Below are 72,089 nucleotides of genomic sequence, written 5' to 3'. Positions count from 1 at the left end.
TATTTGTTGACTTCCCGGAAGAGCGGGCCCTGGTGCAGAGCGGGCCCTGGGCCCCTTGGCCTATTTTAATAACGGACGTCTAGTAAGGAACCGTACATTTGCTACATGGAGATCCTCATCAATTATATGGGAAATGCCAAATCGTTCTCTTCATGTATGTGAGGAAACAAATAAATTAAAGAGAAATTGCAGAAAGGCAAAGCGGAAGTGGAGAAAGTGAAAGTTGCAGGTCCATTATGCTATTATGAGAGAGCAACTTGGCATATACAGTCCTTCAGAAAGTATTCAGATCCCTTGACTTTTTCCACATTTGCTCAATTACAGCCTTATTTTCAAATGGATTACTTTTTTTTAAACAAGATTCTCTGGTCTGATGAAACCAAGATTGAACTCTTTGGCCTGAATGCCATGTGTCACATCTGGGGGAAACCTGTCACCAGCCCTACGGTGAAGCGTGGAGGTGGCAGCATCACGCTGCGTGGGTGTTTTTCAGCGGCAGGGACTGGGAGACTAGTCAGGATTGAGGCAAAGTTGAACAGAGTAAAGTACAGAGAGATCCTTGAAGAAAACCAGCTCCAGAGCACTCAGGACCTCAGACTGGGGCGAACAGTCACCTTCTAACAGGACAACATCCCTAAGCACACAGCCAAGACTACGCAGGAGTGGCTTTGGTACAAGTCTCTGAATGTCCATGAGTGGCCCGAACTTGAACCCGATCGAATATCTCTGGAGAGACTTGAAATATCTGTGCAGCTCCCCATCCAACCTGACAGAGCTTTAGAGGATCTGCAGAGAAGAATGGGAGAAACTACCCAAATAAAGCTGTGCCAAGCTTATAGCGTCATACCCAAGAAGACTCAAGGGTGTAATTGTGCTTCAACAAAGTACAGAGCAAAGGGTCTGACTACTTGGGATATTTCTGTTTGTTTTTCTCAGAAATTTGCAAAAATGTCTACAAACCTGTTGTTGCTTTGTCATTATGGGGTATTGTGTGTAGTTGATGAGAAAAAAATGGTTTAATCAATTCCAGAATAAGACTGCAACCTAACAAAATGTGAAAAAAAGTAAAGGGGTCTGAATACTTTCAGAAGGCACTGTATAACAAGGCAATTAGAAATGCCGGACAGGCTCATTTTTCTAACTTGATTACTAACAATCAGAATAATTTGAGAGTGCTCTTCTCGACCATTGATGGATTGATAAATCCTACCCCTTCAAAACTATGTGAACTTTCCTCCACATTTAAATGTGATGAGTTTCTGGCATATTTCAGAGATAAGATGACAAACATTAAGCTGGGTAACAGTCAAGCAAGATGATTTGATGATACGTGCCCTAGCCTAGGCACTGTGGATTTATTTTCTATGGTTGACACAGACATGCTCAGGAAAGGCCTTAAGCCTTCTACTTGCCTTCTCCTATCCCCACCAACTTCTTCAAAACAATTTATAATTGTATATCTTAAGAAGTGCAAGCTATTGTTAATCACTCCATATTCACAGGAACCTTCAACACGGCACTAGAAACTTCTACTGTGAAACCCCTTCTGAAGAAAAGTAATCTAGGTTCTTCAGCTTTTCGGCCAATCTCCAACCTTCCATTCTTAAGCGAAATTCTGGAGAAATAGTTTTTGAAGCAGCTACTGTAAATGTTTTTATTTTTATTTGACCTTGTCTCATCGCTGCAACTGCCCAACAGGCTCCGGAGGCGAAGGTCAAGTCATGCGTCCTCCAAAACAAAGCCAAATCACGCTTCTTATCACCAGCCCGCTTAACCCAGAAGCCAGCAGCACCAATTGATGATAAGTCCAGCCCCCCGGCCAAACCCTCCCCTAACCTGGACGACTTGTCCGCCGCCCTATGGGACTCCTGATCGCGGCAGGTTGTGATACAGCCTGTAGTGTTGCCTCTAGCACAATGCAGTGGCATAGACCGCTGCGCTTCTCGGGAGGCCCCAGCTATATTATTTTTTAAGTGCCTACTGTATTTTTGAAAACTTCCAATCTGGTTTTCCAATCTGGTTAGTCAAAGTGGTAAATGATCTTAGAGCCAACACAGATGCCAAACAGCTTTCAGACAATGTTGACCATGATGGCCTCTCCAGTCTAGTTCTAAATCGGTGTAGGACCTATTTAACCAGTCAAGAGTTTTTTGTCACCCTTGGTGAACATAACTCAGAGAAAATACATATCACATGTTATCAGACCTCACGATAAGACCCAGATGCAGAAAGTTCAAAATAACAAATGTTTATTTACAAAACAGGGGGCAGGCAAACGACAGGTCAAGGGCAGGCTTGTATAGTTCCCACCACAAGGTGCACCTGTGTATTGATCATGCTTTTTAATCATCCTTTTGATATGCCACACCCGTCAGGTAGATGGAATATTTTAGCAAGGGAGAAATGCACACTAACCGGGGTGTAAACAAATTTGTGCACAACATTTTAAAGAAATATGCTTCTTGTGCATATCGAACATTTCTGGGATCTTTTATTTCAGCTAATATATATATATATATATATATATTTATATATATATATATATATATATATATATATATATTTATATTTAATGTACTTTCTATCCTTCATTTACTCAAGTGTTTCCTTTATTTTGGCAGGTACATGTAGAATGGATTGAGAGATACTGTATCACTCGAGTTGCAACAAAATGGAATATAACGTTGCGTATAAAGTACAGAACGACACAATTACATGTGTTCAAAATCTAAAGACCTGCATCACAATACTTCTAAAAGGACTAATTTGGGTGTTTTTGGAGCCTTTGTTTATGTTTTTTTCAAGGCCCCCGTACTAGACAAGGAGGATGAGGAAGTGATTTTCTATTTGGGGTAAGTGTCTCAAAAATGTGAAATCGCAAAAAAAAAGGTGTCTAGACCCGTCTATAACATACCATTTACATAACAAAATTGAGATTGGCTGTAAAAAAGAAAATAAGGAAACCTCTCCTTTTAAGTTCAAGGTCAGAATACACTTAGAGAGAAAAGTGCATAAAAAGCCAATTCCATTCCATTTACGCACGTTTAACTCTGGTCAGAATTCCCAGGAGATCACTGACAGTAAATCTCCACCAAGGACTCTCCTGAATATCGTGTCTTTTATAAATGATATGCCTTGGTGGAGTCAGATGCTCCAAATACAGCACTATGGCATCCTCTTGCAATCTGAACCCGGGTCAGGGGATATACTTAGCCAGTCCTCCAGTCTCAGGACTGCATTTGAGCTTCTTGGAGGTAACCTAAGATGCCCAGCCCAGGTTTAACTGCTGGCCCAGGGAGCTGAGGAGGGCCATTAAATACAGGACATCGTGACCGTAGATGGACTGCAAAGGTATCGGTATGCCATTGGGAGGAGCTGGCTGCCTGGAGATTTGATATCGAAACTGAATAGGCGAAGCATCCGAATATTGAGTGTGAATGGGTAGTTAGGTGCTCAGATGGGCACATCTGAGTAAATCTGTGTGTTCAACAGATAATATTTGTGGGTAAATATTATACTGCAAATGTTTATCTAGCAATGTCTGAACAATACATGTGCTTGTATAGACACCTGCCAAATTATTGGCACCCTTGAAATAGATGAGCAAAAAATACTGTATAAAATAAATACATACAGAGCTTCATTGAATGCTCCAAAAAATGTGAAAATGATTTTATACTAATGCAATTGCTCTGAGAAAAATATTTTGTTTGATTTGTCATCCGTCACCATGGTAAAAGGCAAAGAGCTCACAAATAAAAAGAGACAAAGGGCTGTTGACTTTCATAAATCAGGCAATTGGTACAAAAAAAAAGAATAAAACCAAACATACCACTTACCACGGTTAGGGAAAAAATTAAGACATTTACAACCACTGGAACAGTGGTAAACTTGTCTAATATAGGATCTAAGTGTATCTTGTCTCCATGCACAGTGAGGAAGATGGGCCACAGTTGGAGAATTACAGAACTTGGTCGTATCTTGGGGTCACCAAGTGTCCAAATCTACAATTATGCACCATCTCCATTTCAATTGGCTATTTGGAAGGGTTGCCATAAAAACAAACTTATGAGAGCAACCAACACATGTAAATGCCTGGAGTTTGCTAAACGGCATGGGCACTTGGATTGGAACCGGGTGCTATGGTCAGATGAGACGACAATAGAGGAATTTGGCTAAGTCTCAGTCATATTTATTGGATTGGATATCTACACTGCGCAGGTCCAATTTCCAGATCTATATATACACTACATGACCAAAAGTATGTGAACACCTGCTCGTTGAACATCTCATTCCAAAATCACGGACATTAATCTGGAGTTGCGGCCCTCTTTGCTTCTATACCAGCCTCCACTCTTCTGGGAAGTCTTTCCACTAAACGTTGGAACATTTCTGAGGGGACATGCTTCCATTCAGCCACAAGCATTAGTGAGATCGGCACTGATGTTGGGCGATGAGGCCTGGCTCGCAGTCGGCGTTTCAATTCCTCCAAAAGGTGTTGAGTTGAGGTCAGGGCTCTGTGCAACGATCATCGACAAACCATTTCTGTATGGACCTCGCTTTGTGCATAGGGGCATTGTCATGCTGAAACAAGAACTAAGGGGCCTAGCCGAACAATGAAAAACAGCCCAAAACAATGTTCCTCCTCCACCAAACTGGCACTATGCATTGAAGTAGGTAGCGTTCTCCTGCTATCTGCCAAACCCAGATTCAACCATCGGACTGCCAGATGTTTAAGTGTGTTTCATCACTCCAGAGAACGCGTTTCAACTGCTACAGAGTCCAATGGCGGCAAGCTTTACACCACTCCAACCGACGCTTGGCATTGTGCATGGTGATCTTAGACTTCTGTCATTTCATGAAGCTCCCAACGTATAATTATTGAGCTGATGTTACTTCCAGAGGCAGTTTGGAACTCGGTAGCGAGTATTGCAACAGAAGACCGACAATTTTTACATGCTACGTGCTTCAGCACTCGGCGGTCTCGTTCTGTGAGCTTGCGTGGCCTACCACTTCGCGGCTGAGTCATTGTTGCTCCTAGACGTTTCCATTTCACAATAACAGCACTTACTGGGGCAGCTGATTAGTTGGAACGGTGGCATTCTATGACGGTGCCACATTGAAAATCACTGAGTTCTTCAGTAAGGCTATTCTACTGCCAATGTTTGTCTATAAAGATTGTATAACTGTGTGCTTGATGTTATACACCTGTCTGCGACGGGTGTGGCTGAAATAGCGTCCACATACTTTTGTATATGTAGTGTAAGCCATGCATAACACAAATAACAGCCTACAGTAGGGCTGCTGGATCTATCACAGAACCTTACAGACTCACGGATATGGTGATTTAGGGACTCATCAGAGGGGTATAATACAAAGCAGGATCAAGGTGCCTGAATATAAAATAACTTTTTTTGTTTTGTAAAAGATAAGCTTGAAATGGTCATGAAATGGTCATGGTCAACAACCAAAATTAAAGTTCCTATGTTTAGCATTCTTAATGAACCAAAAAAAATCTACATTTGTCTGGTTGTTTACCAGAGTTAGCTGGCTAACTCATTGATCCTGCTTTGTAGTTTACTCTTCTGGGAAGATAAGCATTAACTCGTTGAGTGCAATGTTTCACTGGCAGAAGCACGCCCCTAACTGGCAATGATATTTACATGACAAAAACATTTACAAGCTATATTAAACACACACACACACACACACACACACACACACACACACACACACACAGTACCAGTCAAAAGTTTGGACACACCTACTCATTCAAGGGTTTTTCTTTATTTTTACTATTTTCTACATTGCAGAACACTTTTTTGGCTACTACGTGATTCCGTATGTGTTATTTCATAGTTTTAATAGTAAAGAGTAAAAATAAAGGAAAACCCTTGAATGAGTAGGCATGTCCAAACTTTTGACTTGTACTGTGTATATGTGTGTGTGTGTGTGTGTGTGTATGTTTAATATAGCTTGTAAATGTTTTTTTACAGTATATATACAGTATATATATATATATACAGTATATACAGTACAAGTCAAAGGTATATACAGTGCCTTGCGAAAGTATTCGGCCCCCTTGAACTTTGCGACCTTTTGCCACATTTCAGGCTTCAAACATAAAGATATAAAACTGAATTTTTTTGTGAAGAATCAACAACAAGTGGGACACAATCATGAAGTGGAACAACATTTATTGGATATTTCAAACTTTTTTAACAAATCAAAAACTGAAAAATTGGGCGTGCAAAATTATTCAGCCCCTTTACTTTCAGTGCAGCAAACTCTCTCCAGAAGTTCAGTGAGGATCTCTGAATGATCCAATGTTGACCTAAATGACTAATGATGATAAATACAATCCACCTGTGTGTAATCAAGTCTCCGTATAAATGCACCTGCACTGTGCTAGTCTCAGAGGTCCGTTAAAAGCGCAGAGAGCATCATGAAGAACAAGGAACACACCAGACTGGTCCGAGATACTGTTGTGAAGAAGTTTAAAGCCGGATTTGGATACAAAAAGATTTCCCAAGCTTTAAACATCCCAAGGAGCACTGTGCAAGCGATAATATTGAAATGGAAGGAGTATCAGACCACTGCAAATCTACCAAGATCTGGCCGTCCCTCTAAACTTTCAGCTCATACAAGGAGAAGACTGATCAGAGATGCAGCCAAGAGGCCCATGATCACTCTGGATGAACTGCAGAGATCTACAGCTGAGGTGGGAGACTCTGTCCATAGGACAACAATCAGTCGTATATTGCACAAATCTGGCCTTTATGGAAGAGTGGCAAGAAGAAAGCCATTTCTTAAAGATATCCATAAAAAGTGTTGTTTAAAGTTTGCCACAAGCCACCTGGGAGACACACCAAACATGTGGAAGAAGGTGCTCTGGTCAGATGAAACCAAAATTGAACTTTTTGGCAACAATGCAAAACGTTATGTTTGGCGTTAAAGCAACACAGCTTAACACACCATCCCCACTGTCAAACATGGTGGTGGCAGCATCATGGTTTTGGCCTGCTTTTCTTCAGCAGCGACAGGGAAGATGGTTAAAATTGATGGGAAGATGGATGGAGCCAAATACAGGACCATTCTGGAAGAAAACCTGATGGAGTCTGCAAAAGACCTGAGACTGGGACGGAGATTTGTCTTCCAACAAGACAATGATCCAAAACATAAAGCAAAATCTACAATGGAATGGTTCAAAAATAAACATATCCAGGTGTTAGAATGGCCAAGTCAAAGTCCAGACCTGAATCCAATCGAGAATCTGTGGAAAGAACTGAAAACTGCTGTTCACAAATGCTCTCCATCCAACCTCACTGAGCTCGAGCTGTTTTGCAAGGAGGAATGGGAAAAAATGTCAGTCTCTCGATGTGCAAAACTGATAGAGACATACCCCAAGCGACTTACAGCTGTAATCGCAGCAAAAGGTGGCGCTACAAAGTATTAACTTAAGGGGGCTGAATAATTTTACACGCCCAATTTTTCAGTTTTTGATTTGTTAAAAAAGTTTGAAATATCCAATAAATGTCGTTCCACTTCATGATTGTGTCCCACTTGTTGTTGATTCTTCACAAAAAATACAGTTTTATATCTTTATGTTTGAAGCCTGAAATTTGGCAAAAGGTCGCAAAGTTCAAGGGGGCCGAATACTTTTGCAAGGCACTGTATATCAGTTTATATACAGTGCCGTGAAAAAGTATTTGCCCTCTTTCTGATTTTCTCAGTTTTTTGTCAAAAGGACCTGGACACAATTCCTTGAAGCTGAAAATGTACTAGTTCTTCCATGGCCTGCATACTCAGTTGTGGGACAACACAGGCCACAATTAACAGCCTGATCAACGCTATGCGAAGGAGATAGACGCCCCTATCTTTTTTAAAGGTATCTGTGACCAAACACTTTCCATTAGCTTAAACTATAGCCATATACAGTGACTTTGGAAAGTATTCAGACCCCTTGACTTTTTCCAGTTTGTTAGGTTACAGATTTTTTCCCTCATCAATCTACAAACAATACCCCATAATGGCAAAGCAAAAACAGGTTTTTAGAAAATGTTGCTAATTTAATAAATATAGACAAAATGAAATATAACATTTACATAAGTAGTCAGACCCTTTACTCTGTACTTTGTTGAAGCACCTTTAGCAGCGATTACAGCCTCAAGTGTTCCTGGGTATGACGCTACAAGCTTGGCACACCTGTATTTGGGGAGTTTCTCCCATTCTTCTCGGCAGATCCTCTAAAGCTCTGTCAGGTTGCTTAATGGTATATTCAGGTGTCTCCAGAGATGTTCCATAGGGTTCAAGTCTGGGTTCTGACTGGACCATTCATGAACATTCAGAGACTGCATCATCTTGGCTGTGTGCTTAGGGTCGTTGCCCTTTTCGAAGGTGAGCTCTGAGCTCCCGATTGCTCCGGAACAGGTTTTCATCAAGGATCTCTCTTTCCTTTGCTCCGTTCATCTTTGCCGCGATCCTGACTAGTCTTCCAGTCCCTGCCACTGACAAACATCCCCACAGCATGATGCTGCCACCACCATGCTTCACCGTAGGGATGGTGCCAGGTTTCCTCCAGATGTGATGTTTGGCATTCAGGCCAAAGAGTTCAATCTTGGTTTCATCAGGCCAGAGAATCTTGCTTCTCATGGTCTGAGAGTCTTTAGGTGTCTTTTGGCTAACTCCAAGTGGGTAGTCATGTGCCTTTTACTGAGGAGTGACTTCCGTCTGGCCACTCGACCATAATGGCCTAATTGGTGTAGTGCTGCACGGATGGTTGTCCTTCTAGAAGGTTCTCCCATCTCCACCTAGGAACTCCAGAACTCTGTCAGAGTGACCATCGGGTTCTTGGTCACTTCCCTGACCAAGGCCCTTCTCCCCTGATTTCTCAGTTTGGCCGGGTGGTCAACTCTAGGAAGAGTCTTGGTGGTTCCAATCTTCTGCCATTTAAGAATGATGGAGGTCGCTGTGTTCTTGGTGACCTTCAATGCTGCGGACATGTTTTGGTACCCTTCCTCAGATCTGTGCCTCGACACAATCCTATCTTGGCGCACAACGGACAATTCCTTTGACCTCATGGCTTGGTTTTTGCTCTGACATGCACTGTCAACTGTGGGACCTTATATAGACAGGTGTGTGCCTTTCTAAATCATGTCCAATCAATTGAATTTACCACAGGCGGACTCCACTCCGCTGTAGAAACATCTCAAGGATGATCAATGTGTAACGATTGTCTTCGGGTGAAAGAGAGGAGGACCAAGATGCAGAGTGAATATAATCCATATTTAATGGGAATACTTAAACACCGAACAAAACAACAAACCCCTAGTCAAGACTAAAACACATACATCACCCATGTCACACCCTGACCTAACCAAAATAACAAAGTAAACAAAGAATACTAAGGTCAGGGCACAATGGAAACAGGATTCATCTGAGCTCATGTTCGAGTTTAATAGCAAAGGGTCTGCATACTCATGTAAATATGGATTTCTGTTTCTAAAAACCTATTTACGCCTTATTTATAGAGGTTGACCGATTAATCGGAATGGCCGATTAATTAGGGCCGATTTTAAAAAAAAAGGTTATTTTTTGTTGTTGTTATACCTTTATCTAACTAGGCAAGTCAGTTAAGAACACATTCTTATTTTCCATGACGGCCTAGGAACGGTGGGTTAACTGCCTCGTATCAGGGGATGACAGATTTGACAGATTTTCACCTTGTCAGCTCAGGGGATCCAATCTTGCAACCTTACAGTTAACTAGTCCAATGCAAAAACGACCTGCCTCTCTCTCGCTGCACTCCACAAGGAGACTGCCTGATACGCGAATGCAGTAAGCCAAGGTAAGTTGCTAGCTAGCATTGAACTTATCTTATTAAAAACAATCAATCATAATCACTAGTTAACTACACATGGTTGATGATATTACTAGATATTATCTAGCGTGTCCTGTGTTGGATATAATCTGACTGAGCATACAAGCATACAAGTATCTAAGTATCTGACTGAGCAGTGGAAGGCATAAGCAGGCACGTAAACATTCATTCAAACAACACTTTTGTGCGTTTTGCCTGCCGTTCTTTGTTGTGCGTCAAGCATTGCGCTGTTTATGACTTCAAGCCTATCAAATCCCAAGATAAGGCTGGTGTAACCGAAGTGAAATGGCTAGCTAGTTAGCGCGCACTAATAGCGTTTCAAACGTCACTCACTCTGAGCCTTGGGGTGGTTGTTTCCCTTGCTCTGCATGGGTAACGCTGCTTCGATGGTGGCTGTTGTCATTGTGTTGCTGGTTCGAGCCCAGGGAGGAGCGAGGAGAGGGACGGAAGCTATACCGTTACACTGGCAATACTAAAGTGCCTATAAGAACATCTAATAGTCAAAGGTTAATGAAATACAAATGGTATAGAGGGAAATAGTCCTATAATTCCTATAATAACTACAACCTAAAACTTCTTACCTGGGAATAGTAAAGACTCATGTTAAAAGGAACCACCAGCTTTCATGTGTTCTCATGTTCTGAGCAAGGAACTTAAACGTTAGCTTTCTTACATAGCACATATTGCACTTTTGCTTTCTTCTCCAACACTTTGTTTTTGCATTATTTAAACCAAATTGAACATGTTTCATTATTTACTTGAGGTTAAATTGATTTTATTTATGTATTATATTAAGTTATAATAAGTGTTCATTAAGTATTGTTGTAATTGTCATTATTACAAATGAATAACCGGCCGATTAATCGGTATCGGCTGTTTTGGTCCTCCAATAATCGGTATCGGCGTTGAAAAATGATAATCGGTCAACCTCTACTTATTTATTTAATCAATTTTAGAATAAGGCTGTAACTTAACAAAATGTGGAGAAAGTCAAGAGGTCTGAAAACTTTCCCAAGGCACTGTACATAGAGAGGTAGGCCAGGTTTTAGAACGTCCGTGTTAGCACCAATTTTTTACTTTATTCTTGAAAAGTTGGTGTATCCAAGTCTTTACTGTGTCAACAAATTGCATATCTGCTTTCACTGGACATTTTCACAGGTTTTGAAAACGATTCGAAATAAACAGCACAACACAGAAGCGTTAATTGTCCCTTAGCAACCGCTATGGATGATAAAGTTGTGCTATCTGAACATTTAAACACATTGACCTAACTCTCTATATACTGTATATGGCTCTGGCTAAAACTGTTAGCACAACAGATGTTAAGAACAGTATTATTACGAACTGCAGATTACATCCACAACAATTTCCTAATCTGGATGAAAAATGAGGTTGACTATTTACTGAATAATAATTGGTTGTTCAATCCAGGGTTGTGTGTTTGTTGTATCTTAATTATTATTATTATTTTTAATAAAAAACTATCAATCAAACAATATATATTTTGTATATAATACTTTGCTAAATCTCAATTATATTTATTGTATTGGATTTAGCCACTGTACAGGTCCAATTTCCAGATATAAATATATGCAAACGGATGACAAAAACTTTCACAAGCTTTTAATTTTTTTTTTTATTGTTTTATTTGGCGGAGAGAGCGAGACAGAGAGAGAAAGAGATCCAAAACCATAGTGTCGAATAGTTGAACAGCTACAGTATAAAAAAAATAACAGCATTTCGGATCAAAGATCCTCTTCCTGCAGGGATTCCTAACAACAAGGTCATATAAATCCATCTCTGTACCACAATACGACAAAAGACAGCTGTGTTTAACCCTGAAACTTCTTCATCCTGCCGTCCATGCCAGCCTGTTCATCAACGTTCTTGCGCCAGTCACCAACTGCATCCGCTGCCTGCATGACAGAAAGTTTGTGATAGATGATATGTCAAAGACCTTTCATATAAAAAAAGGTTTTAGTCATTTAGGAGATGCTCTTATCCAGAGTGACTTACTGTAATGAGTGCATAGATTTATACGGGTCCCCTGTGGGAATCAAACCCACAACCCTGGTGTTGCAAGTACCATGCTCTACCAACTGAGCCACATTGGACAATCAAAGCTCAGTACAGATTTGGTACACAGTACTTTCTGCTTTGCAGGTTTCCACACAAATACCCACCTCCTCTTTGACCTCCTTCTTCACTTCTTTCAAGTTGGCTCTGAAATCCATGGAAGCCTTGTGCTTGGTGCCCAGCAGAGCCTGGAGCATAGCATCAGCAGACATACGCACTTTCTTCAGGGCTGGCTTCTTCATGCCCTGGATCTCAATCACTTTCATCTTCAAGTCCTCAATCTGGCAGGTGAGAAAGTCAGGAGAAATATTAGATTTGCAATATATGTTTCAAAATGAGGAAAGATACAAGATACAATGCAATCTACCTCTTTGTCAGCCTTCAACACTTTTGCTTCTGCATCATATCTGTCCTCATCAATCTTGTCAATGGTATGGGCCATCTTTTTGAGCATTTCCTGTTGGTACACAAACACATCAGTCATAGAATTTGTAACACAAACTATCTTCTCCTGAAGGAATCAGTCTCTCCAGGCAACAGTTATTTAGAGTGAAGGAATTGGAGTCTGTGTACTTTGTATGCAAATACACATTGCTTATTACAAGAACCACCAATGGTACACTGCAGGCCTGGAACATTGGACTAGATGTGCAAAGCTTGTGTAAACGAATTAATGACTAGTATCGTACCATCAGCGTCGCTTGATCTCCAGACAAATCCAGGCCAGGGATCTCAGCCATGAAATTTTTTTTCACCTGCTCAGCCTCCTTTTTCTCGACTTCAATCAGCTCAAATGCTATCTGGAGCACCAAGCTCTGGAGAACAAAGAAACACAGTATGGCCAAACCCAGTCTACAACATAGTATTGGTGAACAAAATGTGACTTAAAGTGGAAAACTTTGATTGCTACATAAATGTTTGGACTTTAAATCAATAATATATACCAATTGGGCCTATTACAATACATTTTGGCCACTAGATTATCTCCAGTGTGTCTCTTGTTAAACCATCAATATGCACTGAATTCACCCATGCAGCTGATTTCAACTGCAACAACATTGGCAACTGATTTACCACTCCGTAACTCAGATGTTAGGATAAATTTTTAGCACAGATTTTCCATTATATTGACCAGATAGGGTCTAGTGGCTGCTCTAACAATGAAAATAAATGTTTTCATGGAAGGGAGTTGGGAGGAGGCACGATCAGGTGGGAACATTCTAGCCAATGAGTGGCAGAAACATGTGTGAACAACAGGCACAACGGATTCCAGACAGGTTATTCCTCTCGCTTCGCCTCTTCTTCTGGGCTTTTAGTCCTTATTGCAACCAACATTTTTCAAGAAAATGTTGCCCTCTGGTGAGTATTATCATCGGAACAATTTGATCCGGCAATTTTACCTAAGCCGGTTTATCTATATAGCAATTCTGTATTACTGAACTAAAGTATTTCATTGTTTTATTTACCATGGCAAATCTACTATGGCAATATATCATATATCATTCATACATTGTATGAATGGAAAAATCATGTGTGTGAATATTTTTTTCAGTTTCTGATGTACAGGTATGTATGTAATTCACTAATGATTTTACTTGTCTGAATCTAATATGGACATTTCTTATCAAAAGTGGGAAATTAAATATTCCCGAACTGTAGGCTACACATTTGACATTTGAAACTAAATTGTGTTGTATTTTGAATCCAATTCAAAATATATATTTTTAAAGTTGCACAAATTACTGTATATTCCATTTATTTTAAGAAGGTGGTTAGGCTGGTATAAGAGTAGCCTAACATTTCCTATGTTTTATGGCTAGCTAAGATTATTTCTTTATTTGTAGAACAAGTGAATAACACTCAATAGGTGAACCTTTATATTTTCTTACAGGCCAAGAAGACCAGTAGTCCTACTGTGGTATAAATGCCTCATGAACTTAGCTCAACTGTCATGCCCCATCAGAAGCCAAAGTATATGCTTGTTTACTCCATTATTTGAAAATAATGTTAACTGCAAACAAACATTGAATAGCCCCAAAAAATAGTCTAATTTTGATATCATTAATGGTCCTTGTACCCATAGCTCTGTCTATGAATTTGAGAGTGGTTACATTTCTCCAGGCCCAAACCACATTGTTTTATTTATGGAAAAACCACACGTTTTAGTAATTTCGTAGATGCTCTTACCTAGAGCAACTTACAGTAAGTGCATAAATTGTTGTACTTTTCTTTTTTGTACCGGTCCCCCGTGGGATTTAAACCCACAACCCTGGAGTTGCAAGCGCCATGCTCTACCAACTAAGTAAGCCATGCTGGACCATCCCTTAGCTTTTTACCAAAACAGTGGTGAGGTGTTCACTGTGTTATTGTTTGAAGTGCAGATTTCTTCTTTAAAGCATTAAAGAGGGGCCTCCCGAGTGGGGAAGTGGTCTAAGGCACTGCATCGCGGTGCTAGCTGTGCCACTAGAGAGGGAGACCCATGGGGTGGGGCACAATTGGCCCAGCATCATCCGGGATAGGGGAGGGCTTGGCCAGCAGGGATGCTCTTGTCCCATCGCACACTAGCGACTCCTGTGGCAGGCCGGGTGCAATGCACGCTGACATGGTCGCCACGTGTACGGTGTTTCCTCCGACACATTGGTGCGGCTGGTTTCCCGGGTTAAGCGGGCATTGTGTCAAGAAGCAGTGCGGCTTGGCTGGGTTGTGTTTCGGAGGACGGCTCTCGACCTTCACTTCCCCCGTACGGGAGTTACATCGATGGGACAAGACTGTAACTACCAATTGGATACCAAACAGGGGTAAAAAAAAAAATTATATAAAGTATTAAAGAGGTGAAAAGTTTTTAAACCAGTCGTGTGAAAGCCAAACTAATCTACTCAAGTGCTGGGTATTGGTGTGCCTGTGATGATTCTTTCAGACAATGGACCACAATTCATTGTATTCGTTTACCTTCAGATGATGCCTGCGACTCGACGTCATCTTTTTTCTATGAAGAAAGGTGGATTTGACATGTTGTTAGGGATAGAAGCGGCATTTGCATTACTGAGAGAATTTATGGCTGGATCAGACATGTTTTGTGTCAGGCTGAAAGTCTGGAATGCAACTTTTAGTGAATAAAAACAAATGTGCCAAGACTTACTCTGACATCTTGGCTGTTGTTGTGCTTCACACCCTGAGTAGAAGAAAGAAGACAGAAGACTTGTTTTAATATTTATGATAAAAACCTTTCTATAATATCATTAGGGTGCAGTAAGTTCAAAAGCGAGAGACAAGTCTGGTCTAAAGATCACGCTGTGATATTTAGCTGAAGATTGATAGGGTTTCACACGCTAACAACCATCAACCATTAAAAAAGTCAGAGATGACACCTGACTCTATCGGTCCAGTTTTAGCTCGCTCATAATCGCTCCAGACTCTAGCTCTGAAAAGGGATAATGTTTCCCCTAAGAACCTAGTTTGGCCAAGTGTTCCCCGACAGACTTTAACTGCTGCTGCTCTCGATTTATCAACCTGCCGCGGTGGCATGTATCAGAAAAGCCTTCCTAATCACATAAATCAACAGCATCTTCTTCATTCTGCAGACAGATGTGTTGGTGTTGAATGAAGATAGTCACACTTAATCAACTAATATATTGGTTTTGCTATTTTCCCTCCCCACGATTACAGCAAGTCTCAGTTAAAAGTTAATTCAAACATTTTCAAAACTCAAAAAAGGTTTTGATGTGGAGATGAGCCCTCATCCAATTCCATTGGTTGTCTGGATACAGCTACATGACTGAGCTCTAAGTTAATTAGAGAGATAGGCAATGTTTAAAGGGATTTTACTAATTAATTAGACCATGTTTCTGAACTGAGAACATCTGACACTTTACTTTCCCATTCATTCATTCATTCATTCATTCATTCATTCATAATCTAATCTAATCAAATCAATTATTTACATTTCCAATCATCGAATTAAGTCAAGTATACAATTTAGCAAGCCAAGGCTGATGAAACATCGCTCATGAAGACACAACTATTTTACCTTTCTCTTCTTGTTTCACATTACACATACATAGCAATTAACATGACACGGCATGCTGTCTATTATTCAGTTTCACAAAGCTGTTACCCCATCCAACTCCTCAAATAAACACATACCAACTTCCTGGATTTAGGTTAAATGTATTTACCAGCTTTGAATGCAAGAGTATCACCCCTAACCAGAAACCTAGCCAATAGTTTCACAATCTTCTATTGACCTCTATACATCTGAATACAAAACACAGAGGCCATGGCTCACATCATTCTGTCAAGACAACTGAAATGTTCTATCAGTATCACGTCTGGCTGTCAGAGGGAAAACCAGACGTGTAAAACACCTGTATTGCCAGGTGAATACGTCTGTTCCATATGTTACATTTGTAATGATACATAAGGTGATGTACAGTAATACAGCAATGTGCAACGAGTGTGTTTGATAGCTAAGATTGACATCTGTCGGGAGGCTTTTTAGTCTCTTTCTATTTCTTTGTGCTATTAATCCCAGTGATGCTACACACACAAAGAGTGTGATAGGAAGACAGGAAAAGAGAGATTCTCACCTATGAAAGGAAGAGGAAGAGGGCAGGACACACCTGGAGGAAGAAGGGAAGACTAGCACAGTGGCAAGCAACAGGCAGTGAAACATGAAACACGGTATTTATGGTGTCGGATGATACATCAGCAGAAGCACTGGGTCCTCTTTATGGAAGTGGTTTCCGTGTCAGACCAATGGAACATCGAGCTCCTGAAATACACTCTGCCCAACCCTGTTCACCTCATATTATTTCCTTCAAGATGCCTTCCAAGAAAATACATGTATGTTGCTCTGGCTAGTGAGTATAGAATTACAGTACAGTATGGGAGCGATTGGGAAAGTAATTATAGATATGAGTGAAGTTATTCTATGTCTATGATATTCACAGGCAACATGGATAACAAATGTAAGTATTGGAAAAAAATGACTTTCAGTTCCTTTTGGATGCCTAAATGTGTAATCAATACTGTATAAAAATGTTATTTCTAAAATCTCTATGAATTGAAGTTGGAATCTAATTAAACAAGTGAATCATAGTAATGTAATGTAATCAATTCCAGAAAACTACTTTACAATCTTAATAGATTTTCAAAAGTTGTACAATGAAGTACTCAGAAATTGTATTGACATCCGGAATTAATTTGTTGTCTTAAAGACAAAACACAATCTAATAAGTTGAGTGCTTAAGCAGGCCCACATGTAACAAATGTAGATAAACAAAATAATGAATAACACATTACTGAATTGCTACTCTACTTATTATTCTGCTTGGTTACACATTACACTTGGTTACAATCGCATTTTGCCTTTGTTTGTCTTTGTTTGTTCATTAACTTTCCTCCCTTTAGCCATTGCCATACCTTCAATTTGAAAGGTTATGGGGAGGATGTTTGATGAATGTTTGTCAAAGATGACATGCTTGTTTGTTGGTCAAAGAGGAATCAGTCCGAGAAAGAGGAGAGAGTGGGGTCGAGGGAATGAAAGAAAAGAGGAAGGGTCATAATAAGAAAGAGAAAGAATGTTCTACCATACTGACATCTTGTGGTTTATAATTCAGATTTGTTTATATAGTATTTGGATATCCTTGACCCAAGCTGATCTAGGCTTCTCCAGAATAGGGTCGCAAAATGCTGGTAACTTTCCCAAAATCTCTAGGTGTTCCAGAAATCCTGATTGGAAGATTCCCGAAATTAGAAGGGAAGCAAGTCAACTTTTTTGCAACCACACTTCAGAACATCTTACATCCAAAAGGGATGAGGGACCAAATCTGAAAGGGGTAACAAAATTGAACACAATACAGGACCACGCAATGTATATCATTTCACCATGTTGCTGACATTTATTTAATTACTGCAGTTTGGCAGTTGAATATATTTCCGATTAGCCTTTACATTTGGAAAATATGTTACAATTCAATGACAGTTTACAGTTAGTATAAGTGCTTATCAGATGCTATACTCTAACTCTCTAACAGTACCACAAAATAATGACAAAGATAAATGAATCACTCAGTAGCCTCCGTGGTTTTGAACACCAAAACTAATTCAATCATTTATGTGGACTCAAACTTCTTCTTCCTGCCATCCATGCCAGCCTGTTCATCAACGTTCTTACGCCAGTCACCAACTTCCTCCTGCATAACACAAAGTTTATGATGTGACTTTTTCAGTGTTTGAGGATAAAATATGAAACACATGTAACTGATCTTTTCATCAAAGCTCTGAAAACGTAGGACAAATGTTGCCAACTCCTACAGTGCTGTGGTTCTCTGCTCTGTAAGATTCCACACAAATACCCACCTCCTCTTTGACCTCCTTCTTCACTTCTTTTAAGTTGGCTCTGAAATCCATGGAAGCCTTGTGCTTGGTGCCCAGCAGAGCTGCAAGCATAGCATCAGCAGACATACGCACTTTCTTCAGAGCTGGCTTCTTAATGCCCTGAACCTCAATGACTTTCATCTTCAAGTCCTCAATCTGGGAAGTGAGAAAGTCAGGAGAAATATTACATTTCCAGAGGTATATGTTTTCAGGATGAGGGCAATATGGAATGCAATGTACTATACCTCTTTTTCTGTCTTCTTCACTTTTGCTTCTGCGTCATATCTTTCCTCATCAACCTTGTCGATGGTCTGGGACAACTTTTTGAGCATTTCCTGTTGGCACACAAACACATTACAGATGATTTGTAAAAGGCTCCAGAGCACCAGTGTGGCACCAGCATCTAAAGTCTGTGGAATTAATAACTTTCTGCAGGCAACAACTATCTAGAGAGAGAGCTGATAAAGGCTTTGCCTTACACTGAGTGTACAAAATATTAGGAACCTTCCTGTGCTATTTTGTTTGTTTTTTCTCATTGTTTGTTACTCATTTTGTAAATAATGTTGCTGCTACCGTCTCTTATGACCAAAAAGAGCTTCTGGACAGAAGAACAGAGATTAGTCACCTCGAACTGGATGAAGATTTTGTCTTTAATGAGACCGACGAGGAGGATATACTGCTTTGTCAAAACAAGCCCCAAATCTCCCAAATCCCTGTCATCAAAAGGGTGAGGAGGACAGGGTGCCTTGTAAGAATTTGCAGACAAGTCGGTAAACCACCACTACCCTCTGTGTTATTGGCCAACGTGCAATCATTGGAAAACAAACGGGACAATCTACGATTAAAACTATCCTACCAACAAGACATTAAAAACTGTAATAGCTTATGTTTCACCGAGACTTGGCTGAACGATGACACAGATAATATAGAGCTGGCTGACTTCTCTGTGTTTCGGCAGGACAGTGCAGTTACGTCTGGTGAGACGAGGGGCGGGGGTGTGTGTCTATTTGTCAAAAACTGCTGGTGATGTCTAATGTTAAAGAAGTCCCAAGGTATTGCTTGCCTGAGGTAGAATACCTCATGATAAGCTGTAGAACACACTATCTACCAAGAGAGTTCTCATCTATATTATTTTTAGCTGTCTATTTACCACCTCAAACCGATGCCGGCGCTAAGACTGCACTCAACGAGCTGTATAAGGCCATAAGGAAACAATAAAATGCTCATCCAGAAGCGGCACACCTAGTGGCCGGGGACTTTAATGCTGGCAAACTTAAATCTGTTTTACCTTATTTCTAACAGCATGTCACATGTGCAACCAGAGGAAAAACTCTAGGCCACCTTTACTCCACACACAGAGATGCATACAAAGCTTCCCTCGCCCTTCATTTTGGCAAATTGACCATAAATATATCCTCCTGATTCCTGCTTACAAGCAAAAACCAGTGACTCGCTCAATACGGATGTGGTCAGATGATGCGGATGCTACAATGCTTTTTTGCTAGCACAGACTGGAATATGTCCAATGACATTGAGGAGTATACCACCTCAGTCACAGGATTCATCAATAAGTGCATCGACGACATCATCCCCACAGTGACCGTACGTACATTTCCCAACCAGAAGCCATGGATTACAGGCAACATCCTCACCGAGCTAACAGGCTAGAGCTGCCACTTTCAAGGAGTGGGATACTAATCCTGACACTTATAAGAAATCCCGCTATGCCCTCAGACGAACCGTCAAACAGGCAAAGCATCAATACAGGACTAAGCTGGAATCCTACTACACCGGCTCTGACACTCGTCGGATGTGGCAGGGCTTGAAAACTATTACGGACTACAAAAGGAAACCTAGCAGCGAACTGCCAAGTGACACGAGCCTACCAGACGAGCCTAAAACCCTTTAAGCTCGCGTCGAGGCAAGCAACACTGAGGCATGCATGATAGCACCAGCTGTTCCACTCTCCGTAGCCGACGTGAGCATGACCTTTAAACAGGTCAACATTCACAAACCTGTGGGGCCAGATGGATTACCAGGACATGTACTCAACCAGGACGCTGCCCTTTCCCACATGGACAAAAGAAACACGTACGTGAGAATGCTGGTCATTGACTACAGCACCATGTTCAACACCATTGTGCCCACAAAGCTCTTCACTAAGCTAAGGACCATGGGACTAAACAACTCCCTCAGCGACTGGATTCTGGACTTACTGCCCCCAGGTGGTAAGGGTAGGCAACAACACATCTGCCAAGCTGATCCTCAACACTGGGGCCCTTCAGGGGTGCGTGCTTAGTCTCCTCCTGTACTCCCTGTTCACCCACGACTGCATGGCCAAGTACAACTCCAACACCATCCTTAAGTTTGGTGATGACACCACAGTGGTAGTCGAGGAGGTCAGAGATCTGGCAGTGTGGTGCCAGGACAACAACCTATATCTCAATGTGAGCAAGACAAAGGAGCTGATCGTGGACTATAGGAAAAGAACGGCCAAAAGGCCCCCACTAACATCAACAGGACTGAAGTGGAGCAGGTCGAGAGTTTCAAGTTCCTTGGTGTCCACATCACCAGAAAACTATCATGAGCCAAAGACACCAAGAAAGTTGTGAAGAGGAAATGACAACACCTTTTCCCCCTCAGGAGACTGAAAAGATTTGGCCTCAAAAAGTTCTACAGCTGCACCATCAAGAGCATCCTGGCCAGTTGCATCACCACCTGGTATGGTAACTGCTTGGCATCTAACTGCAAGGCGCTACAGAGGGTAGTGCGTACATCCCAGTACATCACTGGGGCCAAGCTTCCTGCCATCCAGGACCTATATACTAGGCAGTGTCAGAGGAAGGCTTAAAAAATTGTCAATGACTTCAGTCACCCAAGTCATAGACTGTTCTCTCTTCTATTGCACAACAAGTGTTAATGGAGCGCCAAGTCTTCAACCAAAAGGCTCATTAACAGCTTCTACCCCCAAGCCATAAGACTGCTGAACAACTACTCAAATGGCTACCCAGACTATTTACACTGACCCCCCCCCCCCCCCCCCCCCTGTATAAAGCCTTGTTATTGATATGTACATTTATTGTGTTACTTTTTTCTACTTTTTTTTGTTGCTTTAGTTTATTTAGTAAATATTTTATTAACTCTATTTCTTGAACTGCATTGTTGGTTAAGGGCTTATAAGCATTTCACGGTAAGGTTGTTGATGTCCTTTGTGTGGAGGACCCTTCTTGATACACACGGGAAACTTTTGACCATGAAAAACCCAGCAGTGTTGCAGTTCTTAAAACACTCAAAACAGTGCGCCTGGCACCTACTACCGTACCCCGTTCAAAGGCACTTAAATATTTTGTCTTGCCCATTCACCCTCTGAAAAGGCACACATACACAACCCCTGTCTCAATTGTCTCAAGGCTTAAACAAATCTTTCTTTAACATGTCTCCTTCCTGTCATCTACACTGACTAAAGTGGATTTAACAAGTGACATCAATAAGGGATCATCGCTTTCACCTGGACTCACCTGTTCAGTCATGGAAAGAGCAGGTGTTCCTAATGTTTTTTTACACTCAGTGTACATTGTGATATATTGAATAGATTAGAGTAGCTTTGTGGAACTTGTAAAGGAATGAATGACTAGTATCATACCATCAGCGCCGCTTGATCTCCAGACAAATCCAGGGCGGAGATCTTAGCCATGAAATTGGCTTTCTCCTCCTTAATCTGCTTTTTCTCCTCTTCAATCAAAGTGGCTGCAATCTGGAGCATCAAGCTCTGGATGACAAAGACATATAGTGAGGCCAAACCCAGTCTAGTACTTGGTTTGGTGTACATTTATGACACACTAGCTTGTTTTGGATGTTTAAGATTGTGGAGGACAAAGAGATACAACTGTACATTTTCATACCTAGAGCCAAATACTGCTTTTAAGCAAACCCATCGACAAAATGCAATTTTGGCACCAAACTCGCCGAGCACACCATAAGAATACTTACAGTGCCTTCAGAAAGTATTTATAGCCCTTGACTTGTTCTTTTGTTCTTTTGTGTTACAGCCTTGACTTGTTCTTTTGTTCTTTTGTGTTACAGCCTGAATTCAACATGTCCCTGATATATCTATACACAATACCCCACAATGACAAATTAAAAACATGTTTTTAGAAATGTTTTCAAATGGATTGAATATTAAATACAGAAATAGCTCATTTACATAAGTATTCACACCCCTGAGTCAGTACTTTGCAGAAGCACATTTGGCAGCTATTACAGCTGTCAGTCTTTCTGGGTATATCTCTAAGAGCTTTCCACATCTGGATTGTGCAACATTTACATATTATTATTTTCAAAATTCTTCAAGCTCTGTCACATTGGTTGTTGATCATTGCCAGACAACCATTTTCAAGTCTTGCCATAGATTTTCAAGTAGATTTAAGTCACAACTGGCCACAGGAACATTCACTGTCTTCTTCGTAACCAACACCAGTTTAGATTTGGCTTTGTGTTTTAGGTTATTGTTCTGCTGAAAGGGGAATTCATCTCCCAGTGTCTAGTGGAAAGCAGACTCAACCAGTTTCTCCTCTAGAAATTTGCCTGTGCTTAGCTCCATTACGTTTTTTTTTTTTAAATCATGAAAAACACCCCAGTATTTAACGATGAAAACCTCTCTGATCTTTGTGGTTGAATCTGTGTTTGAAATTCACTTGTCGACTGAGGGGCCTTACAGGTAATTGTATGTCTGGGGTACAGCGATGAGGTAGTCATTCAAAAATAACGTTGAACACTATTATTGCACACAAAGTCCATGCAACTTACTGGCGACTTGTTAAGCAAATCTTTACTCGTGACCTTATGTAAGCTTTTCATAACAAAGGGGTTGAATACTTAATGACTCAAAACTTTTCAGCTTTTCATGTTTAATTAATTTGCAAAAATGTCAAAAAACATCATTCCTCTCTGACATTATGGGGTATTGTGTGTAGGCCAGTGACAAAAACTATTAATTTAATCCATTTTAAATTCAGACTAACACAGCAGTAGAACAGTAAAGTAGACCAGCAGTAGAACAGTAAAGTAGACCAGCAGTAGAACAGTAAAGTAGACCAGCAGTAGAACAGTAAAGTAGACCAGCATTAGAACAGTAAAGTAGACCAGCAGTAGAACAGTAAAGTAGACCAGCAGTAGAACAGTAAAGTAGACCAGCAGTAGAACAGTAAAGTAGACCACATAATGTGGAAAAGGTCAAGTGGTGTGAATTCTTTGAAGGCACAGTAGAAAGTTGTCGCAATGAAATGTGTTGGTTTACCTTCAGATGATGCTTACGGCTCGAGGTCATTCTTTTCCTGTGAAGAAAGGGGAGTTTGACATATAGTATTGTTATATACATGACTAGTTAATATGCTGAGGGGACATAACTGGTCAATACGCTGACCAAGGGTTGTATCAATGATATTCTATGGCATGCTGCATAGAATAGAAAGGTCATAAATGTATCATTTACTTTTACTTTTCTCACATTGTTGTTGAAAAAAGAAAGAGGCAAACCCAATAGTTTCTAGGGAGTTTAGGAGCAATGTGGTATCATTAGTGGAATTGTGACGATTGTCGTCGGGAGAAGGAGAAGAGGACCAAAGTGCAGCGTGGTACATATTCATTATAATTTTAATAAAGATGAATACTGTACAAAAACAACAAACCAACAAACGAACAGTTCTGTAAGGTGCAACAAAAACACTCAACAGAAAATGACTACCCACAAATCACAGTGGGAAAACAGGCTGCCTAAGTATGGTTCTCAATCAGAGACAACGATAAACAGCTGCCTCTGATTGGGAACCATACCAGACCAAACACAGAAATACAAAAACATAGAACAATACATAGAATGCAAAACATGGAATGCCCACCCCAACTCACGCCCTGACCAAACTAAAACAGAGACATAAAAAAGGAACTAAGGTCAGGATGTGACAGGAATTACGAATTGCTATGCAATTAAAACATTTAGCCCTAAGTAAATATTAAGTTTCACGTATTATACATGTGTATATTTCCCCATATTAGGGTATGGTTTAGACATACTAGCAATTTGTCAATTTGAGGGTTAGGGTTTGCTGTTTGTTTTCTGTCTGCCTGTCTGCCTGTTTGTTTTGGTATAACAACTCCATTACTTTCTAACACCAAACGGTAGCAAACAACAAGGTCATGGCTACTTACTCAGACATGATGGCGGAATGTGTGCTTCAGACCCTGTAACAAAAAAGACACAACAGGCAAGAGAAATGTTTTTAGCAATAGTGTGCACTGCAGGGTGCTATCTGCCTAAAGTTAGCAAAGGCTATTTTATCCAGCTCAAGATTGATTAATGAACACTGGCTTCTAATGGAACAATCTGGACTCTTCAAGGAAGGGAGGGGAAACCTGATCCTTTTTACCGATAAGACCTTTTGGAGCAATTATGATCAGGCTACATTTGGACAGCTGGAGACTGGAGTCACCCATGACATTCATGGGCTGTCATTTTATTGATGTCATTAATAGACAAAACCTCAGCAGGCGTCATGGTCCTGCTCTACCCTGAGAACATCTTGGGTATCACTCATATCAATGCAACTTGCGTCCTCAGCGAACCCTATCGGTATCTCTTTGAAAAGTCCTTTCAATCAAATACAGTGTGGTCATCAGAAGGCCTCAAATGTGGTAAGACACTGTTATTTAACCACACTTCAGCAATGAATATCGATGTTAAGAATAGGATCTACTTTTGTTTGTCTTCATTTATTAAGAACTTCTCTGTTTTCCCTCGTTTTTAATCAATGACACATTCAGTTCATATAGGCTCACATGCAGTCATATCAAGTGATGAAATACATGGTACTATTATACTCCGGCAAACAGAGAAATAGTGAATAAAAACTATTTGCAAACACATCCTTTTCCAATCTGTCAAATAGGATCATACACGGCGAGCAAAAGTTGCTTTTAGCTGTTACCTTCTAACGCAAGATAGACATGTCATAACTGTAGAGCTTCCATACTTAAAGAGAATTATACTTGAATATAATAATAATATATTCCATTTAGCAGGTGCTTTTATCCAAAACAACTTACAGTCATGAATGCATACACTTTTGGTATAGGTGCCCCAACGGCAATCAACCCCACGACCCTTGGCGTTGTGACCTACCAAATGTTTTTAGCCCACACCCAGTTCTTAGCTGTCACCCAAGAGGAACTGGCCACGAACCAATGGGCCCCAAAGCCCCGTTCAGTAAACACTGTATGCTGTAACCTAGTTATCGCACACTAGTTATAATCTAAGTTATAGATCTCCATCACAAATCCCATGTTGTTACTCATAACAGTTATTCACATTGAATATTGGAGCAACATAAATCACTCAAAGAGAGAAGTGTTAAATACCACCAAAAGCAAACAGAAACTCAACTCTCTGGTATGTGTACAGCTAAGTCAACGTCTTCAACCGCCTTCCACGCAAGAGTAAAGCCTGTTAACAGGAGCCTTCCCCCCCATGGGCCACATCATTCTGTCTAGACAGGCTAATTTGTCTCTCATATTATCCACTGGCTGTCAGGAGGAAATTATGATATATTTACCTCAATGTATTCACCTGTACTGACAGGTAAAACGTAGTGATCTTGTGACAGACGACACTTAGTGTGATCATTTCCAGATGCTATCTGTAAATGTAGCCATGAAATCACCTTATCATCACAGTCTACACAGTCTTAATTAACAGGTAAACCTACGACCCACTGTGTGACTTTGTGTTTCGTTATTTATCAATAAGACACATCCAGACTTCATTTTCCGTGTAATAAAGATCAGAGAGGAGGAAAAGAGATGTTCTCACCTATGAGAAGAGGAGGACAGGACACACTCTGGTGAAGAAGGGGAGACACTGGCAAGTCACAGGCCAAGAACAAATGAAACAGGGTTTATATGTAGACTAGTGATGAATCAGCAGAAATCCAGTACCTTCTTATGGTGGTGGACACTACTTAGGCCAATGGAACTGCGAGCTCCTGAAATACCACCAACCCTTTCCTCCAACTCATATCATAAATTTCCCTTCATTCAAAATGTCTCCCAAAACCTGAGCTGCCACTTGGCTTCCGTTCCTACAGTGTTGGAAGGGATAGACAAAGCCATCCCAGTTAAGCACTGACAACACGGATAGGTAAAAATGGTTAATCAAGGGACAACATTGATATATTCTTGGAACTATTTTGGTTGAATGATGATAAAATCAGAAAGCAATTGTTGAAGGGGCAATCTGCAGTTCAAACGATAACAAAGTGGACACCTGCCACTGTTTTGCAGGGCTAGAGTTCCTCATTGCAGTGCACTAACTTAATATTCACTGCAATGCTTGCAAATTAAATATCTACAAATTATGACAAATTCCTAAGAAAAAAGTGGGCAAGCAAACAGCCCTCTGTTGCTCAAAGGTGAGATGGGATCGGAGGTGGGGAGAAAGAGCGAGAGATTGAGAGAGAGAGAGAGAGAGAGAGAGAGAGAGAGAGGAGAAGGGAGGGAGGGAGGGAGGAGAGGAGAGGCAAGGAGAACAGGTGCTCAATGACATCTTGTGGATTTTGTTTTATTTATTAATTCATTAATTAATTAATTAATTAGTTCATTAATTAAATGATTAAATGTTTAATAAAATATCAATAATATTTTTAAATATGAATTAACATCTAAAATGTTTAACTAAATCATGCCAATCGTGATTGGGTTAAAGAACCTCGATGCAGCTGTCTGGTATCAAATTCGCTTGACACATGAGATCAACTGCTGTTTTTTTATTGTGGGTTTTCGGTTGCAAGCAAGTTTGTTTTAACACTTAGGTGCATGTAATCTGCTGTTAATAGCAGTTTAATTGATAGATAATTACTTTATTACTAAAGTAAATTTGATGATATCATAACGATGACAAAGTTGTTTCCTACTAATGTTTGCCTGCTTTTTAGCAATGTCATCGTATTTCCAGGCGACTATGCTTTCAAACAATCAATGGCCCCTATTATGAATGACTGTGCGTCACTCCTTTTCTGGAGTCACTATGGCTGAGAGTGTCTTGAAAACATTCTTAACGATGGCGTGACACAACCGAGTGACGTCGGTGGAACCCTATCAACCCTGAGATGCCAGCAAAAATGGCCATTTCATTTAGTTGCCTTTTATACGCATGTCTAGCCCTTATGTTTAGCCTCAATATGAAGAGTTTGACCATTTTATTTTCAGGAAAACCAGGGCTACAATTAGAACACAAAACAATTTGACACAGACAGTTGACAAGTTCAGGCAAAGAAGAAAACGGATAAAATTATTTTATATAAATGCTTAAGTACATAAATGGTTTGCTCAGTGGGAAATTCATATTCAACTAGTCAGTGACACTTGTGCTGGGTTTGGAGTTTGTGATAGCAACTATTCGAGCTTATTGCAGTATTGTAGACACTATGTCTTGGGATTTCCTACACTATTCTATGTAGAAGAACCCTTTACCTTCTGACTCGCAAAACATATATTTTCGTCAGTTGTCCCACTAATTTATTTCAATTGACTGATTTCTTTATACAAACTGTAACTCAGTCAAATCTTAGATATTGTCAAGACCGGCGGTATTTGTTTCCAGAGTGAGGACATTATGGAATACAATCTACTGTACCTCTTTGTCTGCCTTATTCACTTTTGCCTCTGTGTTATATCTGTCTTAAAATGTATCAATTGAAAATGTGGGTTCACAGCTACAATCCAGATGTGTTGGTCATTACCGAGACGGGGTTAAGAAAGTTTTGAGCCCTGATATTAACCTTTTTGATTATAACCTTGTTCGACAGATCTTCCAAAGCTGGTGAAGTGGCCATCTTTACCAAGGAACACCTTGAGTGCTCTGTCACCAAGTCTGTCACCCAAGCAATTTGATTTGCTGGTTTTAAGCATGAATCATTAAGCATTCAAATAGCTCTTTGTTGACTGTTGCTGGATGTTATCTTCCATCATCAGCACCGGCCTATACCCTACCTGCCCTAAGCTCTCTCTTCTCCTCTAACACTAAGTCTGAGTTTGTCCTGCTAGGTGACCTAAACTGGGACATGGTTAAATCAACTGAACAAGTCCTAAAGCAATAGGACTCCCTAAATCTTTCTCAGAGTATTACCAATCCCATTGTATGACTCCAAACAGAAAAGTCTACTCTTCTTGATGTTATCCTCACAAATAATCCTCACAGGGCTAGGGGGCAGTGTTCAGAAGTTCGGAAGTTCGGATGAATGACGTGCCCAAAGTAAAGTGCCTGTTACTCAGGCCCAGAAGCTAGGACACTCCCTATAAAGAAAATTAGAATAAAAAAATGGTTCAGCCCCTGGTGCGACCGTGATCTGGCAGAGTTCCTCCACCTCAAGAACACCCTTTGACAAAAGGCTCGGCACACAAATAGTCAGGCTGACTGGCTGTCGTTCAGAAAAATGATAAATAACTGCACTCAGGCGATCCGAAAGGCCAAAGTTAGTTACTTTAAGGAGCAGTTCTCTCCCTGTGGGTCTAATCCCAAGAAGTTCTGGAAAACGGTGAAAGACCTGGAAAACACACCCTCCTCCTCACAGCTGCCCGTGTCCCTTAATGTTGATGATGTGGTTGTTACTGACAAGGAGTGCATGCCTGAGCTCTTTAATCACCACTTCATTAAGACAGGATTCCTATTTGACTCAGCCATGCCTCCTTGCCCGTCCAACATTTTCTAATTTCTCAGCCCTTTTAATGCAACTAGCCCCAATGCTCCTCCCTCTTTTTCCCCTGCCCTGGTACACAGTTTCTCCCTGCAGTCGGTCACTGAGTCCGAGGTGCTTAAGTCTTTCCTTAATCTTGACCCCAAGAAAACATCTGAGTGTTAGGAAGCTCTCCTTTCCATTTATATGCAGATGATACAGTCTTATACTCAGCTGGTCCATTCCCAGATTTTGTGTTAAAGGTTCTACAACAAAGCATTCGTAGTGTTCAGTTGTTTTTCTCTGTCCTTAACATTATTTTGAACACCCACAAAACAAAGGTCATGTGGTTCAGTAAGAAGAATTACCCTCTACCCACCATTGTGATTATTCACTCTGAGGGTTTAAATCTTGAGGTAGTCACCTCATACAAGTACGTGGGAGTGTGGCAAGACAGTACACTGTCCTGCTCTCAACAAATATCCAATCTGCCGGCTAAGGTTCAATCTAGACTTGTTTTCCTCTATTGTAATCACTCCTCTTTCAACCCAGCTGCCAAGTGAACCCTGATTCAGATGACCATCCTACCCATGCTAGATTACGGAGATGCAATTTATAGATCGGCAGGAAAGGGTGCTTTCGAGCAGCTAGATGTTCTTTACCATTCGCCATCAGATTTGCCACCAATGCTCCTTATACGACACATCACAGCACTCTACAGTATACTACTCTGTAAACTGGTCATCTCTGTATAACCAATGCAAGACACACTGGTTGAAACTTATTCATAAAACCCTATTAGGTCTCACTACCCCCTATCTGACATACCTAATGCAGCACATACAACACCCTTTCTGCCAGTCACATTCTGTTAAACGTCTCCAAAGCACACACCTCCCTGGGTCACTCCTTTTTTCAGTTCGCTGCAGCAAGCGACTGGAGTGAGCTGCAAAAAAACCCACTCAAACTGGACAGTCTTACTGACACGTGTGGCTGCTTCGCGTAATATATTGTTGTCGCTACCTTTTCGCCTTTTGTGCTGTTGTCTGCCCAATAATGTTTGTACCATGTTTGTGCTGCTACCATGTTGCACTGCTGTCATGTTGTGTTGCTACCGTGTTGTTGTCATGTTGTGTTGCTACCGTGTTGTTGTCATGTTGTGTTGCTACCATGCTGTGTTGTAGTATTAGGTCTCCGTTTATGTGGTGTTGTGGTGTCTTTCTTGTCATGATGTATGTTTTGTCCTACATTTTTATTTTGAATCCGAGCCCCTGTCCATGCAAGAGGCCTTTTTGCCTCATGGTAGGCCATCGTTGTAAATAAAACGTGTTGACTTGCCTTGCCTAAAATATTCTTATTAAATATTCTTATTAAATACTTTTTTCTTTACATAGTTGAATGTGCTGACAACAAAATCACACACAAATTATCAATGGAAATCAAATGTATCAACCCATGGAGGTCTGGATTTGGAGTCACACTCAAAATTAAAGTGGAAAACCACACTACAGGCTGATCCAACTTTGATGTAATGTCCTTAAAACAAGTCAAAATGAGGCTCAGTAGTGTGTGTGGCCTTCACGTGCCTGTATGACCTCCCTACAACGCCTGGGCATGCTCCTGATGAGGTGGCGGATGGTCTCCTGAGGGATCTCCTCCCAGACCTGGACTATAGCATCCGCCAACTCCTGGACAGTCTGTGGTGCAACGTGGCGTTGGTGGATGGAGCGAGACATGATGTCCCAGATGTGCTCAATTGGATTCAGGTCTGGGGAACGGGCGGGCCAGTCCATATCATCAATGCCTTCCTCTTGCAGGAACTGCTGACACACTCCAGCCACATGAGGTCTAGCATTGTCTTGCATTAGGAGGAACCCAGGGCCAACCACACCAGCATATGGTCTCACAAGGGGTCTGATGGCAGTCAGGCTACCTAATGGCAGTCAGGCTACCTCTGGCAAGCACATGGAGGGCTGTGCGGCCCCCCAAAGAAATGCCACCCCACACCATGACTGAACCACCGCCAAACCGGTCATGCTGGAGGATGTTGCAGGCAGCAGAACGTTCTCCACGGCGTCTCCAGACTGTCACGTCTGTCACATGTGCTCAGTGTGAACCTGCTTTCATCTGTGAAGAGCACAGGGCGCCAGTGGCGAATTTGCCAATCTTGGTGTTCCCTGGCAAATGCCAAACGTCCTGCACGGTGTTGGGCTGTAGGCACAACCCCCACCTGTGGACGTCGGGCCCTCATACCACCGTCGGGCCGTCGGGCCCTCATACCAGTCTGTTTCTGACCGTTTGAGCAGACACATGCACATTTGTGGCCTGCTGGAGGTCATTTTGCAGGGCTCTGGCAGTGCTCCTCCTGCTCCTCCTTGCACAAAGGCGGAGGTAGCGGTCCTGCTGCTGGGTTGTTGCCCTCCTACGGCCTCCTCCACATCTCCTGATGTACTGGCCTGTCTCCTGGTAGCGCCTCCATGCTCTGAACACTACGCTGACAGACACAGCAAACCTTCTTGCCACATCTCGCATTGATGTGCCATCCTGGATGAGCTGCACTACCTGAACCACTTGTGTGGGTTGTAGACTCCGTCTCATGCTGCCACTAGAGTGAAAGCACCGCCAGCATTCAAAAGTGACCAAAACATCAGCCAGGAAGCATAGGAACTGTGGTCCCCACCTGCAGAACCACTCCTTTATTGGGGGTGTCTTGCTAAATGCCTATAATTTCCACCTGTTGTCTATTCTATTTGCACAACAGCATGTGAAATTTATTGTCAATCAGTGTTGCTTCCTAAGTGGACAGTTTGATTTGATTTCACAGAAGTGTGATTGACTTGGAGTTACATTGTGTTGTTTAAGTGTTCCCTTTATTTTTTTGAGCAGTGTATATATGGTCCTCAAACTCGTTGATGGTCTGGGCAAACTTTTTAAGCAATGTGGCACCAGTGTCTACACAGTGTGTCTCTCAATGGTCGGATTCAGCTTTTTGCACAGATTTCAAGGAGGAAGTTTAAGATCGATTAATTTCATTCAATTCATTTAGTTTCCATGCAAATCAAATCCATCCAAAATAAGCTTTAACACATACTGCAAAATCAACATGTAGCACAGAAGATAATTAAGTTAGGATTTTGTATGACTGTATGGGTGATTTCACAAGTCAGGTATTCAAAGCAGATCAAATGAGAATAAATTGGTCAGAGTGGTATGATACCTGCAGCTCAGGAAGACCCCGAGGCATATCCGGGAGCAGAGCAGTTATCTTCTACATACGCTGCCTTTTCCTTTACTGCTTCTACCTCCAGCAGGTCATGGGCAATCAAAAGCATCAAGCTCTATAGAACAGGGGTAGAACGGGTGTTAGAGCAGCTAACACAGACCAAGACTAGGCAAAAACATGTGTGACTCACCAATGGAAACAAGGTGGCTTAGTGCAGAGTTTGTATTTCTATTGATACCATCTTGTGCTACCATTTGTAAACATAGTTACTCTGTGGTTATTTGATTAGATAAGGAAAGATATTTGTATCTTATATCGCTGCTGTGCTCGCCTTTTGACATTCATATTTTTGTAAATAATTGACTTACTTGTATAGATAAAAGTCAAATAAAAAGAGTGCAAGAACAAAACAGCTTTCCATATTGGAGGGGAGAATTGGATTAGATCAGTATATTTACCATCAGATGACCACTGCGACTCGATGTCATCTTTTTCCTGTGAGATGAAGATGTAGACAAATTGTGACATGATAGAGATCTGACAATCAAATCCAATTTTATTTGTCACATGCACCGAATACAACAGGAGTAGACCTTGCAGTGAAATGCTTACTTACAAGCCCTTAACCAACAAAGCAGTTTTATGAAAATACCTAAAAAAAAAGTAAGAGATAAGAAAAACAAATAATTAAGGAGCGGCAGTAAATAACAATAGCAGGGTCATATACCGTACAGGGGATACTGAAACAGTCAATGTGTCAATGTGCGGGGGCACCGGTGTCGAGGTATTTGAGGTAATTATGTACATGGAGATGGGGTTATTAAAGTGGCTATACATTGATAATAGAGTTGCAGCAGCGTGGGAGGGGGGTGCAAATAGTCTGGGTAGCCATTTGATTAGCTTGCCATGCGGTAGCAGAGAGAATAATCTATGACTATTTGTGGAGTTTCTCCCATTCTTCTCTGCAGATCCTCTCAATCTCTGTCAGGTTGGATGGGGAGCGTTGCTGCACAGCTATTTTCAGGTCTCTCCCGAGATGTTCGATTGGGTTCAAGTCCGTGCTCTGGCTGGGCCACTCAAGGACATTCAGAGACTTGAACCGAAGCCACACCTGCTTAGTCTTTGCTGTGTGCTTAAGGTCATTGTCCTGTTGGAAGGTGAACCTTTGCCCCAGTCTGAGGTCCTGAGTGCTCTAGAGCAGGCTTTCATCAAGGATCTCTCTGTCCTTTGCTCCGTTCATCTTTGCCTCGATCCTGACTAGTCTCACAGTCACTGCCACTAAATGCCAGCATCATGCTTCACCGTAGGTTTAGTGCCAGGTCTCCTCCAGACATTTTGCTTGGCATTTAAGGCATCATTAGACCAGAGAATCTTGTTTGTCATATACTGAGAGTCCTTTAGGTACCTTTTGGCAAACTCCAAGCGGGCTGTCATGTGCTTTTTACGGAGGAGTTGCTTCTGTTTAGTCACTCTACCATAAAGGCCTGATTCTTGGAGTACTGCAGGGTGGGTTGTCCTTCTGAAAGCTTCTCCCATCTCCACAGAAGAACTCTGAAGCTCTGTCAGAATGACCATCAGGTTCTTGGTCACCTCCCAGACCAAGGCCCTTCTCCCCCGATTGATCAGTTTGGCTAGGAGCCACAAAGGTTAAGACTTCATATATATACAGTACCGTTCAAAAGTCTGGGGTAACTTATAAATGTCCTTGTTTTTAAAGAAAAGCATTTTTTTTTACCAGAGTTGCAAAGAAAAAGAGTTGCAAAGAAAAAGCCATATCTCAGACTGGCAAATTAAAAGAAAATATTAAAATGGGCAAAAGAACACAGCCACTGGACAGAGGAACTCTGCCAAGAAGGTCAGCATCCCGGAGTCGCCTCTTCACTGTTGACGTTGAGACTGGGGTTTTGCGGGTACTAAACTCAGCAAAAAAAGAATCGTCCCTTTTTCAGGACCCTCTTTCAATGATAAATCAAAATAACTTCACAGATCTTCATTGTAAAAGGTTTAAACACTGTTTCCCATGCTTGTTCAATGAACGTTAAAACAATTAATGAACATGACCCTGTGGAACGGTCGTTAAGACACTAACAGCTTACAGACGGTAGGCAATTAAGGTCACAGATATGAAAACATAGGACACTAAAGAGGCCTTTCTACTGACTCTGAAAAACACCCAGGGTCCCTGCTCATCTGCATGAACGCACCTTAGGCATGCTGAAAGGAGGCATGAGGACTGCGGATATGGTCAGGGGGAAAAATGGTAATGTCCGTACTGTGAGACGCCTAAGACAGCGCTACAGGGAGACAGGACGGACAGCTGATCGTCCTCGCAGTGGCATACCACGTGTAACAATACCTGCACAGGATCGGTACATCCGAACATCACACCTGCAGGACAGGCACAGGATGACAACAACAACTGCCCGAGATACACCAGGAATGCACAATCACTCCATCAGTGCTCAGACTGTCCGCAAATCGATTTGGAGGTGGAGGGTTCATCATGGTCTGGGGTGGTGTGTCACAGCATCATCGGACTGAGCTTGTTATCATTGCAGGCAATCTCAACGCTGTGCATTACAGGGAAGACATCCTCTTCCCTCATGTGGTACTCTTCCTGCAGGCTCATCCTGACATGACACTCCAGCATGACAATGCCACCAGCCATACTGATCGTTCTGTGCGTGATTTCCTGCAAGAGGGGGATGTCAGTGTTCTGCCATGGCCAGCGAAGAGCCCGGATCTCAATCCCATTAAGCACGTCTGGAACCTGTTGGACCGGAGAGGGAGGGCTAGGGCCATTTCCCCCAGAAATGTCCAGGAACTTGCAGGTGCCTTGGTGGAAGAGTGGGGTAACATCTCACAGAAAGAACTGGCAAATCTGGTGTAGTCCATGAGGAGGAGATGCACTGCAGTACTTAATGCAGCTGGTGGCCACACCAGATACTGACTGTTACTTTTGATTTTGACCATCCTTTGTTCAGGGACACATTATTCAATTTCTGATAGCCACATGTCTATGGAACTTGTTCAGTTTATGTCTCAGTTGTTAAATCTTGTTATGTTTGCTGAAAATAAATGCAGATGACAGTGAGAGGACGAAAATTCTTATTTTCAATGATGACCTAGAAACAGTGGGTTAACTGCCCTGTTCAGGGGCAGAACGACAGATTTGTACCTCGTCAGCTCGAGGATTCGATCTTGCAGCCTTTCGGTTACTAGTCCAACACTCTAACCACTAGGCTACCTGCCGCCCCATATAAGATGACCTGGCCTCCACAATCCCCCGACCAACCAAGTTGAGATGGTTTGGGATGAGTTTGACCGCAGAGTGAAGGAAAAGCAGCCAACAAGTGCTCAGCATATGTGGGAACTCCTTCAAGACTGTTGGAAAAGCATTCCAGGTGAAGCTGGTTAAGAGAATGCCAAGATTGTGTAAAGCTGTCATTAACGCAAAGGGTGACTATTTGAAGAATCTCAAATATAAAATATATTTTGATTTGTTTAGCACTTTTTTTGGTTACTACATGATTCCATGTACAATGTAGAAAATAGTAAAATAAAGAAAAACCTTTGAATGAGTAGGTGTTCTAAAACTTTTTACTTATAGTCTATATATTTTTTTTTGCTTTGCTTTCAACTTCCCTAAATTGTTGTTGTTTCCTCCTGTTTTTCGAAAATACAATTTACATAGAGTTTGGAGAAATGACAACACAAAAAAATAAGCGAATAGTTCAAAAAAGTTAAATATCAGTTATTTTTGTAAAGAATGCTGCAATCTTACTGAAACAAAATGCAACTTGTTTTATTAATTCATGAAACAACAAGGTTTCATATTCTGATCATTGTTTATACTTCATTTCTATGCATTCCTGACATCTAGAAGACGATCTATTCAGGAAAATACATTTTTGCATAAGATTACACAGACATAGCGGAAGTAAAACATCCAGGTAACAAGGTTCCCTTGAGCATCTTCATGCATGCAATCTGCCTACGAAGTAAACTATTCTTAGTGACCTAGATGGCTCAAACTAATGAGCGAACTATACCTCCTGAATAGCTAGATTCACATTTGGTGACGCAAAACAGTCCAGCAATGAAATAAAAGCAATTAAGCATTTAAATTCCTTAATATCTGTCAATCATGTGCACATAATGAATCATTACAAATAACATATTTTACATACAAAACTAACTACGGTGTGGATACAGACCTATATTTACCTCCACAATTATGCTGAATGCCATTTAACAGATGCTTTTAACCAAAAGCAACTTAGCTGTCATGCATGCATAGATTGTTTTGCATGGCAGGCCCTGGGAATGTAACCCACAAGCCTATCATTGCAAGCGCTGTGCTCTACGAACTGAGCCATAAAGCACCACACTTCAACTGAGATCTTAATACCTCACAATATGCAGAAACCAACAGTTAATACACAACTGCAATACTAGACACAGTTCAAAACAGTCAAGAGACAGGAGCACATTATGGATGCTGGAGCACTATCAGATCCCACTATAATCCTCACCTATGAGAGAAACAATGATGAGAAATGAAGAGCAGCTGTGAGAGGATGGCAAGCCACTGGCAGATGAACGAGGCAGTACACAGTATTAAATGCTAATAGTGGATGCCAGTTGTTTATCCCTCCCTCTACATGGTATTTTTTCCTACGGTCTTTATGGTAATAGAAAATTATGCTGCCGGCCCCTGTCAACCTGATATACTGCCCTGTCATGCCCTGTAATATCATCATATCCCGCCATCCGCAAGCGAAGGTTGGCTCTTGCATTATTCTACATCATGAGAGGTGACACGTGTCATGAGGGTCAGTCTGGTCCCCATCTTAAAATAGGCTCCACACCGACCAACCAGATAACTACAGTATCAATAATATTTGCACGTCTTGCTCTGTAACGTAAACAATAAAAAAAACATGCAACTGCGTGTCACAATTTCATCCCTCTCTCTCTCTCTCTCTCTCTCTCTCTCTCTCACTCTCTCTTACTCTCTCTCTTACTCTCACTCTCACTCTCACTCTCACTCTCACTCTCACTCTCACTCCCACTCTCACTCTCACTCTCTCTCTCTCTCTATATATATATATATATCCCTCTATAGCTTTTCTGTTGTGATTGAGTTTGAATCAATTAATGCTAAATAATGTAGTCATAGTAGGCTTACGTTACGGGGCCAGATCTTACTATTTAGAGTCGCTGACACCCTTCACTGTAACTTATTAAGTATTGCGGCGGTGCTTCAGGATCTGATGGTAGGATAGGTAGGGGGTCAAATCCATACTTTGACCACATCTATACTGTTTATTTACTGTGGGTAATTTGGTGCCAGAATTAGCTTGCTAACCATGTAGGCCTAGTCCTATATTCCCCAGCCATGTAACTAAAGGCATAAAGTCTGGCAAAATCATCTGCCAAAATGTAATGGTCCCTACTAGACACATGTATTGGAATATGTGGTGGCAAATATTTCTGCGGCTCTTCATTGGATATTGTAGGCGTCCTCTAATTTGGGGAGAAGGGCTCCTCTGTATTACTGACACGCAAACTTGGAATGCAACGTTTGCTTAATGTGAAACTGTAAGGGAATCTGTCCGTTAAAGACACAGTCGGTTAAATTTGATATCCAGTGAAAAGTGTCACCTTGAAAGTAACAGGGACGATTTTGCAAATGGGCCTTGCAGCAACCAAGAAGTAGAGGCAGAGACCAAGACAGACACCAAGACGTAGAGACAGGGGAATCATGCACCCTATGGTTTATCAGCTTATATATAGAAGATATTGTCACGCATTGCTTACACAGAGTTATGATCCTGTAGGCTTCAACAATGCCATCACACAACCATTTCCTTTTCACCTCATAAAGCACCATGATCTAAACAGTACTTACATCACTCACCCAAATATCCTTTTTCCATTAGATGTCTCAATTGTTCATGTAGCCAGACTGAATTCTACACTGTAATTGACAATAAAACCAAGGCACTTGTCAATAAATCACATCAAAGCTGTTGTAAGTGAAAGGTAAAGAGATAGGTGTACTACACGGATGGTCGATGTATTGATTCGTTTTTACATCGTCCAGCAAACAGGTTTCTTATTTCTTCCGTACCTGCAGTTGTGTGAGCTATGGTGGGGCAGTAGAGGGCATCATATCCATGCTAGTCCTCCACTGTCCCGCTCTCACTGCATCGGAGATGTCACAAGATACAGCACCAACCTAATGTTTCACAAGACACAACAAAACATACGTTTGTCATCATGAATACTCAACTACCCTGGTCAACACATGCATGCTGATTTTTGTGTGAGAAAAACTAACAATCCTAAATTCTGTAACTCTTTATTAAGCTTTATAGCATGTATTTAAATGTACTTTGTTTACAAACATTGGAGTAAAGCAAGCTTATATTTTGGGTTCCGATGGGGCACGACACTTGAACTAAGCTCATGAGGCATTTATAAGTATTATTCTTCAAGAGTCAATGGGTATATATAATTAATTTAGGATTCCAAGATTGCCCCTTTAAAATAACTCTCATGAATAAGCCATTACAAATGCTTACAAAACTGTATAGGCCTATATGATCATTCATGTTATAAATGCTTATGAACTGTAATGCTATTTCTGCTTATAAAAGTTTATAAATGTTTACAAATGATAGATTGTAAACAGTTAATTAAGACATTCATAAAATGTGTTAGAACATGTTAGTCTATGTTTATTCTTCATTCCTTATATCAAATGAGTGTTGTAGTTTAGTGTTAGTACTGATAAAACATCAACAATTGATTAAATCCTAGCTTGAAGATGTTTCTATCAGTTTTAATGCACAACATGCTCACACAATAAAAACATGCCATACCAGTTATAGGAGTCGTAATTACCTCAAGTTCACTAGGTCAGCAGATTGACACAGAGAGAGAGAGAGACAGGGGCAGAGGGAGAGCGAGAGAGAGATGGGAGAGGGGAGGCAAGGAGAACAGGTGTTCCACTGACATCTTGTGGTTTTGGTTAATATACATATAAATAGTTTATTGTTATACTATTTAAAAAGTTATGCAATGATTAATTCATGAAATTAATATGTATAACATGAGAGCAAAATAGTACATGCACAGAGAATATGCCTTTTGGTGTGTGTGATATGTTCCAATAAATCAAGTCCTAGGTTTAAAGTCCTTTAGTTATTCCGTTTGTTTTTTTACACCTAGCTTTTCTTGCCTATTATCTTCTATTGAATAACATTGAACAGTATACTAATCCTACCCAAATCAAGTAGACTATTGCATAAGTAGTTTTCGTTTTTTAAACTCACACATTATGAAGACGTGCAAGCAAAATAAAACTGCTATTCCAGTTGTAAGTGTTGAAATATTTATTTCATATACAATAAGTGCCTTTCAAAATGTGTTCAAGTTGCTGTGAGGTAATTACCTGGGTCTGGGGTATACAGACAAAAAGGAAGCAGTGAAATTGATACAAATCCACCTGAGACTTAACCACAATACCACCTTATATATCCAACACAAAAGACGGCCATGGCTACCAACTGATTTATTAAGACACAGAGAAAAGCAGGGGGAAATGGTCTTGCCATAGCGTTTATGCGGCCTCAAACATCTTCTTCCTGCCGTCCATGCCGGCCTTGTCGTCAATGTTCTTACGCCAGTCACCAACTGTGTCTTTGTCCTTTAATGGAGAGTGGGTGTTACAGCAGAGATATCAGGCCAAGAGTGACTATAAGCCATTTGTTTAGGTCAAGGAAATTATATGTTTTGAGCTTTAAGGGGTTTATAAAAGGAAAATGAATACATAGGATGATATTAGCCAATGTGAAGTGATATTTGTGCCAAAATAATTGGATATGAGTAAAATTATTGACTACAAATGTAATGTACTGTATATTGGCACTGATACATAGCCTCGGTAAGTAAGGGTGCTGGAGTTTCTGCAGCACCCTCTGATAAATGAAATACAGTTAACCAAAACCTGTCTGTACAGAAATATAATCATATCATTCAATTACTACACCAGAGAGCATAATTTAGCCAGAGACACTCAATAGCTTCTTTAGCTGTGGATTGTGTGTAATCACAAGCGCATACGGTCAGGAATCCTGCTACAATTTGGACAGCACAATTATCCAGCAGCTGATTTTTGAGTGAACAGCAGCTAAAATATCCTGGCCTCTCGCAATATTTTGAAATACAATCACGGGAAAAACAGTTTGGGAATCAAACTGCTACTGCTGAAAAGAGAAGTCAATGACCTACAATTAAGCTACTAAATATTGTATGTTATCAACTTTGCAAAATTGAATGAACAGCATTGTTTTACAAAGTATCTATGAGAGATAGGCTATTGGCACGACCGCATCTGCCATCGCTGGTGAGGCGTGTATTCAGTCTCTTCATCACTGGTAGTCAAAGCTTTTGAGGACTATAAATTCCTCCTCATATTGTACAGTCTGTGTGTCTCCACTATTTTCGCTGGCCAAGGCTATTGGTTGCATTCAAGGCTAGGGCGTTTCAATTGATCTTAGTTTGTCAGTGTCAGAACCCTGTCCATGTGATCATTATGTGTGGTATTAAAAAATACTCTGGTAATGTCTCCACATGTAAAATTATGTAGAATTGCATGAAATACGTTTTTAAAATGCCATATTTTCCATGGACCTTACTAAAAGTCTGGATTCCTTAGACCCCATGTGTGAAAATTCTAGAAACACCTCTGCTCTACTCTATGCCACCATACACAAATAAGATGATAGACGTACCCCCCCAACTCAAAACATCTTCCGGCGGCTATGCACTGACATCAATCCATAGTACATATATATTTTTGAACATTATTATGCCTCCATGTTACTCACATCCTCTTTGACTTCCTTCTTCACTTGTTTCAGATTGGATCTCAGATCCATGGTCACCTTGTGCTTGGAGCCCAACAAAGCCTGGAGCATAGCATCAGCAGACATACGCACTTTCTTCAGAGCTGGCTTCTTAATGCCCTGGATCTCAACCACTTTAATCCTCAAATCATCAATCTGTAAAGAGAGAAGATCAGGAAAAATGCAAGATATGCTCTTTTATGTTCAGGTCTTCAATCTAAACAAGAGAGAAAATCAACAAAGGGAATCGACCTCAACTGGATGACAATACCTCTTTGTCACACTTGCCCACTTTGCCTGCCAGGTCGTATCTCTCCTCATCCACTTTATCAAGCTGGTGATGGATTGTCTTGCACATTTCCTGCAGTTGGTTATCAACAAAAGGAACCTTCAACAACTGTACTGTAGGGTTACAGTGAATTTCCTGATAGCGTAGATTGAAAATCCAGTTTAAAGACCCAGTGCAGTCAAAACATGATTTACTTCATCTACACTGATTGAAGTGGATTTAATAAGTGACATCAATAAGGAATCCTAGCATTCACCTGGTCAGTCTGTCATGGAAAGAGCAAGTGTTCCTAATGTTTTGTACACTCAGTGTATATTTCCACACTATGAGGTCGGAATAAAACTGTGAAAATTATGATAATTCCCTTTAAAACTTCTTTGGGATCGGCGTCCTCTCCTCGGGACGGTTGAGCTAATGAAGGCTAATGCGATTAGCATGAGGTTGTAAGTAACAAGAACATTTCCCAGGGCATAGACGTATCTGATATTGGCAGGAAGCTTAAATTCTTGTTATTCTAACTGCACTGTCCAATTTACAGTAGCTATTACAGTGAAGGAACGCCATGCTATTGTTTGAGGAGAGTGCAACATTTTGAAAATGAAAAGTTATTAATAAACATATTAGGCACATTTGGGCAGTCTTGATACAACATTTTTAACAGAAATGCAATGGTTAATTGAATTAGTCTAAAACCTTGCATATACACTGATGCCATCTAGTGCCCAAAATCTAAATTGCACCTGGGCTGGAATAGTACATTATGGCCTTTCTATTGCTTTTCAAAGATGATTGTATAAAAAAATACAAAAGAACTGAGTTTTTTTCTTTGTATTATCTTTTACCAGATCTATTGCGTTATATTCTACTACATTCCTTTCACATTTCCATAAACTTCAAAGGTTTTCCTTTCAAATGGTACCAATAATATGTATATCCTTGCTTCAGGGCCTGAGCTACACACAGTTAGATGTGGGTATGTCATTTTAGGCGAAAATTGGAAAAAAAGGAGGTTAATCCTTAAGTATAAGACCGTATTAAATTTCATCCTGTTTTGGTGGGATGGAGTTTTGGCCTGATATATTACATTAATTAACAGACCGATAAGAGGGTTCCAAACCTCTCTGCCAATGAAAGCTAGTTTTCAGTTTTCCCCTCCCCACTCAGACCACTCCAAGGCAGTTCTCGCAAAATTCTTGCTTGAGAAATTGCTCTTTGCTAAGAAGCTATTTTTGTTTCCTTTTGACCATTGTATTTGAAAACAATCACAGTAAGGTACTAAATTATTACCCATAAATGATGCCTGCATTGGACCGTTATGAATGGCTGTTTAAGCACTGCTCTGTGAAGCTATGTTAAACACGGGTGATTTCAACTATTGGTGATGCTGTACCTGCAGTTCCACCAACGACCCAGGCAGGTCCAATGCGGGGCAGGTCTCATCCATGTACCTTTTTTTCTCTTCCACTGCCTCTATGGCCTCTGCCTCCAGCAAGTCCTTAGCAATCTGGAGCATCACGCTCTGGAGGAGAGAGAAGCATGAATAGTGACACAACTGGATTATGGTTAACAGGGGAATACACAACACACAGAGACTTTTATAATTATAATAATATAATATATTTTGCTCACGATTAGGTTTCATTCCAAAAATAACAATTCAATGTTACTAGTAACCATTTACCTTCAGATGATGCTTGCGACTCGATGACATTTTTTTCCTAAAATAGTTCATGAAAAGATGTGTGAATTTTCCAGAAAGGTATACATTTCTGACACATATCATGTTTTGACATGGGGCACTGGGGAGGTCAAGATACGTTTCTAACCATTAATAAAAAAAGGTAATTTTTTGATTTCCATGGATGCCCAAGATCCTGAAGAAGATATCATAATAGAGTGAATACTATATTTCCGTTTCCACATTGAGCATCTCTCCTCTAATAGGAGGATATTACACAGATGAACAACAATATAAAGGTGATGTTAATATAATTCAAACAGGGCATAAAATATACAGTTGAAGTCGAAAATGTACATACACTTAAGGTTGGAGTCATTAAAACTAGTTGGTCAACCACACCATAAATGTCTTGTTAACAAACTATAGTTTTGGCAAGTCGGTTAGGACATCTACTTTGTGCATGAGACAAGTAATTTTTCCAACAATTGTTTACAAAAATATTATTTCACTTATATCCCAATTTCAGTGGGTCAGAAGTTCACGTACACTAAGTTGAATGTGCCTTTAAACAGCTTGGAAATTTCCAGAAAATGATGTCATGGCTTTAGAAGCTTCTGATAGGCTAAATTACATCATTTGAGTCAATTGGAGGTGTAGCTGTGGATGTCTTTCTGTCTCCTAGAGAAGAACGTACTTTGGTGCGAAAAGTGCAAAGCAATCGCATATTAACAGCAAAGGACCTTGTAAAGATGCTGGAGGAAACAGGTTCAAAAGTATCTATATCCACAGTAAAATGAGTCCTATATCAACATAACCTGAAAGGCCGCTCAGCAAGGAAGAAGCCACTGCTCCAAAAATGACCTAAAAAAGCCATACTACGATTTTATTAAACTTCTGACACACTGGGAATGTGATGAAATAAATAAAAACTTAAATAAATCATTCTCTAAAATTATACTGACATTTCACATTCTTAAAATAAAGCGGTGGTCCTAACTGACCTAAAACATGGAATTTGTATTAGGATTAAATGTCAGGACTTGAGAAACTGAGTTTAAATGTATTTGGCTAAGGTGTATGTAAACTTCCGACTACAACTGTATATCATTTGATATACATGATATCATAAAAACATATTGGAACTTACTCAGACATCTTGGACTCTTGTAACTTTCCAAAGGGGTCTGAAGCAAACAATACAACAATGTAAAAAACTCACAGAATATACATTTCACTTGCAAATAATTTTGCACTGTTGACAACCTTTTCTTTATTCAAATTGTATTTGAATACCAATAGCAATCTTTGACCAAAAATAATTGACTTCAATGAATGACATGTTTATCAAAAGTGTTGGAAAAACTCGTCAATAATCAACTGACTGGCTTTCTTGATGTTTTATAGTATTTTCTCTGGTATGCAATCTGGTTTCCCTTCAGGTTATGGATGTGTCACTCCAGCCTTAAAGGTCCTCAATGATGTCACAATTGCTCTTGAGTCTAAGAAAAGTTGTGCTGCTATTTTTATTGACTTGGCCAAAATGTTTGATACTGAAGACCATTCCATTCGTGTGGGCCGGCTAAGGATTATTGGTGTCTTTGACCTGGTTTGCTAACTACCTTTCTCAAAGAGTGCAGTGTATAAAGCCTGCAGAAAATCTGCTGTCTGCCTGTCACCAAGGGAGTACACCAAGGCTCAATCCCAGGCCACACGCTCTTCTCAATTTACATCAACAACATAGCTCAGGCAGTAGGAAGCTCTCTCATCCATTTATATACAGATGATACAGTCTTATATTCAGCTGGTCCCTCCTAGGATTTTGTGTTAAATGCTCTACAACAAAGCTTTCTTAGTGCCCAAAAAACTTTATCTACCCTTAACCTTGTTCTGAACAAGAAAGAAGAATGCCCTCTCCCCACCGGTGTGATTACTACCTCTGAGGGTTTAGAGCTTGAGGTAGTCACCTCATACAAGTACTTGGGAGTATGGCTATATGGTACACTGACCTTCTCTCAACACATAGCAAATGTGCAAGTTAAAGTTAAATCTAGACGTGGTTTCCTCTATTGTAATCACTCCTCTTTCATCTGACAAACTAACCCTGATTCAGATGACCATCCTACCCATGCAAGATTACAGAGACACAATTTATAGATCGGCAGTTAAGGGTGCTCTCGAGCATTTAGATGTTCTTTACCATTCGGCCATCAGATTTGCCACCAATCCTCCTTATAGGACACATCACTGCAGTCTATACTCCTCTGTAAACTGGTCATCTCTGTATATCCGTCACAAGACCCACTGGTTGATGCTTATTTATAAAACCCTCTTAGGCCTCACTCTACCCTATCTGGGTTATCTACTGCAGCCCTCATCCTCCACATACAACACAAGTTGTGCCAGTCACATTCTGTTAAAGGTCCCCAAAGCACACACACCCCTGGGTCGCTTGTCTTTTCAGTTTGCGGCAGCTAGCGACTGGAACGAGCTGCAACAAGCACTCAAACTGGACAGTTTTATCTCAATCTCTTCACTCAAAGACTCAATCATGGAAACTCTTACTGACAGTTGTGGCTGCTTTGCGTGATGTATTTTTGTCTCTACCTTCTTGCCCTTTGTGCTGTTGTCTGTGCCCAATAATGTTTGTACCATGTTTGTGCTGCTACCATGTTATGTTGCTACCATGTTGTTGTCATGTTGTGTTGCTACCATGCTGTGTTGTCATGTGTTGCTGCCTTGCTATGTTGTCGTCTTAGGTCTCTGGTTAATGCTGGATCTGATTTGAATCTAGGCCTAAGTATTACAACTTAGCAGTAGATAGCAGCAGATATAATTTCATAATACTGTTAATGTTGTTAATACAGATATATTTTCAGAGTTAATCAAAACAAGTACTACAAATGTAGTACTACATTTTGAAATAGGGGTACTTGCTGGGTCTCAGGATGCTTGACACTTTTTAAGAGATTTGTTCTATTAATAAGCTATGCCTCTTGAAAATAACCTAAAGATTACGTTAAAAAAAACTGCTGCTAGGTTGACGCAGCATGAAAGTAAAAAATACCCAACCAATGGTAAAATTAACCCGTGTTTGGGTCAATTCAACAACCCAACATGTTGGGTTATTTCTGTCCAATATTTACCCAGTGCTGGTTTACCAAATAGCCCAAATTGGGTTGGTTTTAACCCAGCATTTTTTTTAATAGTGTATGTTCCCCGCTATTGTCCTTAATTAAGGGCATGGCTTTCCGATAGATTTTATTGACCACCCGTGAGAGTAAACGTCATTCCTGTTCATCATGTTAAATTCACATACTGCACATTTTTTCCCAAATTCTTCTATAATATTACAGTTATTTATTACATATTATAATTAAGTATACCACATTATTGCATAAGGTATACCACGTTGTTGCATCCCAACAATTTACATAGGCTTTTAGGGAACTCATACACTTCTGTAAGCCTCTTTGAAGATACACAAATGTCAATGTTCAGTTGGTGGGATGTAATTCTTCCAACACACAATAATATGTTTCTTTGCAAAGTAAAATACTTATCAGCAACCTTATCTTGTCTGAATCAAGCATGTAATTAACAAGGTAAAGGCTTGGGGATTGTACCATTCCGTATTTAATTCATCTGTCTGAGTAGCTGTATGCCAGAAATCCATTTGTTTATTGCACTGCCAAAAAAGTTCCTTTCTCGGCATTACATTTCAGGCAATTTGGTGAAGTGTCTGGGAACATACGATTTAACTAAACAGGAGTAAAATACAACTTTAAGATGAATTTGGAGTTAGTTTCTATTAATATTGGGACTAGTAAGTGAGTAGTGGATCTTTTTACAGATCTCAAGCCATACCTCTAATCAAATTCCATGCCGAGGTCGTTTTCCCACACCCTTTGAAGAGGGACATAGGAGGATTCACATTGTTTGTGTCACGCCCTGACCATAGAGAGCCTTTTTATTCTCTATTTTGGTTAGGTCGGGGTGTGACTAGGGGTGTTCCTATCTAGGTGTTTTATTTCAATGTTGGCCTGGTATGGTTCCCAATCAGAGGCAGCTGTTTATCGTTGTCTCTGATTGGGGATCATACATAGGCAGCCTTTTCCCACCTATTTGTTGTAGGATCTTGTTTTTGTGTTGATGCCTCTGAGCTCTACAGAACGTCACGTATAGTTTATTCTTTATTGTTTTGAGTTAGTGCATGTAGCACCTCTGACGTTACGGTTCGTTGTTTGTTTCCTTTTGTTTTGTAAGTTTCACACAAATAAAGATGTGGAACTCCGCGCACGCTGTGCCTTGATCCGTCTCTCCACACAATCTTGACAGTTTGGATAATGTACAATAGAGCTTAGCAAATATTCCTTTGATAGCTATATATGCGGCTATTCATTCTTCAACTTCTGACAAGTGAAATCTCAACCTTTCCTTCTTTTACAAACATAAAGACAAGAGCTCTAATTTGAAGATACATGAAAAAACCTGTACCAGGGATGTTATATTCAGTACTGATTTTGTAAAAATTCTTCATATTAGATTGTCTATCGAACAAGTCTGCAAACCTCCTAACATACAGTGCCTTGCAAAAGTATTCATCCCCCTTGGCTTTTTTCCTAATTCGTTGCATTACAACCTGTAATTCGAATGGATTTTTATTTGGATTTCATGTAATGGGCATACACAAAATAGTCAAAATTGGTGAAATGAAAAAAATTACTTGTTTCAAAATATTTTTTAAAATTAAAACGGAAAAGTGGTGCTTTGCTGTGAAGCCCCTAAATAAGATCTGATGCAACCAATTACCTTCAGAAGTCACATAATTAGTAAAATAAAGTCCACCTGTGTGCAATCTAAATGTCATATGATCTGTCACACAATCTCAGTATATATACACTTGTTCTGAAAGGGCCCAGAGTCTACAACACCACTATGCAAGGGGCACCACCAAGCAAGCAGCACCATGAAGACCAAAGAGCTCTCCAAACAGTTCAGGAACACATTTGTGGACAAGTATAGTTCAGGGTTGGGTTCTAAAAAAATATCCAAAACTTTGAACATCCCATGGAGCACCATTAAATCCGTTATTATGAAATGGAAAGAATATGGCACCACAACAAACCTGCCAAGAGAGGGCCACCCACCAAAACTCACAGACCAGGCAAGAAGGGCATTAATCAGAGAGGCAACAAAGACACCAAAGATAACCCTGAAGGAGCTGCAAAGATCCACAGCGGATATTGGAGTATCTTTCCTTAAGACTACTTTATGCCGTACACTCCACAGAGCTGGGCTTTATGGAAGAGTGGCCAGACAAAAAGCCATTGCTTAAAAAAAATAATAAACAAACACGTTTGGTGTTCACCAAAAGGCATGTGGGAGACTCCCCTGGTCAGACGAGACTAAAATGTAGCTTTTTGGCCATCAAGGAAAACACTGTGTCTGGCGCAAACCCAACAGCTCTCCTCACCCGAGAACACAATCCCCACAGTAAAGTTGTTTTTCATAGGCAGGGACTGGGAAACTGGTCAGAATTGAAGAATTGAATGATGGATGGCACTAAATACAGGGAAATTCTTGAGGGATGAAGGTTCACCTTCCAGCAGGACAATGACCCTAAGCATACTGCTAAAGCAACATTTGAGTGGTTTAAGGGGAAACATTTAAATGACTTGGAATGGCCTAGTCAAAGCCCATAACTCAGTTCAGCTGCAATCTGTGATATGACTTATAGATTGCTGTACACCAGCAGAACCCATTGTGAATATTTTCACAAGCCACTGTATAAGGCTGGTGGCACCTTACAATTGGGAAGGACGGGCTCGTGGTAATGGCTGGAGTGGAATGAGTGAAATGGTATCAAATACATCAAACATATGATTTCCATGGGTTTGATGCCATTCCAGTCGCTCTGTTAGAGACATTATTATGAGCTGTCCTCCCCTCAGCAGCATCAAATGCCTCATAAGACCCCACAAGCATCAATTATGAAGGCCGACCTTTTAGAGACACATTGGTCAGCTCAGGGTTAGAAGAAATAGGAGCAGGTGTTTGAAATACCCAAGTGTTATCTACAGTCTGCCCATGCCATTAAGGCGTTGTACATAGTGAAGGTCTTACGGTAATCACAAATATCTTCAGAGATAAAGGATAGCTAGATTGAGATTCAATCTGAACCCATAGCGAGTCCAGTCTGCCCAAAGTCCAGGACAGCAAATTGCAAGTTTGGGCTGACCAATAGTAAAATTTGAATTGGGCAGACCCAGAACCCCCATAGACTCGGGTTTGACCAGAGTAGAGTACTTAATTCTGCGTTTTTTTGTTGCACCATATAAACATCCTGGTTATGTTTATCCATCCAATCATTGTCACTGGGAGAGTGGGGAAACTGATCAGGTCTTCTTTCATTTTGCTAACGAGGGGAGTGTTATATTCAGATTATTTATGTCTGTGGTAACACTTATTCCCAGATATTTCAATCCATTTGGTTCCCAAGAGAAAGGGCAGACTAAACTCAACTCATCTGATCGCTGGCTATTTAAAAAAAAACATGCATTAGATTTGCTTTGTAGCCAGAGAATTTATCTAATTGGGCAAGAATATCAAAGATATGTGGAATAGAGTTCACTGCGTTAACAACATGCAATATCATATTATTTGCGTATAAAGATACTGTAGCTTAAGTTCCTGATGAGCAATAGTGGGAACTCTGACACTCTCATTGGAACGTATGGACTCTGCCAATGGTTCTACAGCCATCGAAGGAGGAGGGGAGACAGAGGACAGCCTTGCCCCCCACTCAGTGAGAGTTGTTGTGACCTTAAACCGTTAGTGGAGACCATAGCTCTGGGACTGGTGTACATCGATTTGACCCATTTCAAGAAATTAGCTAATATATAACATTTTTGCAAAATAGAAAAGAGGAAATTCCTTAAACTGCCTTAATTTTGCTGGACACCAGGATGAGTTGCTGCTGCTTTGGCATTCAACTCTGTCAAACACCTTCTCGGCATCTGATGACAACAGTATAGGAGTCTTATACTCATTGAAGTGGTCGATAACATCAAACAGTCCTGACTTTATCCAATAAATACCCTTTTTTTTTAAATCCCGTTTGGTCGGGCTTAATAAGCGAGTGTAATAAGGACTCTAGTCGTCTGGCTATCAATTTAGTAATCACTTTATAATTCAAATTCAACAAACTTCAGATGAAGAGCATTCTAATGGGTCTTTCCACTTTTAAGCAAGACAGTGATACAAGCTCTATTCATAGAATAAGGCAAAATTCTCTTATTACAAAAGTTGTCTATCATAGCCATAAATATAGGACATAGTTCTGGCCAGGACTGCTTGTACAAATTGCCTGGGAAGCCATCTGGGCCTGGGGATTTATTAGCAGGCATGGACTTAATAGCTACCAACACTTCCTCATGTGTAAAACTAGAATTGCGAAGCAGCTGATCTGGTTCTGATAGTTTGGGGAGGAAAATGCCATCCAAATATGATAGTAGTTCACTCAGAAACATTCAATGTCATCTTGGTACATTTAGCAACTCCAGTGCATATTTGGCCTTGTGTTTTAGGATATGTTCCTGCTGAAAGGTGAATTTGTCTCCCAGTGTCAGTTGGAAAGCACACTGAACAAGGTTTTCCTCTTAGGTTTTGCCTATGCTTAGCTCTATTCCGATGACAAGCATACCCATAACATGATGCAGCCACCACCAGTCTTGAAAATATGAAGAGTGGTACTCAGTGATGTTTTGGATTTGGCCCAAACATAATGCTTTGTATTCAGATTGTATAGTTAATTCTTTGCCCCGATTTTTTCTTTGTACTTCTATTCAAATGTTAATAGTCGCATGCGTCGAATACAACAGGTATGTCCAGGTATGGCCAGAACTATGTCCTATATTTATGGCCAGAACTATGTCCTATATTTATGGCTAGAACTATGTCCTATATTTATGGCTAGAACTATGTCCTATATTTATGGCTAGAACTATGTCCTATATTTATGGCTAGAACTATGTCCTATATTTATGGCCAGAACTATGTCCTATATTTATGGCTAGAACTATGTCCTATATTTATGGCTAGAACTATGTCCTATATTTATGGCTAGAACTATGTCCTATATTTATGGCCAGAACTATGTCCTATATTTATGGCCAGAACTATGTCCTATATTTATGGCTAGAACTATGTCCTATATTTATGGCTAGAACTATGTCCTATATTTATGGCCAGAACTATGTCCTATATTTATGGCTAGAACTATGTCCTATATTTATGGCCAGAACTATGTCCTATATTTATGGCTAGAACTATGTCCTATATTTATGGCTATGATAGACATCTTTTGTAATAAGGGAATTTTGCCTGATTCTATGAATAGAGCTTGTATCACTGTCTTGCTTAAAAGTGGAAAGACCCATTAGAATGCTCTTCATTTGAAGTTTGTTGAATTTTGATTATATTTCACCTTACAGTGAAATGCTTATTTACGAGCCCCTAACCGACAGTGCAGTTCCAAAAAAATACAGATAAGAATAAGAGATAAAAGTAACATGTAAATAAAGAGGAGTAGTAACAAATTACAATATATACAGGGGGGTGCCGGTACAGAGTCAATGTGAGGGGGCACCGGTTAGTTGAGGTAGTATGTACATGTAGGTAGAGTTAACTAAAGTGACTAGGCATAGATGACAACAAAGAGTGTCAGTGGTGTGGAGAGGGGAGGGTAATGTGAATAGTCTGGGTAGCTATTTGACTAGATGTTTAGTACTTTAGTACCTTATTGCAAACAGGATGCATGTTTTGGAATATTCTGAAGAGGCTTCTTTCTTTTCACTCTGACATTTAGGTTAGTATTGTGGAATAACTACAATGTTGTTGATCCATCCTCAGTTTTCTCCTATCACAGCCATTAAACTCCTTAACTGTTTTAAAGTCACTATTGGCCTCATGGTGAAATCCCTGAGAGCTTTCCTTCCTCTCCGGAAACTGAGTTAGGAAGGACGGCTGTATCTTTGTAGTGACTGGGTGTATTGATACACCATCTAAAGTGTAATTAAAAACTTAACCATGCTCAAGAGGATATTCAATGTCTGTTTTCTTTTTTTACCCATCTACCAATAGGTGCTCTTCTTTGCGAGGCTTTGGAACATTTCCCAGGTCTTTGTGGTTAAATCTGTGTTGGAAATTCACTACGTGACTGAAGCACCTTACAGATAACTGTTTGTGTGGGGGTACAGAGACGTGGTAGTCAATCAAAAATAATGTTAAACTCTAAGGTTTCACACAGAGTGAGTCCATGCAACTTATTATGTGACTTGATAAGCGCATTTTTACTTCTGAACATACTGTATATAGGCTTGCCACAACAATGTGGTTGAATCCTTAATGACATTTCAGCTTTTTATTTTCAATTAATAAAAATATGAAAATGAAAAACATAATTCCACTTTCCCATTATGGGTGTGGTAAACCAGTGACACAAAATCTACATGTAATCCATTTTAAATGCAGGCTGTAACACAACAAAACATGGAAAAAGTCAAGGGGTATGAATAATTTCTGAAGGCACTGTAGCTTTCTAAACAAATTGCTTGTGTAGGAGTCTGGTTTCCGAATGTCAACAGTTCATATATCAAATAGCTGGCAATGTCCCCAAGAATTAGCTACACTTCATCAGACAGCGATGTTCTCCAGAATTGGAATCGGATTCCGGTCACGTCAGTCACAAAATTGGAAAGAATATGATACATGTAACACTATATTCCAGAGCATATGGAACTCAAACAAACCTATTAAATGAGATGTTTTACCCAGCAGTTTTTTCCCCCTGTTTGATTTCATTTTTCTACATGTATTCCAGGTTTAAATAATATACACTCCCCTACATATTTGTCTGGCGAGTGAAGCTGACACTTTTCATTAGGCTCTATACTCAGGCATTTTGGTTTTTGATAATATGTTTTTTGAGGTGAAAGTACAGAATATCAACTTTTATTTTCATAGAAATGAATATGTCTAGTCCCCCCCATTTGAAGGTGTCATAAGTATTTGGAGAAATTCACTTATAGTGTATTAAATGTAGTCAAAGTTGATTATTTGGTCATGTATTCCCAGGACACAATGTCTACATCAAGACTGTGACTCTACAAACTTTTTGGATGCATTTGAAGTTTGTTTGGTTGAGTTTTGGATTTCGTTGTGCCCAATATAAATGCATTTTGGAGTAACTTTTATTGTCACTTTTAACAATATAAGTTGTTTATGAACACTTCTACATTAGAGTGGATGCTACCATGATTACAGATAATCATAAATTAATAATGAATAATGATGATTGAGAAAGTTAAAAACATGCTACATTTCTTGGTTATTGATAACGGTTACAGGTTAGTATTTTTGGGTGGGTATAATCTTTGTTCCCTTTAACTTTCTCACTCATCATTATTCATTATTTATTCATGATTATCCATATTCGTGGTAGCATCAACATTAATATAGAAGTGTTCAGAAACATCTATTCTATTCTAATTTACAATAATCCTATTGGGCAAAACATAATCTGAAACACAACCAAAACAAACTGCAAATATATCCAAAAAGGTTGTAGAGAAACAAGCTTCATTGCATGCTCGGAATATGGGACCAAATACTAAACGTTTAACTACTTTAATACACTGTAAGTGAATTTGTTCAAATACTTATGAAAAAAAACCTACGTATTCAGTTGGGGGGGACTAGATACATAAAGTGCTTTTATTTCTAAATGATAAAATATGTATTTATGAAAATACCCTCAAATGAAACATTGTACCTCAAATCCAAAATGCTGGAAAGTAAGAGACACATTTTTAAAAATGTGCTTACACATTTTAATTATTTATGGAGTGTATAATGCTGCATATGTTAGGAAGAGCAATTTGCTTGTTAGGGTCAATACTTCTTAATGCCCTCCACACATGGTAAATGTGGAATACTAATAGGACATGCTCAATATAAAATACATAGCTATTGCAGTCATGCCACCTTTCAATTAAAAAACAAAAACATCATAGCATCATTTTCCACATAGAGAGACACATGGTCTGATCTCACGTGTGCAGCTGATTGCAGGGTTTCCAAATAGAAAAAGTAGTGCTAATCCAGAACGGGAGAGCTGGTTGAGTTGCTGAAATACTATCAAGCCGAGAACAGAGAGCAGACAGAGTCAGGATAGACAGGTGAGAGGTTCTCACCTATTAGAGAGAGCTGGCGATCAAGCAGGACGCACGCTTGGGACTGGGACAGGCAACTGAAATGCTCTGGGGGTTTTAATGGGTTTCTATGATGGGTCAGCAAAACTCTGCATTTCTCTTTATGAAATTGGAACGGAGTCCCACTCCAGACCAATGGTTCAGCAAGCTGCTGAAACTCTAGCCACAACCTAACCTCCATGCATATAAATAACCAACCCTTCAAGATTGTTATTCTAGTTTTATTGCTTATTTATTTAAGCTTTGATGAGTTACAAAATTACAGTGCAGATCAGATAGTTCAACTCTACATCTTTGTACAATCTTGATGAAGTGATCAGCATTGGCCTAATATTAAACAACTCCTTCTGAGAATATAATATAATACAGAGTGGCGGGCAGCCTAACGGTTAAGAGCATTGGGCCAGTAACTACAAGGTTTTTGGGTTGAATCCTCGAGCTGACTAGGTGAGATAAAAATGTTCCCTTGAGCACTTAACGCTAATTGCTCCTGTAATCGCTCTGGATAACAGCGTCTGCTAAATGTAAAACATGTTTATGTGATTTTTAAAAATTGATTTAACCTTTGTTTAACTAGGCAAGTCAATTAAGAACACATTGTTATTTACAATGATGGCATAAGAACAGTGTGTTAACTGCCTTGTCCAGGGGCAGAACAACAGGTTTATACAGTGTCAGCTCAGGGATTTGATCTGGCTCAAAGTTCTAACCACTAGGCTACCTGCCGCCCCAAATGATGATGGTGAGATGGTGGGAGATGTGATGGTTGGAGAATAAATAAATATCCTCAATATATAGACACTTACCACTGAAGACTCCATCTGATGTTTAAGTGACTGTTTCTGTTGAGAAATTACAGTAAATGGCAACGTAGACGGGAAAGATCATTTGAAACAATTTAACTCTGATTTTGAAAACATAAAATTGCTTAGTCAATGTGTTACTTTTAAAACAATTCAACAATGGACTACTAATATACTTGATAACTTTGTGATGCAACAAAAAATAATAATGAATAAAGAAACTCACCTTATTTTCAGTTGCCCTAGTGGTAAAAAACAACAACATAATTAGGTATTACAAAGACTACAAAGACCTCAAAAAGTAAAAACTGGTACAGAATGCAACAGAAAAAAGCTGTGCCCAAAATTTTAAACTCTTAAAATGCATACAAAATCTCTAAAACCAAACCTCATGATTTTACTTAACTTGTCTTCGGAAGTGATCTTTAATCCAACAGTAAATGAATAACAATCCATATACAGTTATATAACATGGCAGAAAGCATTGATTTCAAAACCTCTAGAAACTTGTTACATGTCGCTCCATTTAGACTCAATTGAGATGAGTATCAACTATAGCAGTGGTTTGCATGTTTGAAAGAGAGATGGGCAGCTCAGCACTCTAGTGTAGAACATTACCAAGGGTCCACCCTATACTGTAATAGTACATGATAGTGGTTCCGAGATATAGCATTTTAGTTCTCTTAGTGTATCAGCATGACAAAATATAAATAACACAAACTAAGAAAGATTTCCTTCAAAGGCAATTTATTAGAAAAGTTGTCCACTTTTACCTCTACTACAGTAAACCAACTGTCAAACAATTACACACATCTTGTTTCTGTCTTCAAAAGAAACAAAGATGTATTACATAGTTATGATATTAGTAGTAATTCATATCAGTATGTGGTTGACAACTAGACATTACAGGACAGTAGTCAACCACATCACACGAACACATCCCAATGATCTAAGAATCTCCCTGAAACATCTTCTTCCTGCCGTCCATGCCAGCCTTGTCGTCAATGTTCTTACGCCAGTCACCAACGTCACGCAAATCCTTATCCTGTGATGATAGAAAGGGTGAGAAGACATTGAAGGGGTGGAATGTTAAGGCCTAAAGTTCATTCAAAATTGACAATGTCTCCCGATGCGATATCTCTGTAATATATTGTGTTAGCCTAATGGACAGATACTCACCTCTTTCTTCTCATCTTTCTTCACTTGTTTCAGGTTGGATCTCAGATCCATGGTCACCTTGTGCTTGGAGCCCAGCAGAGCCTGGAGCATAGCATCAGCAGACATACGCACTTTCTTCAGGGCTGGCTTCTTGAACTTGCCCCTCATGTCAATGATTTTTATGTTTAGGTCTATAACCTGGTGGGTGGAATTTTTATACAGGAAAATCAGTGATTCAGGAGGGCTCAACGGAGGAAACATATGCAAAGTTTGGACACACCTACTCATTGCAGGGTTTGTCTTTATTTTCACTATTTTCTACATTGTAGAATAATAGTTCAGACATCAAAACTATGAAATAACACATATGAAATGATGTAGTAACCAATATATTTTATATTTCAGGTTCTTCAAAGTAGCCACCGTTTGTCGTGATGACTGCTTTCTGCAGTGATATGCCATCCCATCTGGTTTGAGCTTAGTGCAACTATAATTTATTTTTCAACAGGAGAATGACCCAACACACCTCCAGGCTGTGTAAGGGCTATTTGACCAAGAAGGAAATAGATGGAGTTCTGCATCAGATGATCTGGCCTCCACAATCACCCGACCTCAACCTAATTAAGATGGTTTGGGATGAGTAGGCCCACAGAGTGAAGGAAAAGCAGCCAACAAGTGCTCAGCATATGTGAGAACTACTTCGAAACTGTTGGAAAAGCATTCCAGGTGAAGCTGGTTGAGAGAATGCCAAGAGTGTGCAAAGTTGTCATCAAGGCTGGTGGTTGGAGCGTTGGACTAGTAAATGAAAGGTTGCAGATCAAATCCCTGAGCTGACAAGGTAAAACTCTGTTGTTCTGCCCCTTAACAAGGCAGTTAACCCACTGTTCCTAGGCCGTCATTGAAGATAAGAATTTGTTCTTAACTGACTTGCCTAGGCTAAGGGTGGCTACTTAGAAGACTAAAATATAATCAAAATTGTTTAACACTTTTTATATTACTACATGATTCCATGTGTTATTTCATGGTTTTGATGTCTTCAATATTATTATGCAATGTAGGAAATTGTCAAAATAAAGAAAAAACCTTGAATGAGTAGGTGTGTCCAAACTTTTGACTGTTACTGTATATACAGTATACACAGTACATGCAAGGAGTGTAGATGACGGGGAGGAGACAGGACAAAAAAATGATTTTTAAGCCTTGAGAGACAAGCCTTGAGAGACAAGAGACAAAATGTAAGTGCCTTTGAACGGGCTATGGTAGTTGATGCCAGGCGCTCCGGTTTGAGTGTGTAAAGAACTGCAACACTGGCAGGTTTTTCATGCTTAACAATTTCCCATGTGTATCAAGGATGGTCCAACCCCCAAAGGACATCCAGCCAACTTGGCACAACTGTGGGAAGCATTGTAGTCAACATCTGCCAGCATCCCTGTGGAACGCTTTCGACACCTTGTAGAGTCCATGGCCAGATGAATTGAGACTTTTCTGAGGGCAAAAGGGGATGCAATACTAGGAAGGTGTTCCTAATGTTTTGTAGACTCATATATACAGTGGGGCAAAAAAGTATTTAGTTAGCCGCCAATTGTGCAAGTTCTCCCACTTAAAAAGATAGGAAAGGCCTGTAATTTTCATCATAGGTACACTTCAACTATGACAGACAAAATGAGAAAAAAAATCCAGAAAATCACATTGTAGGATTTTTTATGAATTTATTTGCAAATTATGGTGGAAAATAAGTATTTGGTCAATAACAAAAGTTTATCTCAATACTTTGTTATATACCCTTTGTTGGCAATGAAAGAGGTCAAACGTTTTCTGTAAGTCTTCACAAGGTTTTCACACACTGTTGCTGGTATTTTGGCCCATTCCTCCATGCAGATCTCCTCTAGAGCAGTGATGTTTTGGGGCTGTTGCTGGGCAACACGGACTTTCAACTCCCTCCAAAGATTTTCTATGGGGTTGAGATCTGGAGACTGGCTAGGCCACTCCAGGACCTTGAAATGCTTCTTACGAAGCCACTCCTTCGTTGCCTGGGCGGTGTGTTTGGGATCATTGTCATGCTGAAAGACCCAGCCACGTTTCATCTTCAATGCCCTTGCTGATGGAAGGAGGTTTTCACTCAAAATTTCACGATACATGGCCCCATTCATTCTTTCCTTTACACGGATCAGTCGTCCTGGTCGATTTGCAGAAAAACAGCACCAAAGAATGATGTTGTTTCCACCCCCATGCTTCCCAGTAGGTATGGTGTTCTTTGGATGCAACTCAGCATTCTTTGTCCTCCAAACACGACGAGTTGAGTTTTTACCAAAAAGTTATATTTTGGTTTCATCTGACCATATGACATTCTCCCAATCTTCTTCTGGATCATCCAAATGCTCTCTAGCAAACTTCAGACGGGCCTGGACATGTACTAGTCGGTTAGAACATCTACTTTGTGCATGCCACAAGTCATTTTTCCAAGCAGGGGGACACTCAGGATTTGAACTCAGGATTTGAGTTCCTGGCGGCGTAGTGTTTTACTGATGGTAGGCTTTGTTACTTTGGTCCCAGCTCTCTGCAGGTCATTCACTAGGTCCCCCTGTGTGGTTCTGGGATTTGTGATCATTTTGACCTCACGGGGTGAGATCTTGTGTGGAGCCCCAGATCGAGGGAGATTATCAGTGGTCTTGTATGTCTTCCATTTCCTAATAATTGCTCCCACAGTTGATTTCTTCAAACCAAGCTGCTTACCTATTGCAGATTCAGTCTTCCCAGCCTGGTGCAGGTCTACAATTTTGTTTCTGGTGTCCTTTGACAGCTCTTTGGTCTTGGCCATAGTGGAGTTTGGAGTGTGACTGTTTGAGGTTGTGGGCAGGTGTCTTTTATACTGATAACAAGTTCAAACAGGTGCCATTAATACAGGTAACGAGTGGAGGACAGAGGAGCCTCTTAAAGAAGAAGTTACAGGTCTGTGAGAGAAGGAAATCTTGCTTGTTTGTAGGTGATCAAATACTTATCTTCCACCATCATTTGCAAATAAATTCATTACAAATCCTACAATGTGATTTTCTGGATTTTTTTCCTCATTTTGTCTGTCATAGTTGAAGTGTACCCATGAAAAATAACAGGCCTCTCTCATCTTTTGAAGTGGGAGAACTTGCACAATTGGTGGCTGACTAAATACTTTTTTGCCCCACTGTATATATATACACACACACACACACACACACACACACACACACACACACACACACACACACACACACACACACACACACACAAACACACACACACACACTTGAAGTCAGAAGGTTACACTTAGGAGTCATGAAAACTTGCTTTTCAACCACTCCACACATTTCTTGCTAACAAACTATACTTTTGGCTAGTCGGTTAGAAGATCTACTTTGTGCATGACACAAGTCATTTTTCCAACAATTGTTTACAGAAAGATTATTTCACCTATAATTCACTGTATCACAATTCCAGTGGGTCAGAAGTTTACATACACTAAGTTGACTGTGCCTGTGGCTGCATCCTGTATAGGTATGTATGCCTGTCATTGGCAAGTACTAAGGAGTTTTTTTAACATAAAAAATAAATGGAAAAGAGCTAACCAGAGGCAAAACCCTAGAGGAAAACCTGGTTCAGCTTGGAAAATGACAGAAAATGATGGCATGGCTTTAGAAGCTTCTGAAAGGCTAATTGACATAATTTTAGTCAATTGGAGTTGTACCTGTGGATGTATTCCAAGGCCTACCTTCAAACTCAGTGCCTCTTTTCTTGACATCATGGGAAAATAAATCTAAAGAAATCAGCCAAGACCCCAGAAAATAAATTGTAGACCTCCACAAGTCTGGTTCATCATTGGGAGCAATTTCCAATTGCCTGAAGGTACCACGTTCATCTGTACAAACAATAGTATGCAAGTATAAACACGATGGGACCAAGCAGCCGTCATACCACTCAGGACGGAGGAGCATTCTGTCTCCTAGAGATAAACGTACTTTGGTGCAAAAATGGCAAATAAATCCCAGAACAACAGCAAAGGACCTTGTGAAGAAGCTGGGGGAAACACGTACAAAATAATCAAAATATCAACAGTAAAAAGAGTCATATATCGACATAACCTGAAAGGCCGCTCAGCAAGGAAGAAGCCACTGCACCAAAACTGCCATAAAAAAAGCCAGACTATGGTTTGCAATGCACATAGGGACAAAGATCGTACTTTTGGAGAAATGTCCTCTGCTCTGATGAAAGAAAAATAGAATTGTTTGGCCATAATAACCATTGTTATGTTTAGAGGAAAAAGGGGGATGCTTGCAAGGTGAAGAACACCATCCCAACCGTGAAGCACGGGGGTGGCAGCATCATGTTGTGGGGGTGCTTTGCTGCAGTAGGGACTGGTGCACTTCACAAAATAGATGGCATCATGCGAGAGGAAAATCATGTGGATATTTTAAAGCAACAGCACAAGACATCAGTCAGGAAGTTAAAGCTTATTTGCTAATGGGTCTTCCTTATGGACAGTGATCCCAAGCATACTTCCAAAACTTAAGGACAACAAAGTCACGGTATAGGAGTGGCCATCACAAAGCCCTGACCTCGTTCTATAGAAAATGTGTGGGCAGAACTGAAAAAGCGTGTGTGAGCAAGGAGGCCTAAAAACCGGACTCAGTTTCACCAGCTCTGTCAGGAGGAATGGGCCAAAATTCACCCAACTTATTGTGGGAAGCTTGTGGAAGGCTACCCAAACCTTTGACCCAAGTGAAACAATTTAAAGGCAATGCTACCAAATACTAATTGAGTGTATGTAAACTTCTGACCCACTGGGAATGTGATGATAGTAATAATAGCTTAAATCATTCTCTCTACTATTATTAAAATGAAATTGCAACCTTAACTGACCTAAAACAGGGAAACTAGAATATAGCTCAATATTTTAATATATTTCATACAGTCATTATTGCTCATCTTTATCAAGGGTGTCAATCATTTTTAACCCCACTGTAAGGTGGGGTCCAACACAACATCTCATTGAGTAGCACTCTTCATATTTTCAAGCATGGTGGTGGCTGCATCATGTATAGGTATGCCTGTCATTGGTAAGTACTAAGGAGTTTTTTTTACATAAAACATAAATGGAAAAGAGCTAACCAGAGGCAAAACCCTAGAGGAAAACCTGGTTCAGTCTCCTTTCCAACAGACACAGACAAATTCACTTTTCAGCAAGACAATAAGCTAAACCACAAGGCCAAATTATGACTTGAGTTCCTTACTAAGACAACTTTGAATGTTCCTGAATGGCCTAGTAACAGTTTTGACTTAAAATGGCAAGACTTGAAAATGGTTGTCTAGCAATGATCAACAACCAACTTGATGCAGCTTGAAGAATTAAAAAAATAATAATAATGTGCTAATATTGTACAATCCAGGTTTGCTAAGCTCTCAGAGACGTACAAAGAAAGACTCACAGCTGTCATTGCTGCCAAAGGTGATTCTAATGTGTGTATACTTATGTTAATTATATATTAGTGTCTTATGTTTATTTGTAAAAAATGTTATGTTAGAATTTTTCTTACACTTTGACATTACAGTGTATTATGTTTAGATCATAGACCAAAACATGACAATTAAATCCATTTTAATCTGTTAAAATGTTTGTTGGGGTGTGAATACTTTGAAGGCACTGTAAATGTATTTATATTGAAACATAAATCAATTAAAAGAGGGTTGCTTACCTCATTGCAAACCATGACTGCTTTGTATTCTAAGTTGTATCTCTCCTCATCAATCACATTAATTTTGTCGTACATCTTTGTGCAAAGTTCCTAATGAAAGAATAAAACAAAGAAAAATGTTACCACCAGCATATAATACCTAATTTTATGCCTTGACCTCCTTGGTACAGATGAACCTGATAGAAGCACCGCTCATACAGCACACTGTATCAAGCAGGTATGATATGTTTTCATAATATCTGTGAATATCTGAATATCATACCACCAAATCATCCTTGGAGTGGGGAATCTCCAGAAGAGGGCAGTTCTCCTCCATGTATCTCTCCCGCTCTTTAACTTTCTCTAATGCTTCAGCTTCGAGCAAATCCTTAGCAACTGCCAGCATACAACTCTGGAGACAAATTTATGACAACTTATATTTTGACAGTTGATAACACGATTGACCAATATCTCCCTTTGTTTTACTACTTTATAAAAAGGTTTTATTACATAAAAAACAAAACATTAAAGGAAGGGCTGAGTGGGATTCCTCACCTTCAGAGTATGCTTACGGCTTGAGGACACATTGCCTTTCTTGCTATTGGACAAAGGAGAGAAAGTCAGGTTTAGTAACACTCCAAACCAACTCATATTAAATAATAATCCAATTCTGAATGATGTCTCTGCACAATTTTATTTTTTAAAGTGTTCCACTGTCCATACGTTCATACTTTTGTTGTTGCTATAAAAGGCATCATTCCAACATGGATTTACGGCACAGTGGACACATTTGTCATTTATTTGGTGCAGAGATGATTCAGAATGGGATTGTGATTTAATATGAGTTGGTTTGGAGCGTTTTCCAACTTGCTTTATACACATTTTCATAATGCATTGTAGTCAATGGCAAAATGTGACAACCAATTTTCTCTGTAAGGAAACAAGATATAAAACAATGGTTTGGGGGATCAACTACGAGCCCAGATAGAGTGAAAATAAGGCCATGTAAAAATGAGTGAGCAACCCATTTGAAACACAACATGCAAACGAATTGGCATATACTTACTCAGCCATCTTAAGTGTTTGGTGTCTTCTATTTCAAAAAATGAAAAACAATCATTATTATGAAATGTGTACTTAAAACAGCCAACATTTTACCAACAATACTTGTATATACTCCATCAGCTATAAAAATAATAAAAACTATACCAATACGATTACTGATACAACTATATACAGTTCCTGTCAAAAGTTTGGACACACATACTCATTCCAGGGTTGTTCTTAATTTGTACTATTTCCTATATTGTAGAATACTAGTGAATACATCAAAACTAGGAAATAACACATATGGAATCATGTAGTAACCAAAAAAAGATTATTCAAAGTAGCCACCCTTTGCCTTGATGACAGCTTTGCACACTCTTGGCATTCTCACAACCAGCTTCATGAGGTAGGCACCTGGAAACATTTCAATTAGCACGTGTGCCTTCTTAAAAGTTCATTTGTGGAATTTCTTATTAATGCATTTGAGCCAATCAGTTGTATTGTGACAATTTATTTAGCTAGGCAAGTCAGTTGAGAACAAATTATATTTTTCAATCATGGCCTAGTAACAGTGGGTTAACTGCCTTGTTCAGGGGTAGAAGGACAGATACTGCATTTACCTTGCCAGCTCGGGGATCCAATCTTGCAACCTTTCGGTTACTAGTCCAACACTCTAACCACAAGGCTACCTGCTGCCCCTACATTGTAGGGGTGGTATACTGAAGATAGCCCTATTTTGTAAAAGACAAAGTCCATATTATGGCAAGAACAGAACACTCAATCTCAATCGCACTCCACACTGCCCTTTCCCACCTGGACAAAATGAACACCTATGTGAGAATGCTGTTCATTGACTACAGCTCAGCGCTCAACACCATAGTGCCCATGAAGCTCATCACTAAGCTAAGGACCACAGGACTAAACACCTCCCTCTACAACTGGATCCTGGACTTCCTGATGGGCTGCCCTCAGGTGGAAACGGTAGGCAACAACATGTCTGCCACGCTGATCCTCAACACTGGGGCCTCTCAGGGGTGTGGACTTAGTCCCCTCCTGTACACCCTGTTCACCTATGACTGCGTAGCCAGACACAAATCCAACATCATCATTAAGTTTGATGATGACACAACACTGGTAGGCCTGATCACCAACTATGATGAGACAGCCTATAGGGAGGAGGTCAGGGAACTGGCAGTGTGGTGCCAGGACAACAACCTCTCCCTCAATGTGAGCAAGACGAAGAAGCTGATCGTGTACTACAGGAACAGGACCCCATTAACATCAACGGGGCTGTAGTAGAGCAGGTAGAATGTTTCAAGTTCCTTGGTCTCCACATCACCAACGATCTATCATGGTCCAAACACACCAAGCCAGTCGTGACGGACTGTTTCTCTGCTACAGCACGGCAAGCGGTACCGGAGCGCCAAGTCTAGGACCAAAATGCTCCTTAACAGCTTCTACCCCCAAGCCATAAGACTGTTGAACAATTAATCAAATGGTCACTGGACTATTACATTGACCCCCCCTCCATTTGTTTTGTACACTGCTGCTACTCGCTGTTATTATCTATGCATAGTCACTTAACTCCTTCCTACATGTACAAATTACCTCTAACCTGTACCTCCTCACACTGACCCGGTACCGGTACCCCCTGTATATAGCCTTTTTATTGATATATTATTGTGTTACTTTTTATATATTTTATTACTTTAGTTAATTTGGTAAATATTTTATTAACTCTTCTTGAACTGCACTGTTGGTTAGGGCGTGTAAGTAAGCATTTCACGGTAAGGTCTACACTTCTTGTATTTGGCACATGTGACAAAGTTTGATTTGATTTGAAATAAGCAAAGAGAAACGAACGCCCATCATTACTTTAAGACATGAAGGTCAGTCAATCCGGAACATTTCAAGAACTTTGAAAGTTTCTTCAAGTGCAGTCGCAAATACCATCAAGCGCTATGATGAAACTGGCTCTCATGAGGACCGCCACAGGAAAGGAAAACCCAGAGTTACCTCTGCTGCAGAGGATAAGTTCATTAGAGTTAATTGCACATCAGATTGCAGCCCAAATAAATGCTTCATGGAGTTCAAGTAACAGACACATCAACATCAACTGTCCATAGACGACAATGCGAGTCAGGCCTTCATGGTCGAATTGCTGGAAAGAAACCACGACTAAAGGACACCAACCAATAAGAAGAAGAGACTTGCTTGGGCCAAGAAACACAAGCAATAGAGATTAGACTTGTGGAAATCTGTGCTTTGGTCTAAATTTGAGATTTTTGGTTCCAACCACCTTTGTCTTTGTGAGACGCAGCGGAGTCGGTGAACGGACGATCTCCACATCTGTGGTTCCCAACGTGTCACTTTGCTGGTGACACTGTCAGTAATTGATTTACAATTCAAGGCACATTTAACCAGCATGTCTACCACAGCATTCTGCAGTGATACGCCATCCCATCTGGTTTGCGCTTAGTGGGACTATCATTTATTTATCAACAGGACAATGACCCAAAACACCCCTTCACGCTGTGTAAGGGCTATTTGACCAAGAAGGAGAGTGATCGAGTGCTGCATCAGATGACCTGGCCTCCACAATCACCCTGTCTCAACCCAGTTGAGATGGTTTGGGATGAGTTGGACCACAGAGTGAAGGTAATGCAGCCAACATGTGTTCAGCATGTGTGGGAACTCCTTCAAGACTGCTGGAAAAGCATTCCTCATGAAGCTGGTTGAGAGAATGCAAAGCTGTCATCAAGGCAAAAGGTGGCTACGTTTCTCTTTGCTTATTTTAGCTGTTCTTCCCATAATATTGACTTGGTCTTTTACCAAATATGGCTGTCTTCTATATACCACCCCTACCTTGTCACAAACAACTGACTGGCTCAAACGCATTAAGAAGGAAAGACATTCCAAGGCACACCTGTTAATTGAAATGAATTCCGGGTGACTATCTCATGAAGCTGGTTGAGAGATTATCAAGAGTGTGCAAAGATGTCATCAACGAAAAAGAGTGGCTACTTTGACGAATCTAAAATATCAAATATATTTTAATTTGCTAAACACTTTCTGTTTCCATATGTGTTATTTCATAGTTTTGATGTCTTCACTATTATTCTACAATGTAGAAAATAGTAAGCATGAAGAAAAGCCCTGGAATGAGTAGGTGTGTCCAAAGTTTGACTGGTACTGTAGGTTTAGATAAATTGAGAATGTTAGACAGGTCAATACAAAACAGTTTCACTTTATTCAAGCACATCGAATAACAACACTCTAGATTGTTTCTAATTTGTGTTATTGAGTCTGTCCCTTTTTATAATTGTCCCCACTCTCTCATACTTCCAACAGGGGCCATGCAGACAGAAATTACAATGGACGTCTTTGCTTGGGTTTGTAATGAAGACAAGTAATTAGAATACATTCTGAATCCCTTAAACTCAGCCGACTCAATCTTTGGTCTGGGCTCAGGGTGTCCCCGGAGATGGGGACGTTATCTTGAGTTGAGTGGAGGAGATCTAAATTGGTCCTAGATCTTGTCTTAAGTGGCTCTACTTTATGGCAGACTTGTCTCCGAGAGGTCACAGTAAGCCAACACGACAGCTGGTGGTGCCTTCTAGAACATCCCTTAGATGACCAAGACGTTAGGCCACGTTAGGCCAAAAATAACTGCTTCTGCTCTGTCAGGTCTGTTCAGTGCACTAACTCAACTGTCTCCACTCTTCATGATTTCATACACTGAATAGATGTATTGTCAAAATAAGTTTATAGGCATCTCTTTTTCTTTCGAGGGTAATTATTGTTCAGATTCAAATTCAGATTAGTTTACTGTGTAATAAACCAGAGCCATGAATGTCTCATAATGCTATTTAAAGGAGTAGAGTTCTCAAAAACTACAGTCCTAGACAGTACATTTCAGACCTGCAGAAGAGCGGGTACTTCACAGAGCTGCACAGTACTTTTCAAATTGGAATAGTATCACTCCGGCTTCAATAAGCTCAATGACACAGGCATAGAGGTATATGTGTGCTGTGTGCTGACATGTCAGCTGTTCAACTTGCCGTGGTATGAGGTCATCTATTGACAAAGACATATCCTCACTATGCCCATGAATTCCAGTACAGTAACTCAAGTGCTTTGGTCATATCGAAAATCAAAACGCAGGACGTTTTTGCCGCTCCGAAAATGCAGTGGAGCCAATACTGTGAATTAGGTTATACACTGGGTGTACTAAACATTAGGAACACCTTTCCATGACATAGACTGACCAGGTTATGATCCCTTATTGATGTCACTTGTTAAATCCACTTCAATCAGTGTAGAGGGGGTGGAGACAGGTTAAAGAAGGATTTTTGAGACATGGATTGTGTATGTGTGCCATTCAGAGGGTGAATGGGCAAGCCAAACTATTTAAGTGCCTTTGAAATGGGGTGTGGTAGGTGCCAGGTGCACCGGTTTGAGTTTGTCAAGAACTGCACCACTGTTAGGTTTTTCACACTCAACAATTTCCTGTGTATATCAAAAATGGTCCACCACCCAAAGGACATCCAGCCAACTTGATACAACTGTGGGAATCATTGGAGTCAACTTGGGCCAACATCCCTGTGGAATGCTTTCAACACCTTGTAAAGTCCATCCCCCAACAAATTGAGGCTGTTCTGAGGGCAAAAGTGGGCGCAACTCAATATTAGGAAAGTGTTCCTAATGTTTAGTACACTCAGTGTATGTTCATATGGCGAATTAGGTGATGTATCAGAGATGTCTACGATGTTGTAACAGGCTGTTTAGTTATCTCCAAAATATGTTGACAGGAAGGAAAACATTTGTAGATCACTTTCAGATTCATGTCTTGTGGTGGTGTACCCTTTCAGCATGTCAAGTCGTCAGTCCATATATCAATCATTTACCACCCCATGGATAATTATACAGTTGATGTCTGCTCACTAAAACATATTTAATACACTACTGGAACCTGAGAAACGTTTCTTTATGCAAATACTACTATTGAAATGTTACACATTAAGATCCATCAACAACATAAATCAAGAAATACTGTACAAAACTGAAATATCAAATGTATTGAAATAAACCAAGTAATTAAGAAATTGATGTTTGCTCTTTAAATCACTGATGTCAATATTTTATCATTTATATTTGAGTCATTTGAACATGGTTAATTTTATTACAATTCAGCCGACTATGAAAATATGTATTAGTGTAATATATTACATTTGTTTAAATAGGAATAAAATGTAATAGACAGAGAGCATTACCATGTGAAGCGACGACCAAAAACCTTAATTTATGATTATAGGAAATAAATCAATATTTCCAAAACATTCTAACACTCTTGGACACTCTAACACTCAATGTTAATAGCCAATAAAAAAAGAGTGATCACATTCAAATACAATTCCAATGCACAATACAATTCTCAAACATTTCACATATTCAAATGCATTTCACACGCTAAAATCTTTTTTCCTCAACCAACAGACATATCACTATAATACTACAAGTACTCATGAATAAGTTGGCGCAAAGGCGTCATGCTACTATATAGTAATTAAGACACTATTCCTCTGGATAGTGTCTAACTAGGTAGAAGCACAGAACAGAGACAGACTGGATGGTTCTCACCTTGGAACTGAGGAGAGCGGCACAGGCTTGTTAAGGGATGTCCAACTGACTGACTGACTGCAGGCAGCTCAAGTGTTAAGAAGGTATATATTGCATTCTCTGATCACTCTCTATAATCCTACATTCTCATTATGGAAGCGGATTACAGACCAAACCAATGGGCTGACAAGGTCATGAAATACAGTACAGTGTTTCCCTGTTCGCTCCCCTCCCCAGCGTCTCCATTATAAATAACCCGTCCTTCAAGATTGTTGTTCTTATTTCATTATCTTTTATTTAGCATATGCCATCACCCATAAGAAGCAGAGAGGGGTAGAACTTTAAAGGCCACTCGGCATCAACACTAATAGAGAATGCTGTAATTCACACACATGCAGTATGTTCAGAACACCAGACGTGCAACTGTCTGGCATCCATGTTGTATATTGTAAAAGGATGACAAACTATTAAACTGGTCATACCTCGGAGGCGTCATGTGTCTGGGATTGATGTCCGTGCCTCCTGAGGCGCCCAAAGGACCCGATGACAGTTCTGTCACTTTCGGATCTCTTACTGAAAGAAAAGTAAGATAGACAAGGATTTCAAGGATGGCTTACGGATATTTATTTTACTACAAACTCAAGTTTTCATTATGGATGAAAGAATTAACCTTGGAAACATATTGAGTGCTACTTGGAAACATTAATCAGCACTACCTAAATACTAACATTTGTAATCAGTTCTCACATTGAGCGCTCTATTTTAACAAACCTAATGCAATGGTAAATCTATGCAATCACAGTAGCAGTATAGGTCTGGGTGTATGTACAACATTTAGGCTATTTTCACAGACATTACCATGAGTGCAATAGCTGGAGGTGGTGCAAAATGGCTGGGTTTTGACCAATAAACAAGTCGGAGGTGTGTCACGGGTTTGTCCACTCATGGCATTCCATGGCTTAATACTGCATTCATTTGTCTCAAGTTTTGTAAGTTATTGACACCAGTGTGTCATGAACAACATTTGCATAAGCAGCAATAATGGAATTCAAAATTAAAGCCCCCCATTACAACTCATGCAAACCTATAGAAATTGTGAAAAAATTGACTAAATAATACTACACAAGGTTGGAGTGTTGTTATATAAATTAAATTAAATTAAATACAATTTGTTAGTTGAATTTGCACGGGGGGCATTGCATTGGGGGCATACTTACAGTGGCAAGAAAAAGTATGTGAACCCTTAGGAATTACCTGGATTTTTGCATAAATTGGTCATCAAATTTGATCTTCATCTTAGTCACAACAATAGACGAACACAGTGTGCTGAAACTAATAACACACATTGTATGTTTCTTGTCTATATTGAATACATCATTTAAACATTCACACTGTAGGTTGGAAAAAGTATGTGAACCCCCTAGGCTAATGACTTCTCCAAAAGCTAATTGGAGTCAGAAGTCAGCTAACCTTGAGTACAATGTTCGTATAATTTCATTATTCCAATATGTTTTCATTAATTGAATTCACTTAGTCTATTTTATGAGAAGACCTAATATTATATATTGTTGATATGAATAAAGCTGGAAAGGGTTTCAAAAGTATCTCTAAAGCCTTGATGTTCATCAGTCCACGATAAGACAAATTGTCTATACATGGAGAAAGTTCAGCACGGTTGCTACACTCCCTAGGAGTGACCGTCCTGCAAAGATTACTGCAAGAGTACAGTGCAGAATGCTCAATGAGGTTAAGAAGAATCTTAAGAAGAGTCCTAGAGTGTCAGCAATAGACTTACAGAAATCTCTGGAACATGCTAACATCTCTGTTGACGAGTATATGATACGTAAACACACTACACAAGAATGGTGTTCATCGGAGGACACCATGGAAGAATCCACTACTGTCCAAAAAAAACATTGCTGCATGTCTGAAGTTCGCAAAAGAGCATGTAGATATTACACAGCGCTTCTGGCAAAATATTCTGTGGACAGATTAAACTGAAGTTGAGTTGTTTGGAAGGAACACACAACACAATGTGTGGAGAAAAAAAGGCACAGCACACCAACATCAAAACCTCATCCCAACTGTAAAGTATGGTGGAGGGAGCATCATGGTTTGGGGCTGCTTTGCTGCCTCGGGGCCTGGACAGCTTGCTATCATCGACAGAAAAATGAAGTTTATCAAGACATTTCTCAGGAGAATGTACGGCTATCTCTCCACCAATTGAAGCTCAACAGAAGTTGTGTGACGCAACAGGACAACAACCCAAAACAGAAGTAAATCAACAACAGAATGGCTTCAACAGCAGAAAATATGCCTTCTGGAGTGGCCCAGTCAGAGTCCTGACCTCAACCCGATATAAAATGCTGTGGCATGACCTTGAGAGCGGTTCACACCAGACATCCTACGAATATTGATGAACTGAAACAGTTTTGTAAAGATGAATGGTCCAATATTCCTCCTGACCATTGAGCAGGTTTGATCCGCAACTACAGAAAACGTTTGATTGAGTTTAGTGCTGCCAAAGGAGGGACAACAAGTTATTAAATCCAAGGGTTCGCATACTTTTTCCACCCTACACTGTGAAAGTTTACACGGTGTGCTCAAGAAAGAAATGAAAACATATAGTTGTTTGTGTTTTTAGTTTATTTATGGGCACCGGGAAGCAGATGGCTTGAGACTCTGATATTTATTAGTATCCATGGGGCAGGCAAGAGAATGGTCGTGGACAGGCAAAAAGTTAATGACAAGGTCAGAGTCCAGTAGGTAAAAGGTGGCAGGCAGGCTCGAGGTCAGGGCAGGCAGAATAGTCAGGCAGGCGGGTACAGAGTTAGAGCAGGCAAGGGTCAAACCCAGGAGGACTAAAAAAAGAGAGAATAGAAAAAGCAGGAGCACAGGAAAAACACGCTGGTTGACTTGACAAGATGAACTCTCGCAGACAGAGACAGGAAACACGGAATAATACACCGGGAAAATAAGCGACACCTGGAGAGAGTGGAGACAATCACAAGGACAGGTGCAGCAGATCAGGGCCTGACAGTTGAAGCAGAATGTGTTTGTCTATTGTTGTGACTTAGATGAAGATCAGATAACATTTTATGACCAATTTACGCAGAAGTCCAGGTAATTCCAAAGGGTTCACATACTTTTTCTTGCCACTGTATATGCACTGTACAACCTAACCTATGGATTGTGCACCCATGAAATGAGCATATCATCCTACTCAGTGACACCCAAAAAACACAACTATGTAGAGTTTACACAAATATTAGAATCTTAGCTGTTATTGCAGGACTTTGAATGTGGGAATTCACCTCACTA

At 40.1% G+C, this 72,089-nt stretch overlaps 4 protein-coding genes and 1 long non-coding RNA gene across 7 annotated transcripts; all 5 read right to left on the bottom strand.

The window, feature by feature from the left end:
- Positions 1 to 11,496: 11,496 nt before the first annotated feature.
- On the bottom strand, positions 11,497 to 16,734 carry LOC110492990 (troponin I, fast skeletal muscle). Its single transcript, XM_021567380.2, has 7 exons — positions 16,543 to 16,734; positions 15,096 to 15,128; positions 14,906 to 14,942; positions 12,646 to 12,771; positions 12,324 to 12,413; positions 12,064 to 12,237; positions 11,497 to 11,796 (listed from the first exon to the last, which is right to left on the bottom strand). The coding sequence occupies exons 2-7, from the start codon at positions 15,101 to 15,103 to the stop codon at positions 11,713 to 11,715; spliced, it is 519 nt and encodes a 172-aa protein (XP_021423055.2). The 5' UTR covers positions 15,104 to 15,128; positions 16,543 to 16,734; the 3' UTR covers positions 11,497 to 11,712.
- Positions 16,735 to 17,827: 1,093 nt separating this feature from the next.
- Positions 17,828 to 26,269, bottom strand: LOC100170211 (troponin I). 2 transcript variants are annotated; one of them, XM_021617522.2, is made up of 8 exons: positions 26,199 to 26,269; positions 25,942 to 26,025; positions 24,542 to 24,574; positions 23,631 to 23,667; positions 21,978 to 22,103; positions 18,580 to 18,669; positions 18,317 to 18,490; positions 17,828 to 18,150 (listed from the first exon to the last, which is right to left on the bottom strand). In XM_021617522.2, the coding sequence occupies exons 3-8, from the start codon at positions 24,547 to 24,549 to the stop codon at positions 18,070 to 18,072; spliced, it is 516 nt and encodes a 171-aa protein (XP_021473197.1). In that variant the 5' UTR covers positions 24,550 to 24,574; positions 25,942 to 26,025; positions 26,199 to 26,269; the 3' UTR covers positions 17,828 to 18,069. The 2 variants fall into 2 exon arrangements, with proteins under 2 accessions (XP_021473197.1, NP_001123462.1); NM_001129990.1 differs by lacking the exon at positions 25,942 to 26,025 and having other exon boundaries at positions 17,993 to 18,150; positions 26,199 to 26,241.
- Positions 26,270 to 31,900: 5,631 nt separating this feature from the next.
- On the bottom strand, positions 31,901 to 37,206 carry LOC118941118. The gene is made up of 4 exons (XR_005037406.1): positions 36,817 to 37,206; positions 32,898 to 32,933; positions 32,740 to 32,776; positions 31,901 to 32,396 (listed from the first exon to the last, which is right to left on the bottom strand). It is a non-coding gene; the product is annotated as an uncharacterized LOC118941118 (long non-coding RNA).
- Positions 37,207 to 39,660: 2,454 nt separating this feature from the next.
- LOC110492964 (troponin I, fast skeletal muscle) lies at positions 39,661 to 54,480 on the bottom strand. The gene is made up of 7 exons (XM_021567378.2): positions 54,422 to 54,480; positions 44,317 to 44,353; positions 43,170 to 43,206; positions 42,879 to 43,007; positions 41,471 to 41,560; positions 41,182 to 41,355; positions 39,661 to 39,998 (listed from the first exon to the last, which is right to left on the bottom strand). The coding sequence occupies exons 2-7, from the start codon at positions 44,322 to 44,324 to the stop codon at positions 39,912 to 39,914; spliced, it is 525 nt and encodes a 174-aa protein (XP_021423053.1). The 5' UTR covers positions 44,325 to 44,353; positions 54,422 to 54,480; the 3' UTR covers positions 39,661 to 39,911.
- A 1,492-nt stretch (positions 54,481 to 55,972) lies between these two features.
- On the bottom strand, positions 55,973 to 68,879 carry LOC110492922 (troponin I, fast skeletal muscle). 2 transcript variants are annotated; one of them, XM_021567375.2, is made up of 7 exons: positions 68,790 to 68,879; positions 63,169 to 63,195; positions 62,658 to 62,700; positions 62,386 to 62,514; positions 62,124 to 62,213; positions 56,422 to 56,598; positions 55,973 to 56,287 (listed from the first exon to the last, which is right to left on the bottom strand). In XM_021567375.2, exons 2-7 carry the CDS (start codon positions 63,174 to 63,176, stop codon positions 56,192 to 56,194), a joined length of 543 nt encoding a protein of 180 aa, XP_021423050.1. In that variant the 5' UTR covers positions 63,177 to 63,195; positions 68,790 to 68,879; the 3' UTR covers positions 55,973 to 56,191. The 2 variants fall into 2 exon arrangements, with proteins under 2 accessions (XP_021423050.1, XP_021423051.1); XM_021567376.2 differs by having other exon boundaries at positions 63,169 to 63,192; positions 68,790 to 68,841.
- Between the last annotated feature and the right edge of the window lie 3,210 nt (positions 68,880 to 72,089).

The sequence above is a fragment of the Oncorhynchus mykiss genome, chromosome 2 (genome assembly GCF_013265735.2).
Source record: "Oncorhynchus mykiss isolate Arlee chromosome 2, USDA_OmykA_1.1, whole genome shotgun sequence".
Taxonomy (NCBI): domain Eukaryota; kingdom Metazoa; phylum Chordata; class Actinopteri; order Salmoniformes; family Salmonidae; genus Oncorhynchus; species Oncorhynchus mykiss.
The sequence above is the reverse complement of the archived record's forward strand: the minus strand, read 5'-3'. Positions and strand labels throughout refer to the sequence as shown.

Coding starts and splice junctions, on each gene's coding strand:
- LOC110492990 (XM_021567380.2), bottom strand. Junction 12,414..12,645: donor GAGATCAAGCGACGCTGATG/GTACGATACTAG, acceptor GTGTACCAACAG/GAAATGCTCAAAAAGATGGC. Junction 11,797..12,063: donor AGAAGGAGGTCAAAGAGGAG/GTGGGTATTTGT, acceptor TCTGTCATGCAG/GCAGCGGATGCAGTTGGTGA.
- LOC100170211 (XM_021617522.2), bottom strand. Junction 22,104..23,630: donor GCCGTAAGCATCATCTGAAG/GTAAACCAACAC, acceptor TTTGTCATCCAG/AGCTTGATGCTCCAGATTGC. Junction 18,151..18,316: donor AGAAGGAGGTCAAAGAGGAG/GTGGGTATTTGT, acceptor TGTGTTATGCAG/GAGGAAGTTGGTGACTGGCG.
- LOC110492964 (XM_021567378.2), bottom strand. Junction 43,008..43,169: donor GTCGCAAGCATCATCTGAAG/GTAAATGGTTAC, acceptor TCTCTCCTCCAG/AGCGTGATGCTCCAGATTGC. Junction 41,561..42,878: donor GGTCGTTGGTGGAACTGCAG/GTACAGCATCAC, acceptor AACCAACTGCAG/GAAATGTGCAAGACAATCCA.
- LOC110492922 (XM_021567375.2), bottom strand. Junction 56,599..62,123: donor CAGTCATGGTTTGCAATGAG/GTAAGCAACCCT, acceptor TCCACCCACCAG/GTTATAGACCTAAACATAAA. Junction 56,288..56,421: donor AGAAAGATGAGAAGAAAGAG/GTGAGTATCTGT, acceptor CTATCATCACAG/GATAAGGATTTGCGTGACGT.